The 72,089-nt window shown below is 40.3% G+C and overlaps 2 long non-coding RNA genes across 5 annotated transcripts; both read left to right on the top strand.

Moving 5' to 3' along the window:
- Positions 1-43,997: 43,997 nt before the first annotated feature.
- On the top strand, positions 43,998-45,577 carry LOC145822758 (uncharacterized). Of its 2 annotated transcripts, XR_014364463.1 has the most exons (3): positions 44,012-44,623; positions 44,844-45,302; positions 45,515-45,577. It is a non-coding gene; the product is annotated as an uncharacterized LOC145822758 (long non-coding RNA). The 2 variants fall into 2 exon arrangements; XR_014364462.1 differs by lacking the exon at positions 45,515-45,577 and having other exon boundaries at positions 43,998-44,623; positions 44,844-45,287.
- A 9,926-nt stretch (positions 45,578-55,503) lies between these two features.
- LOC114306858 (uncharacterized) lies at positions 55,504-63,243 on the top strand. 3 transcript variants are annotated; one of them, XR_014364460.1, is made up of 4 exons: positions 55,558-57,206; positions 58,038-58,236; positions 62,458-62,495; positions 62,598-63,243. It is a non-coding gene; the product is annotated as an uncharacterized LOC114306858 (long non-coding RNA). The 3 variants fall into 3 exon arrangements; XR_014364461.1 differs by lacking the exon at positions 62,598-63,243 and having other exon boundaries at positions 62,458-62,592; XR_014364459.1 differs by lacking the exons at positions 62,458-62,495; positions 62,598-63,243 and having other exon boundaries at positions 55,504-57,206; positions 58,038-58,571.
- Positions 63,244-72,089: the final 8,846 nt, after the last annotated feature.

The following is a 72,089-nucleotide window of genomic DNA, read 5'->3' as shown; positions in this document are numbered from 1 at the left end:
TTTATTAATCTCTAGAGTATAATGAGTACAAATGTTAGAGATTTGATTATGGTGTTAATGATGAGGCATTATATCTCATATACATTTATGCAATGGAAGTTGTTAAGTTAGAAACAAGATCATGTGGTTGGAATATGTTGAGTTTTCTTATGTTAAATATTTTGGGGCGTTACAGGTAGAGGCCCAATTCATTTTGGGATTTGCCTTACTTATCTTCTAATCTTTTATTTTGATTTTTTTGGCTTGATTGAGTGTATGTTACACCCTTGTGAACAAAAATCCTGGGTTGGTGACCCATCACATGTGGGAGCGATCGATTGCATTTTGGAGCAATCGATCACTCTTCAATTTTAAATTTGATTGAATTCAAGCAGTTTGTAGAGATTGAAAAGGGGATCGATCTCATTAGGTCGATCAATTACTCTTGGTGGTGCGATTGATCGCTCTGCTAATTTATTTTGGGTGAATTTTAGTAGAACGCAGCGACTGATAGGGGATCGGTTATTTTGTGGGCGATTGATCACTCACTCAAGTGTGATCGATCCTTTGATGAGAAAAGTTAAGTCAACCTTTCTCCTCTTTTCTTTTCACTTTCCTTTCTTTTATCTCTCTCTCTCTCTCGCTCACTCTCTCTATCTTCTATCAAAAAATCCTCTCCACTCTCTCTAAAAACACACCCAAATTATACAAATCCTTTATTCCGGCCCCATTTAGAGTTGGAATCTCACATTGCTCCTTTGATCAACAGTGTAGAGCACATCAAGGGCGTCATTGCTATTAGAGCTGATCGCCAGTAAGACACTTCCAAAATTTTGAGTTTGTTCCATCTCCTTCTATAATTTGAGGTAGGGTTTTTTTCTTTTTCTCTTTTTTTTATATTTTTTTAAGCTCTGTATATATATATATATATTATCATGATTATGTCGTAATTTGCTAGTTATGATTATTTGGAGAATTGGGAGATTTTTTTATGATTTATATGATACTAAAAAACTAACTAGGGCTTGTTCACATTTTATTAAATTCTCAAAGTTTATCTTCTCTAAATGACATATGATATTTGAATTTCAAGATTTGGTACTTAAATTGAGAAAGCCCTAATTTTGTTTAAAACCCTATAACTGTTGGAATTGAAGATATGAACTGTTTTGGAAATCGGTAAAGGATTGCATTATTGTAGAAATGAATTGGAAACAAGAAAAATTGAAACCATATGCATCGCAATGATATTTTTCACATTTGCTAATTGTACTAGTACATTCTTTTGAGAAAGTGTCGTTGGGTCTATTTCGAGAAAATTAGAGTTTAGTTGGATTATTAAAGTAAATAACATGGTAGAATATGGGATGTGTAGAAAATTTTGGTGAAGAGAATTACATTGGCTTGAGGTCCATGGTGAAAGTCCAAAAACCCACGCAATGTAGGTGCCCAGTTGTCCTTCTGGTTAGGAGCTAGAGAAGTGGGAATGTTTTTGGTAGTTCTTTTATAGACAAGTGAGCTATTTCTTTCCAAAATTGTGCTACTTGAAGACACATGTCTAGGGATTTTCTGCATATTATTTATGGTTTAATAATTGCTAAAATTGGTGTTGGGACTTGGATCATTTTCTTGAAATGGCATCATATTGCATTCATGATCATAGTCATGTTAACACATATATACATTGTTAATATTATCTTTGTTGGGCATTAGTGCTCATTTCTCAGTGGAAACCTATAACGACTCGGGTTAAGACCTGACCAATTTGTATTATTTGGTTCAAGATCCGGTACTCATGGTTGTCATATATACTCCTTGTTGTCTTGTTGTACTATAGGATTGGTTGTTTGGAGTTGTCGATTGGATTTTGAACAGGTTGTGAGTTAGTTTTTTTCTTCTTTTTTTTTTTCTTTTTTTTTTTCCAAAAGAGTTTCTACCTATTTATTTTCAGGTTTGCTCGAGTGGTCTTTGGTTCCTTCCATTATCTGTGTTTGCAGTATGAACTTCTAGGAGTGGGGTGTTCATCGCTCGAGCCATGGGTTAGTCACTCGAGCGATATTCTGTGTCTGGCGCTCGAGTGGTCTTTATTTTAATTGAGCGATCTCTTTGTAGGTCTGAATTATTGGGAGGGGGTCATTGTGCGCTCGAGCCTTGAGTTGGTCACTCAAGTTGTTTCTTGTGTCGAACGCTCAAGCGGTATTTTGGTTGCTCAAGCGGTCTGTGTGTATATCAGTAATGGAAAAGGATCTTTTCTTTCACTTTTTGATCTCTCTCTCTCTAAAAGGTAACTTTACCAAATTTCTTCATTCTCTCTCTAGTTCTTGTTTAAACACCTCTATAGACTCAAATTTGTTGGTCTCGCTACCATAGTGCTTTGGAGAAAAGTGTAGAGCTTGTAAAGGTGAACATTCTAATTAGAAATGTTTTCATATTTGGCTCTATCAAAAATTGGGTCTTGTTCTTTTCTCCTTCTACCCTTGAGGTAAGGATTTCTTCAACCTCCTTGTATGATTCTTAGCCTTGTTGTGTGTTTCTTGAAAAGCGTAGTGATTTGGGAGTAGTGGGTTTGATTTAAGGTTTGGTATTGGGAATATAAAAGAGGGGTTTTCAAATAGATTCATGGGAATTGTTGTGGAAATGAGTATATTTTTAAGTTATGTTGAAATATTGGAAATTTCTCCTTTAAATGTGTTTTTGAAAAGAATAGTTGTTTTGTTGGAAATCATTAGTTTTGAACTAAGAATAAAGGGAAAGATGTTAAGTTTTTGAAAAGATAAAATGAATGTATCTATTGATGATGAGAGTGGAGTTAAATATGTATTATCACTCCTATCTTAAGATTATGAAGTTATAATTGTTGTTGGAGATTTATCTTTTGTATAGAGATACCTGTTTTAGGCAATTGGTGGAGGGTAGTTTTGATTGTTATAGAAATTGCATGAGGATTAGGTTAATTGAAACCAACTACTCATACATCTTGCATTGAACATTGTTTCATATTTATACATTCAAAAAGTATTGTTTTGAGAAAAATGGGTAAATACCTTGGTGAATCTGGTTAGAGGGTGTGATTGTGGTATTATTTATGGTGGCCTGTGTGTCCTTGGTGATAGTCCAGAAACCCGCGTGGTTAGGTGCCGATCTTTTTGGTTAGTACCAGTAAAATGGCTTTGGTAGCACTTGTATAGCCTATTGACATACATGTACTTAGACATTCCCAATGTTATGTATCCACTGTCCTGTTTTTTGATTTAAATTATTGTTTTACGAACTGATTTATAATCAGGCATTGCATTGTTTTGAAAGAGAAAGTGTAACATTTTGGTAAATGGTATGCATATGGATTCACCATATGACTTTGTTAAGTATCATACAGTGTGTTCAAGTATTCTCTATTGGGCTTTAGCTAACCGTATGTACAAACCAATTTTCAGGGGCTAATGGTATGCTTCCACCAAGGACTTAGCTTGGGAGGATCGTAGAGCTGAAGACTCATTTTGTTTTTATTTTATTGTAAATATCTTTTGTACAAGCCTCGAGCTTTTTACTTGTTTTGGGCTTGACTCGCTTTTATTGTAACCAATCATCGTCTTAGAAATATATAGCCAGTAACGCATGAACTTCTCTGAATTTCCTTTCATTTCCTGTATACCACCTTATGTCACATGTTATAGATTCAGAATATAGGGTTTGTGAATGTATGATGCATGTGGTTTCTTTTGTAATGATTATCAAATGAATTAATGAAAGTATGAAGTCTTATTAGTTTCTACGTAATTAGTATACTTTATGGGATTATCTATTGTTGTTATTTGGGGTGTTAAAACTTGGTATCAGAGCTTACCGGGTTTGGATACTTTGGGCTAATGGGAAATGGTTATTACCACAATAGGTTTGTCTCGCTAGATAATGATAGACATATACCTGGTATGCTATGTGATAACATGTTTATGTAATTAAGTGAGTATGGAATTTAGTTTCTAAGATATTGGTTATGTCTACGAATTCCTAGAAGTCACGTTAGAAGAGCACTTGATCACTACTTATTCTAATAGGAACTCTGGTAATGTCGCGGAACGATTATTATCTAGAAAATAAATTCGTTTGTGAATACGTGATTCAGTGCTTTTGAGTGAAATTATTATGTAGTCCATTGTCTTAGGACATGTGTGAATTAGGTATGGCACATTGTGTATTACCTTTATTAGTATGTCAAGACACGGACGTGGTGGTAATAGGCGTGGTAGGCCTAGGCGACAAGAAGTGTCGATTCTAGATGAAATTCTGACATAGGAGGATGGAGTTGGTTAGGCCAACGTGGCTGAGCTAGTAGGTTAGCAAGCCATGGGCGCTTTAGCCAGTGAAAGGGCAGGAGCATTGTAGGAATCCATGGACATTCTCAGAGCTAAGAATCAAATCCAGGACCATATTGCGGAGATAGAGCCATCTTTTCTAAAGAGGGAGTTCTTTCGGTCAAATCCAGTTGAGTTTATTGAGGATCTGAAAGAGCCATTGTAGGCCAATGAGTGGCTTGAGCAAATGGTGAAGACGTTTAAGATGCTTGGCATCGAATATGATGGTTTGAGGGTGACCTTGGCAGCCTTTCAGCTGAAGTTGATGCAGGTCAATGGTGGAAATTTGCGAGGGGTCGTAACGAGGTGACATGGGAGGCTTTCTTTACTGCCTTCTAGGACAAGTTCTTACCACCCACAACGAGGGAGAAGTTAATAGAGCAGTTTTTGAAGCTTAATCAGTTGAGCACACCTGTGGCTAAGTTTGAGGTGACGTTTTGAGGTTTACACCGAAACTTGTGGCAACACATAAGAATGCAGTTATATCGAGTTTTAGAAAAGATTGAGGATTGAGCTCTTTTTCAAGGTGGCCGGGTCTATGATTTGGGACTATGGACGCATTATTGAATTGGCGGCCCATTTGGAGGTGATGATTCAGGAGGAAGAATATCGTATAAGATGCTCTAGGCAGAGAGGAAAAGAGTCTCAAGGGGATACGAGGGACAACAAGAGGCAGAGAGGTTCTTCCTCGCAACAGTCTAGGTCCACTTTTCCTATGCCAATTTTGGGTTTGGGGAGAGGTAGCCAGGGTGGGTTTACGAGCTTCAAGTGTGGTTAGTTGGGCCACAAGTCTCCAGCTTGTCCATAGAGAGGAGGAGGGCAACAATCTACATCGTTTTCGACTCGTTCTCAGAGTCAGGGCCAAGGAAGAGGGCGGTCATTTCCCTGTTATCGATATGGGTAGTCTAGGCATTTGATGAGGTTTTTCCCTCAGTCAGGTGGCACATCTGGTGCGTCTAGTTCAAGACAAACACAGACCCGTTAACCAACTCAGGGCTTAAGGGCCAACTAGGGAGCCACTTTTGCTCGGTCAGTTCTTCAGGCCTATGCTAAGAGGGGTGAGCAAGTTGATCAGAGGCCTCTGAGGCGTGTGTATGTTATGACCATGCCACAGTAGTTGTCTGTACCTCATGTTGTGAGAGACAACTTTTTACAATTCAATTCCTTAGCCAATGTGTTGATTGATTGTAATAGTTTGTTTTGGGTGACCGCTTGAGCGGTCATTCGGTCGCTCAAGCGTAGATGCAAAGCTCCCAGTATCTTGCCTGTTTGTAGGTGAGATCGCTCGAGAGATGAAGTAGTCACTTGAGCGTAGAATCTAGGTTCCTCGTATTTTCACTATAGCTCTGCAAAAGTTCTGGAGCTTTGCGTTTATCGCTTGAACGATAGAAAGTTTGAACCCTAACCCTAAACACTTTCCTCTCTCACTTTTTCCATATATTCTCTCTCTCTCTCTCTCTCTCTCACACACACACACACACACACACACATTTTCAAACCCTAACCCTAAAAATACTTGATTTCCTCAAGTTTTACTAAAGATTCACCTTAAATCCTTCAAGAAAAGTGAAAAGAAGATTTGATTCAAGATTTTCACCGATTGGATCGTGTTTTTTTCTTCAAATTTCTTGCTGGGTCTTCAACTCTTAACTACCATTTCGAGGTAGGGGTACTTTTAACTTGTTATATTCTTGATTTGAGATCAATATGTGGTAATTTCTTAGTTATAATAATGTATGAGATAATTTGTTAAATAAAATGGGTTTGTAAACTAATGGGGGGCTTCTGCCAAATGATTTTGAGGAAGATTGTAAACGTTCTTGTGGATTTTGATGTTGATGATGAATATTGACTTTCTATATGCAAAGGAGAGGAAAGCCCCAAATTTTATGAACCCTAGTTTTCAAATTGAATTGATAAAGGGGATTTTGTTCAATTGACTCTTGAATGATGAAATTGAATGCATTGAGTTTACTTTGGCATTGAGATATGTACTTTTGATAACTTGTGGAAATAAATCCTTGGGATTTGGAGATGATGAAATTGTGAAATTGAAGAATTTAGTATGTGATAAATATTATTATTAATCTTGTTGTGGATTGAACAAACCTTAGGGAAAATTTATTGAAAACTCATGCATCATGTGCATCATAATTTCTCATGTGATTTAACCACCGTGTGGGTGTCTGGAAATGTCAAAGGGGTCAATAGCGTATGAGTTCAGGTAGTTGAGTCGGGTTTTGGTAATGGGTTGTATGTTGTATTTGGTACTCGCGTGGGGAGTCAAGGTACCCAATTGTTTTGTCTTGTGCATATCGTAGGACAAATGTGGGAAAGGTTTTTGGATGTCCACGAGCCTGCCATTTATAGAGTCGGTGAATGTGGAAAACTTGATTTTGGGTGTCCATAAGCCCGCATTTCAAGAGTTGGCGGAAGTGGAGAGGGAAAGGTTTTGGGTGCCCATCTCCCTGCTCTTTTTTAGAGTCAGCAAATGTCGGAATATTTTATGTATATAAATCTATATGCATGTATGGTTTTGCGGCTCTTGCTTGGGACGACATAGCATATTTACCACCCCATGCTTGTAGACGAGAATTTGAATAGAAATCATTCATTGAACATTTTGGTTTTAAAAGAGAAAATATAGATTTTATCCTAATAAGTGCATGACATGATCATATGTGATGATACAGCGTGTTCCAGATGGAACGGGTCGGACTGATCCACGCTTCCCAAACCAGTATCCGAATGACCAAACCCACAGAGGAACCTGCACAAGAGTTCAACGGGGAACGGGGAGTCCCCCAGCGAACCCTCCGACGAGCAAGTTAGAAAGAGAGGTGGAGTATAGAGATAGATTAGAGATAGAAAGTTTAACTTTCTTCTTGTCTTCGACGTCTGCTTATATCCTTTGGTAATTATTTCGTTGTCCCTTCCGACCTGTCATCTTGGCCGAAAGTCTATGCTCTAGCTTGCCTTGTTCATGGTGAGGCCGTTCTATCTCGACGGGGAGGGGTTATCGTAATAAATGCTGTAAGGGACTTCATTAATGGCTGATGTGCAGTGCAATAACTTTGCAGGATCTTTGTCAGCTTACGTGGCTTGTCCTTCTCTTGCCACGTGTTCTTGATACCATGTTGAGTTCCAACAACGCTGGGCTTTAGTATTTGAATTATGTATTGGGCCCTAAGTGGTAGGCTATAACCTTTATGGGCTTGCCCATGTCAGTAGTCCCCCATTCCCAAGTGCAGCTTTAGTCCAACGAAGGAAATAATGAAGAAGACGATAGTTGTGAAAGGCCGACGACGATGGGTGGCCGAACGGAGGGGCCGACCATGAGGAGGGCCGACTACGACGGGTGGCCGAGTGGAGGGACCGACCATGAGGAGGGTCGACCGCGAAGGGTGGCCGAGTGGAGGGACCGACCATGAGGAGGGCCGACCATGAGGAGTGGCCGAGTGGAGGGAGAAGTGGCGGTGCGCGAGGCTCGAGAAGTGGCAGGGCACGTGGTGATTTGAAGTGGAAAAGATAGGGTAGGGAAGAAGGCAATGGATCGCGGTCGTACACGTGGCGGAATCCCGCAATGGGGAAGGTTAGGTGTTGAGCAAGAAATGAAGCGATAGGCCAATGTAGGGTGTTGAAAAGACAGTTTTGGCAAATTTTTGAAAATTTTCAAACTGGTGAAATTTAATTGCGACCCTTGGAATATAGGCAAACCTTAGGCTTTTGGTATTATTCGCTTTACCTATCTTTTCGCAGAAAATCAAAATGTTCCAGAAGTAAACTCTTTCGTTTCCAGTGATACACCCCTACAACACTTTATGAACTACCTTGCACCAGCATCTGAAGCTATATGTAGGCATACCAGAGAGATGGCTCGAGAGGAAGTGCCCACTGTGAGACTAGATGCCTTGGGGGATGATGATGCAGTGGACCTGGCGGAGCAATACAGGATGGAGAAGCGAGTAGGAAGTGAGGGGGGACTGGCAGGATGACCCCGCTCGTCCACGCTGATAGCAGCTGCGAAGCCAATCAGTCAAGATGAGCCAGATCACTGGTACACGAAGGCTTACAAGTCGACCTTTACTACGGAGGAGTTGGAGGGTCTGCGCGAGAAATATCAGATTCCCGCAGAAATAGAGTTAAAACTGCCGACATCAAAGAAGAGGGCGTCCGATGCTCGATCGGGAGAATTCACCCTGTACGAGGAGGCGTTAAAGGGGGGTTTGAGGTTGCCACTCCCCTGGATAGCAGTGGACGTGTTGGATCGGCTGGAGGTGGCTCCGAGCCAACTGATGCCCAATGCGTGGAAGATCTTGCTGGCCTATGCAAGCGCATGGCCGCAGGCGAAGGAGGGGGCTGAATTGACGGTGGACGAGTTTTTTGCATGCTACAAGGCTTCGGGCCAGCAAGAAACTTGGGTCACTTTACAAGCGGTGGTAGGGAAGGGTCTGGTGGCGGGGTTGCCGTCGTCAATTAAGGGGTGGAGGCCGCGGTAGTTCTATGTGTCCGCCAACGGGGGAGTAGGAGTACACACCGTGTGGAGAGTGCCAAGCAAGTCGGTGGAGCCAAGGCTGGGGGCAGTGGCAGAGGAGAGGGTGAAGAAGGTGAAGGCATGGAGGGAGAAGGACGGTGCCAAGTGGGACGACCTCGTTCAGCCCTTAGCCTTGTTTGCCGCAAGGCTGGGCCCTTAGCCGACCGGTGGAGATTTTGCGCCGGCAGAATTAGAGGTGAGAAGGAGGGCGCATGAGGCAGAGGATAGGGCGAGTTTTGCCAAGGCTAATAAATATAAAGAGTCACAAGTAGACCGTTCACCGAAGGCGATCGCGAAGGAAAGAATCCGACCGCGCCCCAAACCGTTGGGGGAAAAGGACTTGGGTGATTTTGAGCCACGACTGCCCCCAATTGATCCGTTGAAGGAAAGGGCCAACAAGGAGGTGGAGGCTGTGGTAAAGAAGAAGAAAATAGTAAGAGAGATGGAGGAGGGGCCAGCCTTGAAGAAGATGAAGGAGATGGTGGCGGAGAAGACCCCTGAAGTGGGATTGGAGACAGCGGCGAAGGGAATGGAGAGTGGCGCGACTAGCCCTGAAAATCCAATGGAAGGTGGGGCGACCGACCTTGAGGAAGAGGGGAGCAGCAGGCAAAGGGGGGTCCTGCGCCCTAAGAAGAGGGAGAGAGGGTCAAGTTGAAGACTACCATCTACCACACTCCAGCAATGTCTGGGCGATTGGAGGGAGAAGGAGGCCCAACCAGGACTGCTGCCGATCGGCTCTTGGGCGTGGTGGAGGACGCGACAGTGTGCTCGATAGAGAGTTTTACAGAAGTCGAATTGCTAAGGGGGCTCTGCTCGGCTCAGATGGAGGCGACGACCTTAGCAGGAGCCTTGCTGAAGAAAGCGACGTACACGAAAGGCGAAGTTAAGCCATTAAAGGCCAAGTTGGGGGAGGTGAAGGCCCAACTTGAAAGTTTGAGGAGGGAGAGCGTAGGCTGGAGGAAGACCGTGCGGAGTGCATGTGTTAGGGGGTTGGAAGAGGCCCAGAAGGCGAAGAAAATGGAGGTGTTGGCGATGGTGCAAAGCAATGTTGCCGACCGTGCCCCATGCTGAGCTACTCGCGACCAAGTTGGAGTTAGAGACGGAATATCGTAAGGTGGTGTCGCTTGAGTTCCAGCTGGTTGGCGAGCAGAAGAAGCTGGAAGAGGCCCAGAAAGCCTGCATCATCGCCAACGAACGGTGGGATGAGGCCATGACCTGCAACGAAGATCTTCGTGCTCAGTCGATCAAAAAGTGGTTCACAAGTCAAGGTTAATTTTGCGATGAACCGTCTTATGAATTGCACTTCACCTAGAAAGCCTCGCACCTCCTTTTTAGTCCTTGGTGGTGGCATTTCTAAGATGGCCTTGATTTTGGAAGGGTTGACCTCGATACCTCTCTGTGTGATCAAGAACCCTAGTATTTTCCCTGCTGTAACACCGAACGTACATTTCTGAGGATTCAGCCGCAACCGAAATTCTCTGATCCTTTGGAAGAACTTTTGCAAGGCGATGTAGTGGCCCCCCCTTTCCTTGGACTTGACAATCATGTCATCCACGTACACCTCAACCTCTTTGTGGATCATGTCCCGTTGATATGTAGCCCCAGCATTCTTTAACCCAAATGGCATCACCCTGTAACAATATGTTCCCTATGGGGTGGTGAAAGCAGTCTTCTCCCGGTCTTCGGGTGCCATCAGAATCTGATAGTAGCCTGAGAATCCATCCATGAACGAGAGAAGTGCATGCCCAGCAGTGAAGTCCACTAACTCATCGATATGTGGCAAAGGAAAGTCGTCATTTGGATGGACTTTGTTCAAATCCCTGAAATCCACACATACCCGAATCTTGCCATCCTTCTTCGGCACCGGAACTATGTTGGCCAGCCAGGTCAGGTACTCAAATACCAGTAGGAACCCTGCGTCAATTTACTTGGTAACCTCTTCCTTAATCTTGAGAGCCCAGTCCAGGCAGATCCTTCTGAGTTTCTATTTAACGGGTAGGGCCTCTGGGTCAAGAGGGATCCAGTGCTGTACAATCTCAGGATCGATTCCAAGCATGTCTTCGTAGGACCACGCAAAAACATCTTTGAAATCTTTTAACAAAGTGACTAAGAGCTCGTGCTTCTCCAAAGACAACATGGACCCGATCTGGACCAGTCGTGGATCCTTCTCAGTACCAGCATTAACTGTAGTGATTTCATCAACCAAGGGTTTAACAAATCTCTCCTGCTCTTGATCAATTAATCGTTGTAAAACCGGAGGAATTTCTTCCTCGTCGTTTTCATCAAAATTTTTAAAGTCCTGATTAATACAATGAATCAAAGGCACAAAAAAGTACTCAGAAGCCATAGCTATTCCATTCTCATTAATCACTTCCAAATTGTCCGATTCCTCTGTTACAACAGACTCAAAAGAGAAAGAAAAAGATGACCTAGACAGGACTGTGGCATCTGGGTTGTCATCCCCAGGAATATCAGACTCAAACTCAGACGAGCTGGAACCTGATTCTGACTCCACAGGCTCGGTGGAATCAGATTCTGGCTCACTGTAGACGTCCCCGAACGCCCCGGGAGGGTGAGCTCCCGTTCTGTTCATTTGGGGTCACTACAGCTCGGACTCTCAAATGTCACGGTTCTAAGTCTGAACCAAAGAGTCCAAATCCGGCAAATCGTTTTGAGAAAAACAGATTTTGAAAGAAGTGCCAAACATGGACTGCTTTGCCAGATACAGAGTCGCCACCTAAATATTTTATAATGGGAAATTTAGGAAACCCTGACTCGGTGCCAAAGGCCACGTGTCCGTCATCACCAAAGTTGCCTCGGCTCGGGAACTTGGGTACGATTGGGGAAGGTCACTTCGTGAGCACCCCCGCTCGCCCGATCAAAGATCGGCCTCTACTAACCATGATATCAATTTTTGAAAACATTGTGTGTTCTTATTCCGGTTATTAGCCTAGGTTACTATGTGATGCACACAGCATATAAGTATAGACTGGGTCGCCCGAATTGGAACAAAACATTTCATGCTTGTTTTTGAAAGATGCTTTGCTACTCGCAAGTAGGTTTAAAATGCAGATTTTGCCACCCTCAGGCGGGCTTAGAAAAGATGGTTTCGCCACTATCTAGTGGGCTTAAAACAAATATTTGATGATTTGTTCCAATCCAAGTAACCCAACCTTCACCCACAGGCATTCAGGCAGTTATATCACATAAGCATATAGCCTCATGGTAAACATGCTATCATGGCATTCACTCACACGCATGCAAGGATGCTAAAGCATAAAGCTCACCGGGTACTCCAAGCCAAAACAAAAACTCATTAGAAATCATGCATGAATCCTAAGTATACAGAAATGTCTAATGCAACACATGCAATAATGCAAGCTATAGCAGGCTCGGCTATTCTAAACATGGCATATGGAATGCTACAACTAACATGTATCCACTTTGGAATTGAAATACAAATGCAGTTAGTATGATGCGCCGAGCCCGGTGCATGCAAAACAGATGAATGAATGCAAACATGCTATCATACTGTATGCTAATTGAAATATGCCCTAATCTAACCATCAAAAGCGGATAAATAAAAGGGAGAAAGACGTGGGGTTGGAAGACATACAACACACACACGCACACTTATTACAGTTATGCCCTCGCACAGAGGGTCCGAATAAATAATACAGTCCCGAATAAAGGAATATTACAGTCCAAATGATACAGTCCAAATAATATACAAATTCCTAATTAATTAACAAATTAACTAAGAAAGCTGTAAAACTGGCGTGCAAGCCAGGGACTGCCTTGCTTCTGATGGATGATGCATGTCTGGGCTGCCTTGCGCGGAAATCCACCGGGATGCCCCAATCAGCCTCTGTTTACACCTTTTCTTGAAATGCGCGCCAAACTCCAAAAAGTTGCTGATTCTTCATTTTGCTGCAACAGAGAGCAGGAAAGGGGCATAGCAGTGTATTTTCACAAATATATGCATGCCTCGATCCTCGTGCCACCAATCACGCATATCGATGCATGATGGCAGAGGAGTCGAAATGTGCAATTCAATATAGAATGAATGCACGTATAAACACAACAAAACCTAACTCCATCATGGATAATCCGGAGTGTCGGCGACTGGGGAATTGAGACGCGTTCCGTCACTCGGAGTACGAAACGCACCTCGTTTCCCGTGCCCGGGCTAACTCCTATCCCGGACACGATGCAATATGCATGACATGCATGAATGCAACTAAGATACAGCCTAGCATGCTCAATGCTATGAAAATGAGATGTCTCGAAATGCGTGTACACGGGCACGCAAACCGAGGAAATGCATGAATGCGATCTAAGATACAACCTAGTATGCACTATGCTGTGAAAATGAGATGTCTCGAAATGCGTGCACGCGGGCACGCAAACCGAGAAAATGACATATGCGATGCAAATGACATAGAAATATGATATGGGCTTACACTAACATGAGAGAGCTTCAGCCACACTCACATAAGAGGCCGATGGATGAAAATGAAGTGCCTCGAAATGCGTGCACACGGGCACGCAAACCGAGGCAATGGCATACGCAATGCAATGGCATGGAGATGGCGTATAGAATGCAACATGGACTTACACTAACATGAGGGAGCCTCAGTGTAGACACCCTATTTTTGACCGCCCTTAAGACTTGGGCGCCACTGATGTTTTGCTTGGCGGAGAAAGGTGTGCAGGGAAAATGTTCAGTTTCTTCGGCAAGGAGAGAGGCAAATCCTTCAAAACACTTTGTTTAGGGGTTTGGAGTTGAAGAAGAGAGGAAAGGAGAGGAGAAAACTAGTTTGGGAAAAGTTCGGCATGAATCCGGGTAGAAGCGAGTTGAGCAGCCCTCGCTGAATCGGGCTTATCTATCTGTACGCTTGGAGTTTAGCTATGGGGCCACCACCGTCGGAAATCTTACTTCCGGGGCTTCATTTTGCACTCAAGAATCTCCTAGAACCAAGTCCGGGTGGGGGAGATATGATCAGTTGAAGTCGGGCATCATCCCGGTTGGATCGAATCTGCGCGGCTTCACGAAAAAGGGCACAACTTTCTACACAGAACGAATTTTAATGCAAGGTTTGCGCCATTGGAAAGCTAACTTCAGGGGCTTCAACTTGGACACCCACCGGCCATTTTTTGACCTTGGCAGCATCTATCGGCAATCTATTTATCCGGCCGGCAATTTATTGTGCCGACCGGCACTTTATTGTGCTGACCGGCAAATTTTGCTGGCCGACGACCTTCCGGAGCATTCTGCAGATTGAGTATATGCCAGCTGTGCCAGCTTCACAGAATGGATCCTCCATACACGTGTATGGAGGATATGTACCCTTGTTTAGCTTCCTCAAGAAGCTTTACACTTTGTTTTGCCTATAAAGGAAGCTCTCTTCTTCCTTATACTAGGTTAGAAAAACCAGCTAGGATTGATATATACATCCCTCCATATATCTCCCTCTATCTCTCTCATTCAATCATCAAATACCCTTGTTCTTGGGCCATTTCTTCACCAATCCATAGCACCACACCCCTACACTTCATTCCAACACATTGGAGGTCATTTGCAGAGGCTAGGAGCACCCAAACTTCAACCAAATGCTGCTGGTTCATTGGTCTACAAAGATGAGTCCTCTTCTTCCCTTTTCTAGCCTATTCTTGCTTCATATCTAAGCCATAGTTGCTTGCATTTTTGGGCTCCGACCCAAACTGTAAATCATCATATTTTGAGGTCCTCTTCATGTTTGATTGAGGACCTCTTGCTGTTTGAGGACAGTAGCTTGCACTTGCTTCATTACCCCTCTTAAATGCCATTATCTTGCATGTATTTTTTGGCCTGTGTATGATCTGTTTTAGAGCCTGATGTAAACTGAAAATAGGCTTATTTTGAGCCCCTCTTCAACATTGAAGAAGGGCTCAACACTGTTTGGGACCTCCATGTTATACTTGCCTTTATATCCTCTCTTTGGTCCCCATTCTTGCATGCTTTGGCAGCCCATCATGCTTCCATTTTTGGACGATTTACAGGCCTAGAGATGGCCTTATTTTGACCTTGTTAACATGTTTCATTAAGGGTCTTTGGCTGTTTGTGGAATATTTTGCATACTTTGTGTTGTAGCCACTTTTGAACCTCATTTTGCATTGCATTTCTAGCATGTTTGTATACTGTTTTTGGGTTTTTACAGTTCTGAAAATATGCTTATTTTTGGTCCCTCTTCAATGTTGTAGAAGGGAATTTTTCAGTTTGGGCATTTCATATACCACTTGCCTCTTTGGCCACCTTTTGGCCCTTTTTCTTGCATAAGAACTTAGCCTTATCTATGTTTATTTTTGAGGTTTTTACAATTCTGTGAAAGTGCTTATTTTTGGTCCCTCTTCAATGTTGTTGAAGGGTCCTAACCCATTTGAAGTTTGCAGCTGTGAGTTGCTTCATAATCTCATGTTTAGGGCCATTTTCGCATGCTAATTTTTCCCTATCTTTGCTTGCTGTTTGGCCATGTTTTGTACTAGTAAAATGCTTATTTTGGGGCTGCCTTTCTTCTGCCTTTTCATTCCATGTGCTAATTATGCATGTTTGGTATAGCTATAGGCCATTTCGGGTGCCTAATTTTGTATTTCGGGAGAAATTCCATGCATTGGGTGTGTTTTCTCCTTATTTCGGGGCTGTTTTCCTCCACATTTCAGTGCTTAAACCCCATTAGCATGCTTGTATATCATTTTCGTGCCATTGCATTGCGTATGCCATTGCATTGCGTATGCCATTGCCTCGGTTTGCGTGCTCGTGTGCACGCATTTCGAGGCACTTCATTTTTTATCCATCGGCCTCTTATGTGAGTGTGGCTGAGGCTCTCTCATGTTAGTGTAAGCCCATATCACATTTTCATGTCATTTGCATTGCGTATGCCATTACCTCGGTTTGCGTGCCTGTGTGCACGCATTTCGAGGCACTTCATTTTCATCCATTGGCCTCCTTTGTGAGTGTGGCTGAGGTCCACTTGTATTGGTGTAAGCCCATCTTGCATTGTGTATGCCATGTTTCAAAGCGTTGCGCATGTTATGTTGTTAGCATTGTGTATGCCATGTAGTTGCATAGCATGCTTGTATTCTTGTTTGCATACCTAGGTTGCATTGCATTGGCATGCATGCCTTGCCTCTTGATCATGTGATAGAAGTTAGGCCTCCTTGTGTGTTTATTTGGTTTGCATGCATTTTGAAATTGAAGTTGCACACTTGATTCTTTGGGCCATCATGCATGGAAATGCGTGATTGGTGGTCCGAGAATCGAGGCACATGCCCCTTTGAGTCATTACCATGATAAGGGACATGAATGGTGCATATATGCCTTGAATTGTGCTGCCATGCTTTGTTTTGCACTCTGTTGCTGTCAATTGCAGGTTCTGCTGACATTCCTTGCCGACCGGCAGTAAACAAGCAGCCGATGGATTCATCTTGTGCCGGTGACTACACCACACTGCCGGTGGCAATTCTACTCAGCCGGTGGCACTCCTCAATGTCCAAGGAAGCAGTCCTGAGGTTTTGGTAGCCTTCAGAGGAGCAGAGAAAAGAAAACAGAGGCAGCCTATGCATGGCGGCGCATTTCCCGAGGTAAACAGGAGCAGAGGAAAGAAAACAGAGGCAGCCTATGCATGGCGGCGCATTTCCCGAGGCGGTTTACCTGTTTTCCTAGATTAGTTAATTTGTTAATTAATTAATTTGTAATATTTAATTAGCTTGCGTAGTTAATTAATTTGTAATATTTATTTGGTCCCTCCGAGCGAGGGCATATTTGTAATAAGTGTGCGTGCGTGTGATGTATGTCTTCCAACCCCACTTCTTTCTTCCCTTTTATTTACCTGCTTATGATGGTAGATTAGGGCACATTTATTTTAGCATACCTTATGCTATGCATGCGTGCATTCATGCATTTGTTGACATGCATCAGGCTCGGCACATCATGCTAACTGCATTTGTACTTTAATTTCAAAATTGAATACGTGCATCAATTGATTGCATCTCACATGCCATGCTTAGGTTAGCCGAGCCTACTTCAATTGCATCCCGTATGTGTTGCATTAGTCAATCTAATATGAACTAGGACATGCATGTTTGCTAACTAGCTTATTATTTTGGCACGGAGTACGATGTAAGTGTTTATGCTTTAGCATCCCGCATGCGTGTGAGTGTTGCCATGACAGTATGCTTAACATGTGGCTAGATGCTTATGTGTTATAAATTGTTTGAATGCCTGTGGGTGAAGGTTGGATTGTTTGAGTTGGAAAAACTCGTTGAAATCCGTATTTTAGCCTACTTGCGAGTAGCAAATTCCAAAACATTTTCCCAAAACAAACGGATATGCAATGTTTATTTCCAAATTAGGCAATCTAGTCTATACTTGTTTGCTGCGCGCATAACATAGCAATTCTAGGCTAATAACCGGAATAAGAACGCATAAAGTTTTCAAAAACGAATATCACGGTTAGTAGAGGCCGGTCTTCGGACCGGGCGAAAGGGGGTGCTCATAGCTGACCTTCCCCAATCGTACCCTAGCTCCCGAGCCGAGACAACTCCGGTGATGACGGACATGTGGCCTTCGGCACCGAGTCAGGGTTTCCTAAATTCACCCATAAAAAAATATTTAGGTGGCGACTCTGTATCTGGCAAAGCAGTCCATGTTTGGCACTACTTTTTCAAAAATCTGTTTCTCAAAACGATTTGCCAGATTTGGACTCTTTGGTTCAGATTAAGAACCGTGACACAAATCGAGTCCGAACTGTAGTAGCATGAGGCCCGCGGGCGCGTCTACACTCAGCCACACTCACATAAGAGGCCGGTGGATGAAAATGAAGTGCCTCAAACTGCGTGCACACGGGCACGCAAACCGAGGCAATGGTAAATGCAATGCAATGGCACGGAAATGGCATATAGAATGCAACATGGACTTACACTAACATGAGGGAGCCTCAGCCACACTCACATAAGAGGCCGGTGGATGAAAATGAAGTGCCTCGAAATGCGTGCACACGGGCACGCAAACCGAGGCAATGGTAAATGCAATGCAATGGCACGGAAATGGCATATAGAATGCAACATGGACTTACACTAACATGAGGGAGCCTCAGCCACACTCACATAAGAGGCCGGTGGATGAAAATGAAGTGCCTCGAAATGCGTGCACACGGGCACGCAAACCGAGGCAATGGTAAATGCAATGCAATGGCACGGAAATGGCATATAGAATGCAACATGGACTTACACTAACATGAGGGAGCCTCAGCCACACTCACATAAGAGGCCGGTGGATGAAAATGAAGTGCCTCGAAATGCGTGCACACGGGCACGCAAACCGAGGCAATGGCATACGCAATGCAAATGATATGGAAATGCGATATGAACATGCTAATGGATTTAAGCACTGAAATGTGGGGGAAAACAGCCCCGAAATGAAGCGAAAGTGCACCCGATGCATGGAATTTCTCCCGAAATGCAAAATTAGGCACATAGAATGAACTACAGCTATACAAAGCATGCATAATTGGTACATGGAATGAAAATACAGAAGCAATGCAGCCCAAAAATAATCATTTTACTAGTACAAAACATGGCCAAACAGCAAGCGAAGATAGGGCAAAATTAGCATGCGAAAATGGCCCTAAACATGAGATTATGAAGCAACTCACAGCTGAAAACTCCAAATGGGTTAGGACCCTTCAACAACATTGAAGAGGGACCAAAAAAAAGCACTTTCACAGAACTGTAAAAACCTCAAAAATAAACATAGATAAGGCTAAGTTCTTATGCAAGAAAATGGACCAAAAGGTGGTCAAAGAGGCAAGGGGTATATACAAAGCCCAAACTGAAAAATTCCCTTCTACAACATTGAAGAGGGACCAAAATTAAGCATATTTACAGAACTGTAAAAAACCTAAAACAGTATACAAACATGCTAGAAATGCAATGCAAAATAAGGCTCAAAAGAGGCTATAACATGAGGTATGCAAAATATTCCACAAACGGCCAAAGACCCTTAATTAAACATGGAGAATGGGCCAAAATAAGACTATTTTCAGAACTGTAAAATGGCCAAAAACAAAAGAATGATAGGCTAACAAAACATGCAAGAATGGGGACCAAAAGAGAGATATAACATGAAGTGGCATATGGAGGTCCCAAACCATGAAAGGCCTTAAACAAAACATGAAGAATGGACCAAAATAAGAACTTTTCTAGCTCTGTAAAACGACCAAAAATGGAACCAAGATAGGCTTCCAAGGCATGCAAAAATGGGACCAAAAAGGGAGTATAAAGGCAAGTATAACATGGAGGTCCCAAAAAGTGTTGAGCCCTTCTTCAATGTTGAAGAGGGGCTCAAAATAAGCCTATTCACAGTTTACATCATGCTCCAAAACAGATTACACACGAGCTAAAAATATCATGCAAGAAAACGGTATTTAAGAAGGGTATTGAAGCAAGTGCAATATGGGGGGCTCAAACAGGGTTGAGCCCTTAAGCAAAAGTGAAAACGAGCTCAAAATAAGGCCACCTTCAGTTAGGGCCGGAGCTCAAAAGAAAAAGCATAGATGGCTAAGAAATGTTGCAAAGAAAAGCTCAAAAAGGGGAAATGGCAACTCACCCTTGGAGACAAGTCTTTTGTTGCTTCTTGGACCAAGTTGCAGCACCTTTAGCCTCTGAGAAACCCTCCTTGTTGCTGGAAATGGAGTGGTGGTGGTGGTGCTTGGTGGTGATGAAGGAATGAAGTGTAAAACTTGGTTGTTTTGAGGTAGAAATGAGAGGAGGGAGGTTTGAATACAAGACTTGAAAGCAATTTTTTCTAACCTCTAATACAAGTGTTGGCCTTTGGTTATAAGGACCAAAAAGAGAGTGTAAAGGGTGGGGGAAAAGGAGGCAAGCTTTCCCCCACAAAATATCCCCCGGATATTGATATTTTCTGGGGGATAAAGCTATACAGCTGTAAAGTGAACAGTGTGAGGATCATGGCCGGCCAGGTATTTTTGTTCCAGGTGGCCGGCCGACCACCTCCCCTAGCCGGCCGGCTAGGGGTCAAAAGGGTCAAGCTGGTTCAGTGGCCGGCCACCACATGATGGTGTCCTCCCATGTGTGTACAACACAACCTTGTGGTTAAAAGTCCAAGAAAGTGGCTCAAGGGTGTTCAACATTAGCTCGGAAAGAGGGGTTCAAAAGGGTCAAGAAACATTAGTGGCCGCCCACCAACTTTTAGGGTCCTTCCATGTGTGTACAACACAAATATGTGGTTCAAAGTTCAAGAAAAAGGGCCTAGGTTGTTCAACATTAGCCCAGAAGGAGGGGTTCAAAAGGGTCAGGAAACATTACTGGCCGGCCACCAACTTTTAGGATCCTCCCAAGTGTGTACATCACAGTTATGTGGTTCAAAGTTCAAGAAAGTGGCCCCAAGGTATTCAACATTAGCCCGGAAGTGTGAAAAACGGGCGTCGGAGGGCGTCGGAGGATATATAACTGGTTGCTGCAACAATTACTGGCCTCCCACCCTTCAGTGACCTTCCCGGTGATAAAACAAAGGTACCTGCCAAAAATGAACGAAAACCGTCGCAAAACGAATGTTCGGGGGCCAAAACGCGCAGTTCGGGGTCCTGAAAATGGGCTGTTAAGCACCGAAAGTGGCATTCGGCCACGAAGTGGGTTTCTCAGATCCCAGTGTCCCTCAAAAGGGAGTAAATAGGAGGTATGCCAAAAACCGAGGCAAACGGAGATGGTTAGGCGGTCCCGAACCGAGGCACACGGCCAACGATTCTGAAAAAATCGGAAATCGGACTCCGAAATGGGCAAAATGGCCTACGGCCACGAAGTGTAGCCTACGGACATTGAGAGATGGTCTACGGGACCTCTCCCTCCCCTCAGGAAAAGAAACAGCGAAAACCGAGCCTGGTTCGCAAACCGAGGCAAAGCACAAAAGAGGGTTCGGAAGTCCGGAGGCAGGGCTCACGGCCGCGACTCTGAAACTTCTGAACGAGCACATCATGTAACATCACCAAGCGCTCAATCGGTGACGTCTGAGTCTTAAGGTCGGTCAAAAATGGGGTGTCTACACTCACTACCTGACCCGGTGCTACTTGATAAAAATCCCTACTCGTACTGCCACATGAGGGAGGGTGCGATGGATGCATTCAAAATGTTTGAAGGTGGGCTCGCAACCGTTTCATTCCCGATCATGGACACTGAGAAGTTATCCCCCAAGCACTTCTTTACGATCGGAGGATCTGAAAGTAGACATGCCAGTGCTACCCCCACTTCAATCTCGATGTTCTCAGAATTCACTTCCTTATACTGCTCAACTTCAACTAATGGGTCTGTCTGCTCCTCGGCAACGTCATCCCCCGATAACTGCAGGTCAAAGAAGATCTCAAACTCTAGCAAGCGACGCTTCTCTACATTCAACCATGGCTCTGGGAAGCCATAGAATGGAAAATCTTCCCCCTCCTGAACAAAGCGTCCGTTTAGGGTAACCTGTTTGGGTCGGTGCTTTAACTCATAAGGCTTTCCCGCTTGCTTTGCTCTGGCTCTCCCAACCATCTCCTTACCTTTCCTCACCCAGTCCTCTTTGGTAGGCAGATAACCTAAGCCAAAGGTATGCGGGTTGTGCGGCACTTCGGTCGATACTACAATGCCCTTTCGGCCACTTCTTCCTAGTCCCATCCCAGGGATGTGCTGGAGTTTGTTCATGAGGTATACTGACTGAGCGCTAACATACAACCCTTCATCAACAGCTAAGATGTTCTGTACGACCCGGGCCTCGGCTAGGTTAAAATCCGATAGGAACACATCCTCCGTGCCATGCTCGATTTCCAAAACTGGTGTAGACACTTTTGGCGGCAGATGGAACGACGATTTCCCAAAAACTATAGCCACCCCTTCCCGTGAGGGTATTTCAACATCTGATGCAGGGTGGAAGAGACTGCCTTCACCTGGTGCAGCCACGGCCGCCCCAGGAGTAGATTGAAGGTTGCAGGAATGTCCAAGACATGAAAGTCAATCTCGTGTTGTCCTGGACCAACCTGAGTCTGAATTTTCACAGTCCCCATCACCTCTCTGCTTGTGTTATCATATGCCCTTATCACCTGGGCTGTTGCCACAAAGTTCGCGGGCTTCAACCCGATTGCATATGCCGTCCTTGACGGGCACACGTTAATAGTGGATCCTGTGTCGACAAGAACCACCGGTATCCATTTGTTTCTACACTCCACAGAGATGTAGAGCGGTTTGTTATGATTCGCGCCCTCAGGTGGCAGTTCCTTGTCGGAAAAGGTCAACATCGGGGAAGCCCTTCCCGGAAAAACCAATCCCACCAGCTGTTCAGGCGTGGTGTCTATTAAGAGTTTGGCCTTGTCTATTGCCGATAGGACAACTTGTCTATAAACACGTGAAGCCATAAGCATTCCCCAGATAGAGATGTCTGCTTGTATCTTTTTCAACTGCTTCAGTATGGCCTCTTCTTCAAGTAGCTTCTCTTTCTGCTTCTTCGACTCCTTGTCCTTCCTGGACGCCTCTGGTTGATCTAGGTCCAGGGGCTTGAAATACCGCCCACTCCTAGTCATGTGGTCAACTTCACCAATATACCAGGTATCATCTGGTTGATTGCTCCCCCAGTCCTAATCGGTGTGGGCGAGACATAGATCATCGTCTTTCCACCACATTCCATCGGCAGCCAACAGACACCTGTCCGGCTCCGTTACAACTGCCTTGTACCCATAGCACCTTCCGTCCGTGTGCTCGCAGCACACTCTGTTCTTGTGCACACAACACGTTCAGTCCCCATAGGGGCTTTGGCCTTTCTGGCTCTCTCAGAATCTTCGATCCCTTCCTGTTCAAACTACTTCAGTGTAGCCTGCTGCTCAGTATCCTCTGTACTCGAAATGTTCAGATCCTGAGCAAAATTCTTAACACCGGTGCTCTCCGGCGGTGCATTCTGATTCCCGGCCCTTCCGGCCACAACTGATGTCCTTGTCCCTGACGGGCCCTGTTCTGACTGAGATTCTTCAACAACATCTGGTTGGTCATTAAGCCACCCTGTAGCCTCTGCCAACCCATCAAAATCAAACCAGTTGACTGTCATGTCTCCTGGATCTTGTTTGTTGAAAAACTGAAGGTTAGCAATGTCCTCTTCCAGATTCGCTAAGTCATCTAGCCTCTGATCAAGTCCATCCCCCCGTACTACGCAAATCTCTGCCCTCACTGGCAATTCTACATTCGGCCTAACTCGGCCCGCTGACGTAATGTAGCCACTCAGATTGTATGCCTCCTCAGCAAAGCTCCCAAATTCCTCAGACCCTGAATCCACAATCCCACTTTCCTCCGAAATCATCCTTGTCCTGCCTTCAATAATCACCACCATTGGTTCAGGTTAGGTTTGGGAGATGTCCAACATGCACAAGTCAGTGCTATCAAGAATGAACACCTCCGACTTGGGTAGGTGAGAAGGGGTGATATATATGCTAGGGTCGTATGACACAACCCCAGTTTGGATTGAGTTGATGCGTTTGGGAGGTGGAGCTTGGTTACATGGTGGGAGAGGGTTAGTTGTGACATTGGCTTTCTCCGGAGGCACAATCACCCTGTTATCAATGAGATCTTGAATCTCATGACGCAATCTAAAGCACTGGTCGGTGTCGTGACCATGCTATTGGTGATGGGCGCAGTATTTAGCTGGGTTATAGGAGGGGGGAAGTGTTTCTGGAAATGGCCGTGGCTCCAGGGGCTTCAAGTGTCCTTTCTTGATTAAAACCCCTAGAGCCTTGGACAGGGGCATGTATAGTGGAGTGAAGGTTCTTTGGCCTTGAGGTAGGTACTTGGTTGTTTGTGAGTTACTTCCGGATGCGCCAGTGAATGGCGTAGCCGCAAGGGTTCTTGGGGTGGTGGCAGTGACCATGCTCACATCTGAAGCTCTGGCAGCTGCAGCACTACTTGTGCCTACATTCGTACTGCGGTTGAAAGTCCTCCTGGGCTGCTCTCTGTCATTGTCAATCAGACCCTGCTTCAAGGCGTCCTCGCTCTGCACCCCAATCTCATGTAGATCTGCAAAAGTGGGGAGAGGGAGGACGATCATCTTCTGCATGAGCTTGGGCTGGAGGTTATGCACAACCATCCGTATTTGATCTTTGTCAGTCGGCCTAATGGTCATCATTGAGGCTTTAGCCCTCCAGCGGGTTACGAAGTCGGAAAAGCTCTCCTTCGGCTCCTGTCTAGTCGTCTCGAGATCACGAATTATGATCTTGATCTGTGTATTGCAAGAGTATTGAGCCATGAAGGCCTCAGCCATCTCTTCCCAGTTCCTCTTAACGGAGTTTTCCAGTTTTGCATACCAAATAGCCGCTACACCTGACAAGGTCCGGCAAAATATGGAAAGCTTCTACAATCTAGAGAGGCCCATTGGCCTTAAGATATCTAAAAACAGACGTAGGTGCACCATGGGATCCCCAGACCCATCGAAACGGTCTATGTGCGGCATTTTAAATCAGTCTGGCAGAGTCACAGCCGAGTTGGTGAGCCTATCCTCAATGTCCGGAATGGACTTCACACCCTGAGATTTCTTGAACAGCTTTTTAAGCTTGCTCACTTTTAGTGCCGTGGGGTCCACCTCGAACTCAAAGGGAGAATCCGGTAGGTTGGTCTGTGCTTTGGGTGGTTGGGGTAGGATCGGGGGCGGAGCTGGCCCTGTTGGAGCGTTTGTATCATCCTGGACGTGTATTGTCTCCCCAGGTATGGGAACTTTTGGTGGGGAGGAACCTGGTGTGAAGCAGATGCTCCGGCTTGCGGCTGTAGCCTGGTAATCAACTCTGCCTGTTGGGCCATGACTTCAGCCTGTTGTTTGGCAAATTCTGCTTGACGGGCAGTGTCCTGCTGCATGGTTTTCATACTTTCCCGGAGCTGACACATCATCTCTTCTATTCCTGCCATACTGCCCTGATCTAACTGAACCACCGATATATCTGTCTCTGCAGTAGACTCGGAAATCTCAACCTGACTACTCAAGGACCACTGATCTGGCAACTGCGGTATCGATACACTGCGCCTTGCTGACCTTCGTCTAGCAACCAGGGGTAAAGAATGGAACACTGGTTGTCCGTCTATTAGATCCTCAGATCGATGGAGTCTACGACCTCTAGTCCAGAGTGCTTGGGGAATATCTACTTGGTCGGAAGCAATTGTGCTAAACTACCTAGCAAAAAGGTAAATAAAGCATAATAAGGAAATAATGAACAGAAAAATAGACAGCATAACAACTTAAGTAAAGACAACACACATCTGGCAAACATATGCTGAATGAACCGTTCTCAACCACTGACCATTGTTCCCAAATTACTACCCTGAATCTGAATATGATACCCGCAGATATAACTGATTCTTAAAACATTGATGCCCGCAGGCCTGATACCCAGATTTGCAAATTGATATAGGCATTCCTGTAGAGACGCACTCTAAAAGCACATAGCAAGCAAATGAGAGCCAAAACACCCCCATGGAGGGGTAGGGTTTCCCTATCCTATTTTGTCAGGAGCTAGGGTTTCACTACGCACACAGCAGTTTCAAACAACCTATAATCGGGTAAGTAACCTGTCCTAGTTTGGGATGGTCACTATGGATTCCGAATATGCACTAGGTCGAATGGTCAAAAAGGGTGCCTCGGTAAAAATTGGGGTTTGTGTTCCCATCGTGGCAGAGCCCGTAACCGGTCAGCCTTATGGCACGCTTCTTAAAACGAGCCTCCGACAGACCGTTCAGGAATAACATATGGCAAACATGGTGTCCTAGGCACACCAATGCACATGCAATGCAAAGAAACACATAAGTGTAATCAAAACAACACATCATGAGTTCGAGTCAAGTTCTCTAAATCCCCAGCAGAGTTGCCAGAAACTGTGGACGCGCCCGAATGTCCCGGGAAAATCCCATTTTGTTCATTGGGCTCACTACAGTTCAGACTCAAATGTCACGGTTCTGAATCTAATCGCACAAAGTGCAATGCAAGATCAATAAATCACCAAAGAGTCCAAATCTAGCAAATCATTTTGAAAAATTGATTTTTAGAAAGAAGTGCCAAACATGGACTGTTTTTCCAGATACAGAGTCGCCACCTAAATATTTTATTTTGGGTGGATTTAGGAAACCCTGACTTGTGCCTAAGGCCACGTGTCCGTCATCACCAAAGTTGCCTCGGCTCGGAAACTTGGGTATGAGAGGGGAAGGTCATGCAATGAGTACCCCTGCTCGCCCGATCAAAGATCGGCCTTTACTAACATGACATCTTGTTTTTGAAAACACATGTGCTCTTATTCCGGTTATTAACCTAGAATTACTATGTGATGCGCACAGCAAACAAGTATAGGCTAGATCACCTAGATTGGAACAAAGCATTACATATTCGTTTGTTTGAACATGGTTTGAGGTTTGCTACTCGCAAGTAGGTTAAAATACGGATTTTGCCACCTCAAGTGGGTTTAGAAAACATAGTGATTTGCCACTCTCAAGTGGGCTTAAAACTCGCAATCAATGAGTTGTTCCAATTCAAGTAATCCAACCTTCACCCACAGGCATTCGGGCAGTTATATCACATAAGCAGTTAGCCTCATGGCAAGCATGCTATCATGGCAGTCACTCACACATATGCAAGGATGCTAAAGCATAAACAGTTACCGAGTACTCCGAGTCAAAACAAAAGCTATGTTAGAAATCAATGCATGATCCTAGCTATGTCAAGAATGCCTAATGCAACACATGCAAAATGAAACTAAGATAGGCTCAGCTATTCTAAAATGTCATGTGAAATGCAATTTGATACATGTATTCAAACGGGAATTGAAATACAATAAAGTTAGTATGATGCGCCGAGCCCGGTGTGTGCAAGATAAATGAATGGATGCAAACATGCGAGCATGAGGATGCTAATTGAAACATGCCCTAAAACTAACCATCGTAAGCTGGTAAATAAAAGGGAGAAAGAAATGGGGGTTGGAAGACATGCATCACACACACGTATACTTATTTACAACAGTTGTGCCCTATCGACGGAGGGTCCGAATGAATAATACAGAACCAACTAGCTAATCTCAGCTAATCTAATTAAACTAGTTATTACACAACAGAATGAATAACAAGCTACAGCTAATTATTACACAACTCTAACTAATTAACAAATTAACTAAGTTAGCAATTAAATAAGCATATAAACTATATGATGTAGGCTGCCTCAGCTCTGCTTTGGATGACAAAGGATGCATGCATGCTCGAGTCACCTTGTTCGAAAATCCCTTGCGATGCCCCAATTTGCCTCTGTTTGCAATTGATCTCAAAAACTTGCACCAAGCTCTAGAGAGATGAAACTCCACCTTGGGAATCTGTAGGGATGCTGCCGACCAGATATTGGCCTTAGAGACCACTTGCCGACCACTTTTTGAGGTGAAAACCAGAAAAAGTGGTCGACCAGCCACTTTATCTGGTCGGCCGACCAGTTTTTGCTGCTGGTTTCTGGTTTTCTGCAACAGAGGGCAAGAAAGGGGCATGGCAAAGTATTTGCAACACATGTATGCGCGATCACCCTCCCTATCATTACATAAGCTCAAGGGAGTGTAGGTCTCGACCCTCGAGCCACCAATCACGCATCTCGATGCATGATGGCCGAGGGGCCGAATTGCGCAACTAAATATGGAATGAATGCACATACAAACACCTAAAGCCTAGAACTCCGTCATGTATAGTCAAGAGTGTCGGTGATCGGGAATCGAGGTACGTTTCATCACTTTGAGTATGAAACATGCCTCGTTTCCTGTGTTTGGACTAACGCCTATTCCAAACACAATGCAACAAACACGGCATGCACAATGCGACTCAATCATGCAACTTAATGCAACACAACTTGGACATGCAAGCATGCTAGGGATGATCATGCAAGCATGCAAACTAGCATACACGATGCTATGAACTATATGGCATACACAACACTCATGACACTAACATACACAATGCACGTGGTAACCAACATAATGCAATGAAAATGGCATGCACATGTGCAATGATCAATCATGTAACAACATGGCATGCTCAATGCTACGGACTACATGACATACTCAATGCGCAATGAACTTAAACTGAAATGAATAGGCCTCAGCCATGTCCAAATCAGTAGCCATTGATGACGAAATCAAGGCACCAAAACACACACAAACATGTATAATGCTATGGCCCAAGCCTAAGACACAAAATACAACTCTCCAAGAGCATTGAAAAGATGAAACATGGAGTACAATGGCATGTGTTCCAGCACTGAAATGGCATACAAAATGACTTCGAATCATGCAAACAACTCATGCAATGCATGTTGAAAGGCTCAAGTATCGAAAGCTAGTGAAGCATATTACACTAGAGACATGCAAGGCGATGCTCAAATGACCAAGCCAACCCCAAACAGACCCTATGTAGGCCAAAACAGTAGCAAAATGAGTTGGGATGATGGCTTTGAAAGGCACAAAAATGGGGCTCATGTAATGGCTCATAAATAGGGCATAAAAGCATAACTCTAAAGAGCACTTAAAGAGTGGAAAAATGTAGAAGTATAGCAGCTATACATGCTCTGAAATAACATTCCCAATGATGCCAAAACATGCAAATATCTCAAGTTAAGCATGCAAGAGACCTCAAAACTCAAAGCTAGTCAAGGCTATTACACAACAAGCATGCATGGAAAGCATCATTCGACGAAGAGGCCTCAAAACAGAGCTAAGGCAGCCCAAAATATGAACAAAACCATGTTGGAGCAAAGCCAAAATGTGCTAGAATAAAGAGCCAAAACATCATGCACTCGAAGCTAGTGAACAAGATTTACACTATAAGCATATGGAGCATGTGAAAGGCTACTTAACCAGCCAAAAAAAGAGCCATGATATGTCAAATGATGACCAAAAATCCACTGAAATGGAGCTAAAACATGCTAGATTGACATGCTACCTTGATGAGCCATAAATGGGAATACACTACACATATGAGAAGCATGCCAAAGGTGACCAAACAAACCATGGACAGAGTCTAGGTAGGCTCTAAAAGTCACCAAAAGGTGCCTGAACCAAGCCTTGAAAGTATGAAAATGTATGCTCCTTTGATAGGCCAAAATGCAAGTAAACAAGACAAAAAGAGAGAGGGTCACCCCTCTCTGATTTAGGACCTCAAAACCACATGCCAACCACTGAAAATCCACTAGATTTTAGTGGCTAAAAGGCCAAGCAAGGATTAGGTCAAAGGGCCTAAGGCATGGCACAAAATAAGGCCAAACAAGGCATGCAAGAGGGTAGGAGACCCTCAGCACCCAAGAGGCCTTAAACAAACATGTTAAGTGCTAAAAAATGAAGCTTTTTTTAGGTGAAAACAAAGCTCAAATAAGCATGCAAGTATGGCTAAAAGAGTGACCAAAACAAAGCTTAAAAAGGAGAAAAGAGGTTACCCTTGAAGCTCAGCAAAACTAGCAAGCTTCTCAGCCAAAAACCAGCTTTTCAACCTCCAAAAAGGTCCTCCAAGAACCTCAGTTCAATGGTGGGGTGTATGGTTAAGAGTTGTGGTGTAAAGGTGAAGAACAACACACACTTTAGGCACCAAATATAGAGATATAGAGGGAGATATACACTTGTGCCTTAGGCAAAAATTCAGAACCTCTGTGTAGACGCGCCCGTGGGCCTCGCTACAGTTCGGACTCGATTTGTGTCATGGTTCTTAATCTGAACCAAAGAGTCCAAATCTGGAAAATCGTTTTGAGAAAAACAGATTTTTAGAAAAGAAGTGCCAAACATGGACTGCTTTGCCAGATACAGAGTCGCCACCTAAATATTTTTTATGGGGGAATTTAGGAAACCCTGACTCGGTGCCAAAGGCCACGTGTCCGTCATCACCAAAGTTGCCTCGGCTCGGGAACTTGGGTACGATTAGGGAAGGTCAGCTATGAGCACCCCCTCTCGCCTGATCCGAAGATCGGCCTCTACTAACCGTGATATCCCTTTTTGAAAACGTTATGTGTTCTTATTCCGGTTATTAGCCTAGAATTACTATGTTATGCGCACAGCAAACAAGTATAGACCAAATCGTCTAAATTGGAACAAAACATTTCATGCTTGTTTTGAAAATGTTTTGCTACTCATAAGTAGACTAAAATGCAGGTTTTGCCACCCTCGAGTGGGCTTTTTAGAAAATATGGTTTTGCCACTATCTAGTGGGCTTAAAACTCACAGTTTTAATGCATTATCCCAATTTAGGTAATTCAACCTCCATCCACAGGCATTGAAGCAGTTATATCACATAAGTAGCTAGCCTCATGGTAATCATGCTGTTATGGCAACACTCACACGCATGCAGTATGCTAAAGCATAAATACTTACAATGTACTCCAAGCCAAAACAGAAACTAGTTAGTAATCACATGCATGATCCTAGTTCATGTTAAGATGGCTAATGCAACACATACAAAATGTAACTAAGATAGGCTCGGCTAATCTACAATGACATGTGAAATGCTACAACTAACACGTATTCAATTTGGAATTGAAATACAAATGCAGTTAGAATGATGCGCCAAGCCCGGTGCATGCAAGACAAATGTAGGAATGCACGCATGCATAGCATAATGTATGCTAATTTAAATATGCCCTAGTCTACCATCATAAGCGGGTAAATAAAAGGGAGAAAGAAGTGGGGGTTGGAAGACATGCACACACGCACCCACACTTATTACACAATTGCACTCACTCGGAGGGTCCAAATAAATATTACAGTCCGAATAAATAATACTAAATTAATTATTACAAAATTTCTAATCTAATTAAAAAATTAAATGCAAAGAGAAGATGGCCGCAGCCCCCGCCTCGGGATGCGTGAATGATGCATGCTTGGATTTATCTTGCCCCGAAAGCCCGTACCATACCACTGCTGCCTCTGTTTACACTGCCCTGCTTCTCTGAAAACTGCCAAAATCCCGGGACAGGTTCCCTGAACCCTATAGGACACCATCGGTTGACGGGAATACCCACCGGCCATGGAACTTATCCATCGGCTGGGGTTTCATATTATCGACCACCAATCCATGGCCGGTCGGCACTCTACAGTGCCGGTCGGCAAAAACTCCCTGCAGAAACTGGTTTTTGACAGCAACAAGGACAGACAGTGTATGGCATGGAATTTCAAGCAAATGTATGCGCGGGCACACTCCCTATCATGCAAGGGACTCAAGGGAGCATGACCCTCGACCCTCGGGCCATCAATCAAGCATTTTGATGCGTGATGGCCTAAGGAGCCAAGGTTGCAATTCAATGAAAATGCATACAACATATAAATGAATACCAAAACCCTATCATGCCAAAGTCAAGGGCCTCGGTGACCGAGAGTTGAGACGCGTTACATCACTTGTAGTATGAACACTTCTCCCCCCTCACACTTGGTTTGACACCCCAAACCAAGTAACACAATGCATGTTATGCAAACATGGCTCGAAAATATAACATATCACTAAAATGCAAAGCATGCCAAATGTAATGCAACATATCATGGCAAGCATGCAATGTTCCTAACATGCAATGCTACAATGCAACTCATCATGCAATGCTAATATGGTACAATACAAGCATGCGATTAGAGGCAACAAGTCACGCATATAACCATGTCTGAGAAGGGACTTAGACTGAAATAGGAGGCCTCAAACACCCCCCAAAACAGTGGCCAAAAGTGTCTCAAGTGATGGACAAAATGCACTATAAGCATGCAAGTGAAAAGGGGCCCAAGGCTAAGGCATAACAACAGGGCACTCCACTACCACTAACCCAAACAAGCATGGCATGAACTATACCACCCAAAAACAGAATTTTAGCATGCAAAATAGCTCCAAAACCCGTTGGTATGGTAGCCCTAAAATGACCCAAACACATAGGCATACACAATGCACATGTCAAGGCATGAAAACACAACACATCAAGGCATTGAAAGAGACACAAAGGACAATGTAAGACCACATTATATGGACTAGAATAAGATCTCAACTAATGCCAAATGATGATAATAGGCCAAGCTAGGCATGTTAATGGTCCATACACTCAAGGCTCATGGTCCAAAATGCAAAGTAACTATATCAAGCATGCTAAACAAGACCAAATCAGTGGCCAACAGACCTCATGCATGACAAAATATGGTCAAGAACTTCACAAAGTGAAGCCAAAATATGAGAGTATGGTAGTCAAAAGTCACGATGCATTTCTAGGCACAAACAAGGGAATACAAGGCAAGTATGTTAAGCATGCAAAGGGCCACCAATCCGACCAAAAATAGAGATAACATGTGACCTAAATAGCACCAAAAACATCTGATATGGAGCCAAAAACAACCAAGCATATATGCTACCCTTATGAGCCCAAAACATGCACAAATGAGACACAAAGGGAGAGGGGTGTCCCTCCCCTATACAAGACTTCAAACCATCTTTTTCACCACTGAAAATCCATTGGATTTCAGTGGTGAGAAGGCTAATATAACAAAGCAAATAAGGCTTAACGAAAAAGACACCAAAAGGGGCCAAAAGAGACCTAAGAGGGGGATTTCGACCCCCAATGCCAAAACACCCTTAATAAAAGTTCTTAAGCATGAAAATATAAGACTTTTTTTAGTTATACATAAAGCTCAAATCAATATGCAAGATAGGTCAAAAGCCAATGCAAGATTGGGAAAAATAAAGCAAGAAACTCACCCTTGAAGAACACTTCAAGAACAGTTGTCCAGCCACACTCTACTGAGCAAAATCAGTCCAAAATCTCAAAAAGCAACCCTCAATGCCTCTCAATCTCGGAGCAAGGTGTAATGGTGTGTGTATTAGTGCAAAAGTAAGGTCAAAATGCATTTTTAGGCCAAGAAAACACACACAAGGGAGGAGAGAGAGGGAAATATAGAGAGAGAGTGTGTATATATTAGATGTATATGTATATAAGCTCTGGTTTTTATGTTCAAAACTCCAACCTTTGACAATGGGAGAAGAGGGGTCCTTATATAGGCAAAGGGAAATGGTTTAAGCTTCTCAAAGAAGCTAAGTGAAAGGGGCAAAGGGGGCAAAGGAGTCAAGGCTTCTTGAGGAAGCTAGGACAGCTGGCCAAGCTTCTTGAGGAAGCTTTGACAAAGGGTCAAGCTTCCTCAAGAAGCTTTGACCAAAAGGAGGCAAAAGGGGCAAAACAGCCACTTCATGCACGGGGAGGAGTGTTGGTGCATTCCAGCTGGCACAGCTGGCATGCACCAAGTCTGAAGGGTGCAAAAGGGTCACACCGGCCAGCAAAATAGGTCACCGGCCAAATAAAGTGCCGGCCGGCCATATAGAGTGCCGACCGGCCATTGGTATTAAGAAACCATGGCCGGTGGCAGCAATTAATGGCCGGTGATGCAAAGGTAAGGCCGATGGGGTGTGGGGATGGCCAACAAGCCATTCCCTGCCCCTCAAAGCAAAAGCACAAGTATTTGGTGCAAAACCAAACGCAAGACGAACAAGTTGAGAGATCCTGAGGCAAGGCGCGCAACCAAGGCCTCCGGGAACTCAAAACGAACACGAACATGGATGATCACCGAGTGTTCCACCGGTGACGTCCAAGTCTTGAGGACGGTCAAAAATGGGGTGTCTACACTCTGTCATGGAGAGGGAGAGCCTCTCTTATAGAGGAACAAAGTTAAAGCTTCCTCAAGAAGCTATGGAGGATACAGTTTGTGCCCTCCAGCTAGTACAGCTGGCATCTATTCAGTCTGACAAAACAGAAGGAAAGCTGCCAACTAGAAAAGGTGGTTGGCTTGCTACTTTTAGTGGTCGGTCGACCACCCAAAGTGGTCTCCCAGGCAAAAAAGTGGTCAATAGAGGAAATTGGTGGTCTCCACACTAAAAGCAAGCCAATAGTGGGGTGGGAAACCAGAAAATGTGGCCCAAAGACCAAGAAAACCAGTTTCCCGACCAGAAAATCGGCTGGCGGGGAGAAAAATGGTCTCCAAGGATAAAAGCTGGTCTCCCACCCTTGTATCACTTCCCAAACAAGGAAAGTAAGGTTTGTACCCCAGACAAACCAAAACGGATGCAAGATGAGGGTTCGGAAGGCAAAACGCGCGGCCGGGAGCCCCAAAAACCAGCTGCCGAGCATCAAAAGTGGCGTACGACCACAAAAGTGGTCTCCCAGACCATAGTGTCCCTCTAGACATAGGAAACGAGGTGTGTTCCAAAAACCATGCCAATCGGAGAATGTTAACCGGTCCCGAGCTGAGGCGCACGGCCGACGGCTCTGAAAATCAGAAACTAGTCTCCAAATGGGAACAGTAGCCTACGACCACGAAAAGTAGCCTACGACCACTGAGAGATGGTCTACAAGACCTCTCCCTCCCTCTAGGAAGAGAAAACAAGACTTGGTCCACGGATCGAGTCAAAGTACAAAGGGTCTCGAGATCCGGAGGCGAGGCTCTCAACCAAGAACTCCGAAACCTCAAAACGAGCACAACATGCGCAATCACTGAGCGCTCAATCGATGACGTCTGAGTCTTAAGGTCGGTCAAAAATGGGGTGTCTACAATGCTCAGTCTAGCTAAAGCTTTAAGTAACTCAGTCTGGCTAAGCTCTTCATGCTTAGTTTGGCTGAGGCTTTAAGTAACTCAGTTTGGCTGAGCTTTTCATGCTTAGTCTGGCTGAGGCTTTAAGTAACTCAGTCTGGCTGAGCTCTTCATGCTCAATTTGGCTGAGGCTTTTCATGCTCAGTCTGGCTGAGGCTTTAAGTAACTCAGTTTGGCTGAGTGCTGCAATCAGGACGTTATTGAAATACCACACAGATAACTGAAATATAAAATTGTTGTCATTTAAAGTGTAGCCCATTTGATCAGAAACATACATCATGTGAGAGAAGAACAAGAACATTCAAGTGTGTAGATTGTCAAAAAGAAAATATAGCAATTGATCAATACAAAAGTTACAGCTTTTATTGAAAATAACGCTTCAAGTGCTCGACGTTCCATGGATGGGAGAGGTTTCGGCCTTCCATGTCCTGAAGTCGGTAAGTACCCGGATGAGGTCTGGCCTCAACAACGTAAGGTCCCTCCCACTTGGCTACCAGCTTTCCCTCAGCCGGATTTTTGGTGGCAAGAGTTGCTTCCCGCAAAACGGAGAACTCCCTCGATCGGACTTTGCGGTTGTAGTGTGTTCTCATTTTTTGTTGATATGAGGCCCGTCTGACATCAGTGGTCTCTTGGAGCTCTTCAATTAGGTCCAGGTCTACTCGACACAGCTCGTCAGTTAGTTCCAGATTCAGGTGCAGAAGCCTTGGGGTGGGAAGACTGATTTCCACTGGGATGACCGCCTCAGCGCCGTATGTTAAGCGGAAGGAGGTCTCTCCAGTGGGGGTTCGGGCGGTAGTGCGGTAGGCCCAGAGTACATTTGGTAATTCCTTAGCCTAGAGTCCCTTAGCAGCTTCTAACTTAGTTTTGATGGTCTTCAGAAGAGAACGGTTGGTAACCTCAACTTGGCCATTGGCTTGGGGATGACCCGGGGACGAGAAGCATGGTTGGATTTGAAGTTCTGCACCGAATTTCCTGAACTTGGCATTGTCGAATTGTTTGCCGTTGTCGGAGACGATGGCTGGAGGGATGCCAAAATGGCACACGATCGACTGCCAGATGAATCTGGTTGTGTTTCGCTCGGTAATTGTAGTAAGGGGTTCCACCTCCACCCATTTAGTGAAGTAGTCAATGGCAACGATTGCAAATTTGGTTTGGCCTCGACCAATGGGCAAGGGGCCAACTAAGTCGATCCCCCATTTGGCGAATAGGTAAGGGCTGCAGAGTGTGATCAGTTCAGTAAGGGGAGCATGAGGAATGTTCGCAAAGCGTTGGCACTTATCGTATTTAAGCATGAATTCAGTGGCATCTTGATTGAGAGTAGGCCAGAAGTACCCAGTGTGAAGTATTTTGTGGGCTAGCGACCTGGCACCCAAGTGATTACCACATACACCCTCATAGACTTCCCTCATCACGTAGGTCGCTTGAGTAGGATTGAGACATCTGAGGTATGGGCGTGAAAAGCCACGTTTGTACGAGAGACCCCTGATAAGGATGTAGTTGGACAATCGGGCCTTGACCTTGGCGGCCTGGTGTTTGTCGGCGAGCAATTCCCCATTTTCCAAAAATAGCAGGATATCTGCCGCCCATGGGATATGTTCATTCTGGAGGAAGTGAACTTGCTGCTGTTGTGGAGAAATGGCCGAGTGGGCCAGATATTCAAGGTGAACGCCACGACTGAGGTCTGACTAGTCAGCAGAAGCTAACTGGGCCATTTCATCTGCCTTGGAATTTTTCGTCCGAGGGATGTGCTTGATGTGGAAATTATTGAAAAGGCAAGCAAGGGGGAGTGCAATATCCCTGTAAGCCCTCATTGTGTCTTCTTTGGCATCGAAGTCCTCCGTGATTTGTCCGACGATGACTAGGAATCACTGAACACTTGGATGTGGCTGACACCAATGTCTCTGGTGAGGCGAAGACCTGCGATCAATGCCTCATATTCAGCCTCATTATTGCTTGCGTCGAACAAGAAGCGGAGAGCACACTTGAAATAACCACCCTCGGGGGCGGTGAGGTTGAGACCAGCCCCACTGCCTTCTTTACGGGATGATCCGTCAACGTTGAGGGTCCAAGAGTGGGGGTCTTCTGCCTCAGTGTGGGATTGTGGGGGCGGAGGAGCCATGGTTGGAGTGGGATTAGTGGATTCTAAGATAAAATCGGCAACAGCCTGCCCTTTGATCGCCGTTTGAGGTCAGTAGGAGATGTCAAATTGGCTGAGCTCGATTGACCATTGCATAAGTCTATCGGACAGCTCGGGTTGTTGCATTATCTTTTTCAAAGGTTGATCAGTGAGGACCACTATGGAGTGGGCTTGGAAGTAAGGACAAAGTCGTCTTGAGGCGATGACCAAGGCCAAGGACATTTTTTCTAACAATGGAAAATTCTGTTCTGCGCCTCTGAGAGCCCGACTGATGCAATAAACCGAGCGTTGAACGGAACCGTCCTCCCTGATGAGGGCCCCACTGACTGCGGTGTTTGATACAGCTAAATAGAGAAAAAGGGGCTCACCCGTGAGCGCTTGGAAGAGTAAGGGAGGGTTGGCCATGCACTGTTTCAATTGTTGGAAAGCCTTTTCAGACTCGGTTGTCCACTCAAAAGTTTGCCGAAGAACTTTGAAGAAGGGGAGGCACTTGTCCGTTGCGCGGGAAATGAAGCGGTTGAGGGCGGTGACTCTGTGAGTAAGCCTCTGAACCTCCTTAACCGTTCTGGGTGACCGCATTTCTATCAAGGCCTTGATCTTTTTGGGGTTAGCTTTGATGCCTCGCTGACTGACCATGAAACCCAAGAACTTCCCAGATCCTACGCCAAAGGTGCATTTCTCCGGATTGAGCTTCATTTGATACTTTTGTAGGGTGTCGAAGGTCTCTCACAAGTCGGCCAGATGATCAGTGGAGAGTTTGCTCTTGACTAGAATGTCATCGACATATACTTCCATGTTCCGGCCTATCTAATGATGAAAGACGGCGTTGACCAACCGTTGGTAAGTGGCCCTGGTATTTTTCAACCAAAATGGCATGACACAATAATGGTAGGTTCCCTAGTCGGTAATGAAGGAGGTGTGCTCCTAGTCAGACGGGTGCATTAGAATTGGTTGTACCCAGAGAAAGCATCCATGAAGCTGAGCATTTGATGGCCAGCCGTAGCGTCAACAAGCAGATCTATGCGAGGAAGGGGACAACTGTCTTTGGGGCAAGCTCGGTTAAGGTCGGAGTAGTCGACACAAAGTCACCATTTATTGTTGTTTTTATGGACTAGGACCACATTTGACAGCCACCTGGGATAGTCCACATTTTTGATAAACTGTGCCTCAAGGAGCTTATCTACTTCAGAAGCGATAAGAGCATTGCGCTCTGGGTGAAAGATGCGTTGCTTCTAGCGGAAGGGTAAAAAATGGGGCTCAATGTTGAAACGATGGGTGATGAAGGAGGGATCAATACCCGGCATGTCAGAGTGGGTCCAGGCAAATACGTCATTGCGCTCAATCAGGAGGGCAATAAGGTCGGCCTTGGCTTTGACCTTAGAGGATAGTTGGCTGCCGATCTTGGCAGTTTTTGTCGGGTTGGTGGGATCAATGGGGACCTCGACAAGTTCTTCCATTGGTTTCCCTCTGACCAGCTCATCCTCGTCCCTGACGTCAAGCCCTTCAATGATCATAGCCTCCTTTAGCTTGACCTCTTTAAGTGAAGCAATGTAACATTCCCTGGCCACAGTCTGCTCACCTCTCACTGTGCCGACCCCAAGGTCAGTGGGGAATTTGACGGCAAGATGGAAAGTGGATGTGATAGCTTGGAAAGCATTTAAGGCGGTGCGGCTGAGGATGATGTTGTAAGCAGAGGGACAGTTGACGACAAGGAAGGTGAGCAACTTTGTGGTCTGTCGTGGGTATTTTTCGATTGTGATGGGAAGATCGATGGAGCCGATGGAGGTCACCCGATCTCCAGTAAAACTGACCAATGGGGTTTGGAGAGGGGACAAACTTTCTTCCCCGATCTTGAGCTGGCGGAAGGCATTTAGGAAGATGATGTCTGAAGAACTGCTGCTGTCGACGAGAACCCGTCTGACTTTGTAATTGGAGAAGAGGGCAGAGATGACGAGATGGTCATCATAGGGGTAACGAATGTCTATGCAGTCGGCGTTCGTAAAGGTGATAGGCTCCGTCCACTGCTTGGGCTGTTTGGAGGGTCGGTCCAATGTGGCAACTTCTTTATCTGAGCCCTACCTTATTTTTCTAAGTTCTGCCCGCTGAGTCGAGCGGGATGGTCCTCCACAAGCAAGCTTTCCAGCAATAATTTTGATCTCTCCAACAAGGGGCGGGGTTACCTTGTGCTCAGGTTTGCTGTGGAGGTCAATCATGACCTTGGTTAGGTTGCGCTGGTTGCCGGGGAGGGGTGCACCGGCGGTTATTTCTGATGGGTTCAGTCCTTTGCCTTTGTTGAGGGCGGGCTTCTGTGAAGCGACTGAGACGTCCCTGATGTATCAAGCCCTTAACCTGGTCTTTGAGGTTGACACACTCCTCGGTGTTATGGCCATGGTCCTGGTGAAAACGGTAGTATTTGGACTAGCCTCTCCTGTTGGAAGGAGACCGCGACGGTTGGGGCCATTTTAGGGGATAATCTCATTGAATCTGGTTCAAGACTTGTTCCAGAGGGGAGTTGAGGGGGTGTATCGTTCGAACTAGTCGGGGGGTCGGGTTGACGCCGACTGGTCGGCTCGGGGTGGTCGGTCTGTATACTGAGGTGTTTGGTGAGTGTACTGGGTGTTTCTGGTTTCTGATTCCTTCCTCTTCTCTCTGGGGGTTGGGTTTTTGGCTGTAGGATCTTGTCGGGCGGCTAGGGAATCTTCGGTGTTCATGTATTTTTGGGCTTTAGAAAGTAGGGTTGCCATGGAGGTCGGGGGGTTTTTGGAGAGGGAAAAAAGGAAGTCAGATGATCGTAGACCGGCCATAAAAGCCGTGAGAATGACCTTGTCATCATTTTCTGCCACCTGCAAGGCCTCAGTGTTGAAGCGGGTGACGAAGCTGCGCAGTGACTCTCCCTCCGTCTGACGGATGTTGAGGAATTGAGTTGCCGAACGCCGTTGGCACTAGGCACCAATGAAATGGCTGAGGAAGGAGTCACTTAGGTGTTGAAAGGTAGAGACAGAGTCCGTCGGGAGTTGACTAAACCACAGTCGGGCCGACCCCTTAAGTGTTTGTAGGGAAAGCCCAACGCATGATTTCATCAGGGAATGCATGGAGGATCATGAGGGTCCTGTAGGCCTCCAAATGATCGAATGGGTCCGTTGTATCGTCGAAAGAATCAATCGAGGGCATTTTAAACTTAGGAGGTAGAGGTTTGTCCCCGATGGAGGCAACAAAAGGGGAGTTGGTTGTGGTAGATGGTTTATGCTGTATGTTCTACATGACTCCTTGGAGCTGGAGCTTCATGGCTCGGAGTTCTGCATCTCAAAGAGGTATGTTGTCACCACTAGAAGGCAACAGAGGCTGGACGCTACTGGCCTCTCCTTCGGGGGTTGGTGCGGGACTGATGGATGCGGGGCCTGGGGTGGGGGGTTTATATCTGGGGGAGGAGGTCGCAAGCCTTCCAAGTTGGGTGGATTTGGCTGTTGGATAGTATGGCTCGGGGCTTGTTCTTGGTTGGGTGGGATATCTGGAGGTGGTGGAGGAGGCATAGGGAGGTTTCTTTGGAGTAGAGCGTTAATCAGGGCTTGGTTTTGCTCGGCCAGGTGGTTAATGCTGTTGGTGAGCTCGGTGAAATACTGTGGTGGGTTGTTTGGATTGGGAGGGTTGGTTTGGTGGTCGATAACGTTGTGGTGGGAAGCTATGGATCCAGTTGTGACCATCCACCTTCGCAGGTGGTAGGAAGGGGTTATTGGGAAAGGGCCTCTGGCGACAATAAGCACAACTGGAGTGCGGAGTAAGAGGTTTCCCACAGACGACGCCAACTGATAATACAGTGTGTTCCAGATGGAATGGGTCGGACTGATCCACGCTTCCCAAACCAGTATTCGAATGACCAAACTCACAGAGGAACCTGCACAAGAGTTCAACGGGGAACGGGGAGTCCCCCAGCGAACCCTCCGACGAGCATGTTAGAAAGAGAGGTGGAGTATAGAGATAGATTAGAGATAGAAAGCTTAACCTTCTTCTTGTCTTCGACGTCTGCTTATATCCTCTGGTAATCATTTTGTTGTCCCTTCCGACCTGTCATCTTGGCCGAAAGTCTATGCTCTAGCTTGCCTTGTTCATGGTGAGGCCGTTCTGTCTCGACGGGGAGGGGTTATCGCAATAAATGCTGTAAGGGACTTCATTAATGGCTGATGTGCAGTGCAATAACTTTGAAGGATCTTTGTCTGCTTTTGTGGCTTGTCCTTCGCTTGCTACGTATTCAGATGTCATTGGTTCTTGATGCCATGTTGAGTTCCAGCAACGCTGAGCTTTAGTATTTGAATTATGTATTGCGCCCTAAGTGGTGGGCTATAACCTTTATGGGCTTGCCCATGTCAATATGCATCTCGATTATTTATATAACTTGTTTAATGTATTTCCTACAAGGCACTAGCTCACCATAAAACTAACCACCTTTCAAGAGACAATCACTACTAAAAATCGGACATTTTGCAATGGTCTCAAACATCGTAAAAGGTCAACATGTCGTCGCAAATTTTGCGACGGAGTAGCGACGGGAAATGAGGGGCGGCAGAAAGGGGCGTGACAAAGGTATTTGCGACGGTTACAAACTGTGTCTTTCTCGTAGTGACGATAAATGAATGATTTTTGCGATGGTTTAACCTGACACAAAAAAGTGAGAAAAACATCACTTTTAGCGACGGTTAAGGATGTTGTCACCAAATTTTTTTAGAGACAGTAGTTAATGTCACGAAAAGTATTATTAGTGAAGGTCTCAAACGTCGCAAAAAAAAAACAAAAAACAAAAGAAGAAAAAAATAATTAAATCAATGATGCATTTGCGATAGTTTAAACCGTCGCTAAAGATGTCACTAATATGTATATGCGACAAGTTAACCCGTTACAAATAAAATGTAAGGAAATGATGATTACATAGCGATGGTGTGTTACTGTTGCAAAAAAATTATTTTCATAAAATAAAAATTATTAATATTTTCTAAAATAAAAGACATCTACATCCACACATATCCACATTCACAAAATCATATATATGAATAATAATATATATGTACCCTATAACAATATAGTGTCGACCAAACATTCTTTACAAAAATATATAAAATATCCTCAAACATTACTAATAATTTTTGATAAGTCAAGAACTCAAATTTGTATCTAAAACAAAACAAAAGTATCGACAATACAAATAAAAAACATATATATTATAGCTTGTTTTAGTATCGTTAATAAGCTCCAATATTGATATGCGAAGATATCATCATGTATTCAAAAGGGCGTCATCTATAAAAAGAAAAAAAAAAATTATTTACAACATAATTATTTTCAAGCTTACAAAAAATGTAAAATATTTTATATTTATTTCAAAAATAAATAAATAAATAAATAAATAAATAAGATTGTAACATATACATAAATCAAGTGTCACACAATGCATCTTCCAATAGCTTCTCCAACTGTTCTTAGACCTCGGGATGGTGTTCCAAACGAGCATTCGACATTTTTGTTTTTAAGACAATGACTTTGCAATATTTTGGCCAAATTGGAACTCTATAAATTTCACACAACGAATCATCACTAATAAGAAGTCCTTTCACCAATTGAACTATTGGTATATATGAACTATCTAAAGAAACATCAATTACATCCTATAATGAACTATCCACAGCAACCCCTCGTAGTTGAAACGTATTTTTCAAATTCTGAAATTCACACACATAATAATTGCCACTAGAATGCAGCCAACAAGTAGAAAGCACCACTGAAAAATATGCTATGTAAAATGAAGAAACTTCATACAATCTTGTAAAAAGTTCTATGACTTCATTTGAAAGATTCAAATGAATTAACCAACATTAAAAAACAATTTTTACGTGGATTAGGGAAGCATTTGGGCATTGCTACCTCAGTAAGGCGCTCAAATTGTGTCACATGAACAACACAACAGTCATAAACGTAATGTGCTGTCAACATAATCTACTAGCAAGACTTAAGAGTTGTTATTTGGGTGCAATTGAGTAATTTTAAAACCAAATTAGACTAACCAGGTAATACATTGCACGAGTCCATCCACAAACCACAGTGGAAAAGGTTTGCACCACATGAAAGTTTATTATGTAGCTATATATTGAGCAAGCACATTTGACCAATGTACAAAAACATTACAATAAACTACTAAAAAACAACTAGCCAGGACATAAATACATGGAAACCTCAGTGAATAGTTAAACATAGAAACAAATTCACAACCTAATGGAAAATGTTACAACTGCTCTGCACTTTTAATCAAAACTACCAACCACTATAATAACATCAAGCAATAGATCAAGATATTTCTAAACTCAGTACCTCACCACAAGGGGGCTTCTTGGTAGTGATGTGAAGAACCTTGGTGGGCATCCAGACCGGTCCTTTTACCCTCTGCCTCTTATCCTTAGCACCGTGAACCAAATCTGCACACATTATCAATAAAAAACAAACGCAAAAAATAAGATATCAACACCTCATGAAAATATTTCAATTTTAGCTAAACATGTACATAAAGCTATTATCATACTCCTTTAGTCTTCAAAACCATGTTTAAACTTCTTCAGAGTTTCAGCACTTAATGACTTGACTTCATCTTTAAAGCTTTTATTGATAATTCAACACTTAAATAAGTAGTTTCAGAAGATAGATCTACTTTTCAATAACCATAGACATTACTTTTCAATAACCATAGACATTGTGTTAACTTCTAAATATAATCTTTTCTAGCAGTTGAGTCATATTGCCTTTTAAGAATGACCTATTTCAAGGTGTGAGCACAATACAACAAAATTAACTATTTACGACTTTATATATTATAGCATGCATTGAATGCATGTCGTAATTAGTACATTCTACGACATTGTTTTTTTGCAAGTCGTTAATACTTTTTTAATAGCAGCATACACATTATGTAAGTCGTTAATTCATATATTTATGGCAAGTAAAAGTATGCCATAAAAAATGTATATTTTCATTACTTACAAAAATATGTCATAAAATAATTGCACTTAAGACGACATACATTTCATGTCGTAAACTATTTTAACTATACATGGCATGTATTAGCATGCCGTGAAAACTTCTACTAAAAAAGATTTTAATCTGATTTTTTTATGACATACAAAAGTATGCTGTAAAAAAATATACATTTTCATGGCATACAAATATTTTCATTTAAGACGACAAACATTTTATTTTGTAAAAAGTTATACCCTTACACAGCATACATTAGTATGTCGTGAAAACTTCTACTAAAAAAAATTTTCAATCTGATTTTTTTTTTTAAATTAAAAATAAAAATTAACAATTTCCAACCCCTGGGTGGGTTCAGTGTTATGTTCACTGTATTCAAATTGAATTACAGGCTCGCCAATAAAACCCAACCCCTCTCTCTTCTTCACTCTTCCTCCTCCTTCAAAACCCTAGAAAACGAACCAAACCTTCAAATCCCCTGATAGATCTTCATACATTCTTTGCATTTGAGATTAAAGTCACACAGATTTTGCATTCATACGCCTCTCTCTCTCTCTCTCTCTCTCTCTCTCTCTCTCTCTCCATCCATCGGTGTCTCGCACAAGTGCACGATCACCACCACCGACCACCACCAGCTGCTGTCACTCCGAGCTTGGAGTTCAATTCTGATTCTAAGCCCTTTCCACGGATTTGATTAATTCGGTGTTTGCATATCTATTCGATTAATTCGATTCTAAGCCTTGAATTATGTGTTCCAATTCTCCTCTCTCATCTCTCTTTGATTTTGATTTCTAGGGTTTTCATGCCCTTATTGAATGTGTTTCCAATAAAAATTGTATTTAACAAGGTAATTTTGAAGCTGCTGAGTATCTTTCAGGTTGGCACTGTTTTAAATTCTGAGGGTGCGAAAAATGCCATAAATGCTGGAGCCAAATTCCTCATGAGCCCTGCAATGGTGAAGGTATACATCACAACAAGTTGAAAATAGCATTCTTCTATAACATGAAATATTTCATTATATGAATCTTGAAATCACTTTATAACAACTTGAAAATAGCATTCTTCTATAGCATGAAATATCTTACCTTTAGTTTGTTCAAGATTAATGATTTGCAGGAATTTTTTATTATTTTTTTTATTTTTTGTGAGCTGAATGAACATATGCTTGGAATTTACTGCAGATTTGATAGGGGAATACATTGAAAAGGGAGCATCATCAGTTGTTTTTTCAGATGCTATATTTGATATAGAGGCGATGGACCAAAGAAATTTTGATCAAATATGTCAACTTTCCCATCTTATAGCTTTGCGGGCCAATGAAGCTGTACGAAGGTGGGAATTTGAGCCTCCTATTGCATATGATTTTTAGTTAACCATTAGATTATTTTGTTGGTGATGGTAGAATTAGTAGAGAGGGGAAAAAAAAGACAGAAGGAAAGAAGGGAAGAGAAATGATTTGAGACAATGAAGAGAGAGAAACTTAGGGTTCTCTCCCTCATTTGCTAATATTTATGTTAAATGAGTTCAAAGTACAAAGTACCTGTAGGTAACATAACATATCTTGTTACAGTTGTTGATACAATTTCTAAGTGTTAACAAGCTATGCTTTCAGCATTTTTACAAAAGCCACTACTGCCCTGGTAATTGTTCTGGCTTTCTTGAGTTTGTTGGTATTCTATCTTCTTGAGTTCGTTGGTATTTAGATACATTCTAGAGTTTCCTTCTTCTTGTTTATGAATGAAGTTTGAATAACCAGTGAATTATTACTTGAAGACATTAAAGTTGTTCTCCTATTTTTTGGGACTCATGCTTCATTGTCTGTGAGTTCTAATTGATTCATGTATATTTGCAGGAAGAGAGTGTGTAATCTTAACTAGTTTTATGAATCTTAAGTAGTTCGTATTTTACCAATCAAGTTCATGCTAATCTCTCAAGTGCATCAAACAAGTTTATTGACAACTGGTGCAAACTGCAAACTGCAAACTGTGGGTATGTACTGTAATACCTCTGTTCCGTAGTATGCTAATTGGTCCTTAAATTGAGTATGATTATGTGTTTACCATGATTTTATGTGCCATTATGTGAATATATGTGATTTTGAAGTTTTATTTGTTCACCGTAGGAATATCTGTTTGAATAATCAGTTTTGAAAATTAAATTGAGAGCCTTATCGGCCACAGAACCCGAAATTGAATACGCCATTGTGATTGGCATAATTTTTAGAGCCTACGGTGAAATTTAATTGAAAAATTGATTTGGACCAGATTAAGTTGATTAAGTTGGTAAAAGGGGTGCCCAATTACTCTCTATTATTATATTATGACTTGGTGGGGCTTGTTGTATATGAGCACTACTCAATCAAACTCCCTCTCTAATTCTCACTTGGATGATATACACTCTAAGGAGAGGAGAGGGCCGGCCATTAGAGAGAGAGAAGAGAGAAAAATCTGTGTTTGATCTTGAGGGCTTGGAATTTTGAAGTCCAACTCAAATTGGACCATAGATTGAAGAATTGGACTTCTAGGTAAGCCATTGCCTCTTGAAATCATGAATTGAACTTGTAATCTTGTGAGCTCAAAGTATTTTTGTAGTCAAGAGCATGATTTAAATTGGTTTTGTTGAGATATGATCATGCATACATAAGATTACTTTTGAATTGCCATAAGTTGCAAAATCTAGCATGTATCATGTCAATTAAGCAAGATTTGAAGTTTGATCATGCATGCAAGCTTGGTTTTGTTGAGCTTTATGGGAATAGGCACCACTTGCATCTTTTGAATTAGAAATGAAGTCAAGATGGGCATGCATGTTTGAATAATTGAAGATGGGAGCTTGAAATGCATGAATATGTGTGATAGAATTGGATTTGGTGTCAATTTGAGACATGCAAATGTGTAATCCTTGAAATTGAGTTCCATAATAATGTGTTTTGGTGTTTGTACCATGTTAGTATGATTATATTTGAGATTTGAACCTTTGCATGCAAGAATGGTAGCTGGGAAATTGAATTGAAGCTCAAGAACACGATCTGGAATTTCCAGAATTTTGACTTCCGCTCGAGCGGGGGAAGTGCCGCTCGAGCGGAGAAATCGAGCTCCCAGCATTTTCTGCAGACATGGTTCCCGCTCGAGCAGGGAAGTTGACGCTCGAGCGGGGAGCTATGTAGACAGGCAGTCCGCTCGAACGGCCGAGTTCACGCTCGAGCTGGAATTGAAGGCAACCAGTACTTTCGCAGACCTAAGGGTCCGCTCGAGCGGGGACCCTATTTTCTGAATTCCTGTTTTTGCATTTGTGTTCTGTCTTCCGTTCTCTTTCACTTGCAAGCACTCTTAGGCATATGTTAAGCATTATAAATGAGTTAATGAGGTAATAATAAAGCCTAAAGAGGAATATGTGGATTAAAGAACGGACTGGACTGTTAGTGACCCTTTTGTATTCATGAAATGTGTAGGGTCAAGCTCCAGGGCAAATCCACAAGCCGATCACTGTGAGTAATATCAATATTTGAAATCTTATTAATGTCCAATTGTGTATTCCCTTATAAGCTTTATGAGTTGCTAATTGGGATCGTGGACAAAAGTCTGACATGAATGAATATTTGGACCAAAGGTCGTTTTGACGATGGCGAATGGACCAAAGGTCGTTTTGGTAGAAATGAATGGACCGAAGGTCGTTCGGACATAATGAATGGACCGAAGGTCGTTTTGATAGAAATGAATGGACCAAAGGTCGTTTCGACATACGTAAATGGACCGAAGGTCGTTTTGACATGAATGAGTGGGCCGGAGGCCGTTTTGACATGAACGAGTGGGCCAAAGGCCGTTTCGACATAAATGAATGGGCCGAAGGCCATTTTGACATAAATGAATGGGCCGAAGGCCGTTTCGACATAAGTGAGTGGGCCGAAGGCCGTTTTGCCATGAATGGAAACCCAAATGGGCCAAAGGCCAGAATGTTTGGAACTATAGCTACTTGATTTGAATTTCGCATAGTTATATATATTTGTTAAATAGAAGTATGAATTGGGCCCAAGGCTGTTTGGAGCATGTTGTTCTACATATTGTTATGTAACTGTCATATTTGATATCATTCACTGGGCTATCGCTCACGCTCATTCATGTGTTTGTAGGTGAGCCAAGAGAAGTCCAAACCCAGCCCCAGTGAAGTCTGCTAGGAAATCCGAATTTTTGAGGAAGTCAGCCTTGCGTCTCACTCTTGAGACCTACCCTTGCCTTTTTGCTATGTAATTACATTTTGTCTTGCCGGCAAGGACTTTATGTATACCTGTAAATAGTCTGTCATAGGTTGACTCGTTTTGGATGATCCTGTCTGTAATGAATTTTGTGAAACTGTACTTTTGATGTGGGTTATTAATGTAACTGAATATGGTCTGTTGATGTGCACATAAGCACGGCTCTATGGACAAAGTTTTTATTTATTGCTTCCGTTTGGCCCCTTTACTCTGACAAGTTATCTTGTTTTGGTCTGAGGTCGTAGGTAATCTCAAGATTACTGGCCGGTTATGTCCTTAACCCATAGGGGCGGGTTAGGGTCATGACAGAGTGGTATCAGAGCACGAGTTAATAACTCACACATTTGTCCAAAAAGAGCAATAAGCGTCTAGATGAGATCTAGGATGCATTCACGTGATAAATACGAGTTTGGAAGCATTGATTATATGCTTAAATGTTTTGTTAGGATTAATTATATGTGTAAGTTGTGAACTACTTGCATTGCAAATTATCTGGAAATATGTGCTTCTTAGAGTATGCATACTTGTGTACCTTTTGTATGAAATATAATGCAAGTTTAATCAGATGGTGAGAACCAGAGGTGATGAGTTAGAGGAATCCTCTACTGCCAGACTGGACAGAATGGAAAGACTGATCCAAGAAATGGCAGAAGCTTTGAGACAGCAATAGGAGTGGCAACAACAGTGGCAGCAACCACCTCCACCTCCGGCACCACCTGTGCCAGATAATCAAAATGATGACCGGATAATAGCTCTCACCAAGGAATTCAAGAAAATGAAACCACCGCAGTTCCATGGCGGACTGGATCCTTTGAAAGCTGAGGCTTGGGTTCTTGGGATCGAAAAACTGTTTGAGGTGTTTCCGTGCTCGGGTACACAGAAAGTGCTTCTAGCCACCTTTATGCTAGAAGATGAAGCGAGAAGATGGTGGATGTTGATGAGGGAAAACCACAGAGATGTTGATTGGGCGAAATTTTTGGAAATCTTCTATGACAAGTACTTCCCGCAGTGTGTCCGGGATAGGAAAGTGGCAGAGTTCATGGAACTCAAGCAAGACAGCATGACTGTAGCTGAGTATGAGGCCAAATTTACTGAGTTGGCCAGGTTCGCACCACACGTAATTGATACTGACTATAAGAAGGCAAGGCATTTTGAGGGTGGGCTCCGAAGTGACATCCTAGAGAGAGTGAATGTCCTGAAGTTGGAGACCTACATCGAGGTGCTTGATCGGGCCATCATATCAGAGGCTAACATAGCTAGACAAGCTAAGCCAACAACCGAATGGAAAGACAACAAAAGACAAGGCTTCTTTTCGAAGAAGAAATTTCTGAAAAAGCAAAACACGGGCTCCTCAACTACTTCAAGTTCTTCCCGAGACACAGCTCCCATGTGCAACATTTGTAGCAAAAGGCACCGTGGAGTTTGTTACCGTGCATCGGGAGCCTGTTTTAAGTGTGGGAAACAAGGGCATATAGCCCGAGATTGTAATCAGAATAGTGGGAAGATAGCTGCTAGCTCCACTGCATCGATCCCAAAGCCGAGAAATACTTTGAGATCTGCTACTACTGGAGATACAGTGAGACAGGGGAGAGTCTTTGCACTTGTTCCGGGCGATACACGGAATGCCAATGCCGTTGTTTCAGGTACTATTTCAATATGTAATCAGGATGCCTTTGTATTAATTGATTCTGGATCAACGCACTCATTTGTGACATACACGTTTGCATCTAGACTGAATAGACCCCTAGAGCTTTTGCCATATTTGTTGTGTGTGTCTGCTCCGTCGGGGGAATCTGTGTTGTGTGATTATATATATCGGTTTTGTGACATGCATATCGAGGATGCTACCCTATATGTAGATTTATTACCCTTGAACTTTAGACATTTCGATGTAATTTTGGGCATGGATTGGTTGACCAAGTGTTGTGCCACCATAGACTGTATGACAAAAAGGGTTGTATTTAACCTACCAGAACGGAAAGAGATTGTGTTTGTAGGCAATGGGGTAGTGCCTCCACCGTATTTGATATCCGTAATGAAAACACGTAAACTGATTAGGAAAGGGTGCCAGGGTTATTTGTGCTATGTGTTGTCTGAACAATCTGAAAACGTTGAATTGAATAATATTCCTATTGTTAGAGAATTTCCGGATGTGTTTCCGAATGAATTACCAGGGGAATTGGTAGACAGGGAGATCGAGTTTACCATTGAAACTATGCCAGGCACCCAGCCTATTTCTAAGGCTCCCTACAGAATGGCTACTGCCGAAATGAAAGAATTAAAGGAATAGTTGCAAGACCTTCTTGATAAAGGGTTTATCTGGCCTAGCACTTCGCCTTGGGGTGCACCAGTGTTATTTGTAAAGAAAAAGGATGGTACCTTGCGCCTGTGCATTGATTACCGGGAGTTGAACAAGGTAACGATAAAGAACAAATATCCCTTACCCCGTATTGACGACTTATTTGACCAGTTGCAGGGATCCCAAGTGTTTTCTAAGATCGATTTGAGATCCGGGTATCATCAGCTGAAAGTTAAGGCAGAGGATGTTGAGAAAACCGCATTCAGAACGAGGTATGGTCATTTTGAGTTTCTTGTTATGCCGTTTGGAGTGACTAATGCTCCGGCAGCATTTATGGACTTAATGAATAGAATTTTTAAAACCTATCTTGATGAGTTTGTTGTTGTCTTCATCGATGATATTTTGATATACTCTAAAGATAGACTTGAACATGAACATCATTTGAGGACTGTTCTACAAATACTTCGGGAAAGAAAACTATTTGCTAAATTAAAGAAATGTGAGTTTTGGTTGGATGAGGTTGTTTTCTTAGGGCATGTGATTAACAAGGAAGGAATTTCAGTGGACCCGCAGAAAATAGAAGCAATTGTGAATTGGCCTACACCGACTAATGTAACAGAAGTTCGCAGTTTTATGTGTTTGGCTGGGTACTACCGGAGGTTTGTAAAGGATTTTTCGAAATTAGCTGTGCCTCTTACCCAATTGACACGTAAAGGACAACCATTTGAGTGGAACAGCGAAAGAGAATCAGCCTTTCAGGAATTGAAGACAAGATTGACCACTGCACCAATTTTGACACTACCTTCAGGTACGGAAAATTTTGTGATTTTCAGTGATGTATCTTATAAGGGTTTGGGTTGTGTGTTAATGCAGAACGGAAAGGTTATTGCTTACGCCTCCCGACAGTTGAGGCCACATGAGAAGAACTATCCAACGCATGACTTAGAATTGGCCGCAGTCGTTTTTGCCTTGAAAATTTGGCGGCATTATCTGTATGGGGCAAAGTGTGAAGTCTACACAGATCATAAGAGCCTAAAATACTTCTTCACGCAGAAAGAGTTAAATATGCGTCAGAGAAGATGGCTGGAATTGATAAAAGATTACGACCTAGAAATTCAGTATCACTCCGGGAAAGCTAATACAGTGGCTGATGCCTTGAGCAGAAAATCAACAGGGAGTATGGCTTGTTTGCTTACTGAACAAAGGGAGAATTTGCAAGACTTTGAAAAGTCTGAAATTGAGGTAGTGGTATGTGAACAGGGCGGATTGATAGCCGCTATTACAGCCGAACCGGCAATTGTTGATGAAATCAAATAGAGACAGAAAGAGGATGAGTTCCTCAGAAAAGTAATTGATGAAAATGAGACAAGTCCAAAAGCAGAGTTTAGCATTGAGAATGAAGTGTTGAAATTCCGGAAAAGAATATACGTTCCTAATATTCCGGAGCTAAGGAAGAGGGTTTTAGATGAAGCCCACAGATCCGTATTTGCTATGCATCCGGGTAACAATAAAATGTATCGGGATTTGAAACAAACCTATTAGTGGCCAAAAATGAAGAAAGAGATTGCAGAATATGTGTTCAAGTGCCTTCAGTGTCAGCAAGTTAAGGCTGAACATCAGAAACCAGGCGGTCTACTTCAACCTCTTCCTATTCCTGAGTGGAAGTGGGAACATGTGACTATGGATTTCGTTGTTGGCCTACCTCGGACTTCCCGAGGTATGGATTCTATTTGGGTTGTGGTTGATAGACTGACTAAATCTGCACATTTTCTGCCGATCAAAACTACATTTACTGCTTACAGGTTGGCTACTATTTATGTTGATGAAATTGTCCGTTTACACGGAGTTCCGGTATCCATTGTGTCGGATAGAGATCCAAAATTTGTATCAAGATTGTGGAAGAGTTTGCAGGAAGCTATGGGAACAGAACTAAGGTTCAGCACTGCATTCCACCCACAGACAGATGGGCAGTCAGAACGAACGATACAGACTTTGGAAGATATGCTTCGCATGTGTGCTTTGGATTTCCAGGGGAGTTGGGAAGATTACTTGCCACTTGCAGAATTTGCTTATAATAATAGCTTCCACTCCAGCATCGGTATGGCACCATACGAGGCTTTGTATGGTAGGAGGTGTAGATCACCTATTTGTTGGACAGAGGTCGGAGACAGAGCTTTGCTTGGGCCTGAAATTGTACAAGACACCTCTGAAAAGATCAAAACTATTCGGCAAAGACTCAAAACAGCTCAAGATCGACAGAAGAATTATGCAGACGTTCGGAGAAGACCTCTTGAGTATGAGGTCGGCGATCATGTGTTCATCCGCGTTTCTCCGATGAAAGGCCAAGTCAGGTTCGAGAAAAAGGGCAAGTTGTCGCCCCGTTATATTGGGCCGTTTCAAATTTTGGAGAGGCTTGGTCCAGTTGCTTATAGAGTGGCTTTGCCACCGGGATTTGAGCAAATCCACAACGTATTTCATGTGTCGATGTTGAGGGGTTACCTCCGAGACCCGTTGCATGTGATTGATTATCACCGGGTTGCTATTGATGAAAATATGGAATATGCTGAATGGCCGGAAAGAATTGTTGATCAACAAGTGAAGGAATTGAGAAACAAATCCATTCCAATGGTGAAAGTGGAATGGAAGGAACACTATGGGACAGATGCTACATGGGAAAAAGAGGAGGAAATGCGTCTACGCTATCCACATTTGTTTCCCGACGAAGGTAAATTAAGTTTGGAGGACCAAACTTCCTAAAGGAGGGGAGACTGTAATACTCCTGTTTCGTAGTATGCTAATTGGTCCTTAAATTGAGTATGATTATGTGTTTACCATGATTTTATGTGCCATTATGTGAATATATGTGATTTTGAAGTTTTATCTGTTCACCGTAGGAATATCTGTTTGAATAATCAGCTTTGGAAATTAAATTGAGGGCCTTATCGGCCACAGAACCCGAAATTGAATACGCCATTGTGATTGGCATAATTTTTAGAGCCTACGGTGAAATTTAATTGAAAAATTGATTTGGACCAGATTAAGTTGATTAAGTTGGTAAAATGGGTGCCCAATTACTCTCTATTATTATATTATGACTTGGTGGGGCTTGTTGTATATGAGCACTACTCAATCAAACTCCCTCTCTAATTCTCACTTGGCTGATATACACTCTAAGGAGAGGAGAGGGCCGGCCATTAGAGAGAGAGAAGAGAGAAAAATCTGTGTTTGATCTTGAGGGCTTGGAATTTTGAAGTCCAACTCAAATTGGACCATAGATTGAAGAATTGGACTTCTAGGTAAGCCATTGCCTCTTGAAATCATGAATTGAACTTGTAATCTTGTGAGCTCAAAGTATTTTTGTAGTCAAGAGCATGATTTAAATTGGTTTTGTTGAGATATGATCATGCATACATAAGATTACTTTTGAATTGCCATAAGTTGCAAAATCTAGCATGTATCATGTCAATTAAGCAAGATTTGAAGTTTGATCATGCATGCAAGCTTGGTTTTGTTGAGCTTTATGGGAATAGGCACCACTTGCATCTTTTGAATTAGAAATGAAGTCAAGATGGGCATGCATGTTTGAATAATTGAAGATGGGAGCTTGAAATGCATGAATATGTGTGATAGAATTGGATTTGGTGTCAATTTGAGACATGCAAGTGTGTAATCCTTGAAATTGAGTTCCATAATAATGTGTTTTGGTGTTTGTACCATGTTAGTATGATTATATTTGAGATTTGAACCTTTGCATGCAAGAATGGTAGCTGGGAAATTGAATTGAAGCTCAAGAACACGATCTGGAATTTCCAGAATTTTGACTTCCGCTCGAGCGGGGGAAGTGCCGCTCGAGCGGAGAAATCGAGCTCCCAGCATTTTCTGCAGACATGGTTCCCGCTCGAGCAGGGAAGTTGACGCTCGAGCGGGGAGCTATGTAGACAGGCAGTCCGCTCGAACGGCCGAGTTCACGCTCGAGCTGGAATTGAAGGCAACCAGTACTTTCGCAGACCTAAGGGTCCGCTCGAGCGGGGACCCTATTTTCTGAATTCCTGTTTTTGCATTTGTGTTCTGTCTTCCGTTCTCTTTCACTTGCAAGCACTCTTAGGCATATGTTAAGCATTATAAATGAGTTAATGAGGTAATAATAAAGCTTAAAGAGGAATATGTGGATTAAAGAACGGATTGAACTGTTAGTGACCCTTTTGTATTCATGAAATGTGTAGGGTCAAGCTCCAGGGCAAATCCACAAGCCGATCACTGTGAGTAATATCAATATTTGAAATCTTATTAATGTCCAATTGTGTATTCCCTTATAAGCTTTATGAGTTGCTAATTGGGATCGTGGACAAAAGTCTGACATGAATGAATATTTGGACCAAAGGTCGTTTTGACGATGGTGAATGGACCAAAGGTTGTTTTGGTAGAAATGAATGGATCGAAGGTCGTTCGGACATAATGAATGGACCGAAGGTCGTTTTGATAGAAATGAATGGACCAAAGGTCGTTTCGACATACGTAAATGGACCGAAGGTCGTTTTGACATGAATGAGTGGGCCGGAGGCCGTTTTGACATGAACGAGTGGGCCAAAGGCCGTTTCGACATAAATGAATGGGCCGAAGGCCATTTTGACATAAATGAATGGGCCGAAGGCCATTTTGACAGAAATGAATGGGCCGAAGGCCGTTTCGACATAAGTGAGTGGGCCGAAGGCCGTTTTGCCATGAATGGAAACCCAAATGGGCCAAAAGCCATAATGTTTGGAACTACAGCTACTTGATTTGAATTTCGCATAGTTATATATATTTGTTAAATAGAAGTATGAATTGGGCCCAAGGCCGTTTGGAGCATGTTGTTCTACATATTGTTATGTAATTGTCATATTTGATATCATTCACTGGGCTATCGCTCACGCTCATTCATGTGTGTGTAGGTGAGCCAAGGGAAGTCCAAACCCAGCCCCAGTGAAGTCTGCTAGGAAATCCGAGTTTTTGAGGAAGTTAGCCTTGCGTCTCACTCTTGAGACCTACCCTTGCCTTTTTGCTATGTAATTACATTTTGTCTTGCCGGCAAGGACTTTATGTATACCTGTAAATAGTCTGTCATAGGTTGACTCGTTTTGGATGATCCTGTCTGTAATGAATTTTGTGAAACTGTACTTTTGATGTGGGTTATTAATGTAACTGAATATGGTCTGTTGATGTGCACATAAGCACGGCTCTATGGACAAAGTTTTTATTTATTGCTTCTGTTTGGCCCCTTTACTCTGACAAGTCATCTTGTTTTGGTCTGAGGTCGTAGGTAATCTCAAGATTACTGGCCGGTTACGTCCTTAACTCACAGGGGCGGGTTAGGGTCATGACATGTACTCTCGCCTTCAATTATTTAAATGCCACTTCCAATTTAGTGGCCTTGTTTGGTTTGTGTTTTGAGATATTATTTCAAAAATAATTTTTTTGAAGAGAATTTAGAAAATTTGAAAATTTGTTTGGTTATATATTTTGAAAATAGTTTTAGAGTTTTGGAGTTTAATATGATTTGATTTTTTTTTTTTTTTTTTTTTTTTTTTTTTTTTTTATAGTTGAATAGATAGGTGTGAGAGAAAAAGTGATTGAGAAGGAGAGATGAGAGAGAAAAAGTAAGGATTGATGTGTAAGTAGAGAGAAAAAATAATTTTGAATGTTCTTAAAAAATTTCAACCAAACATATTTTTGGAGTTTTTTTTTTTTTTTTTCTAAAAACGTGTTTTGAGAGACAAACCAAACATGCTCAGTATTTCTGTTTGAATTTGATGCATTTTCCATCTCCTAATTCTACAACCATATGTTGGCAAGGAGGGTGAGAAATGCTACAACTTTTGGCACTGACTCTATAGAGATATGATCACTATGAAAGAGAAGTCTGGAATACAGCAATGTAGGCTTTTAACCTTGTAGCTAAAGAGCAAAATGGAAAATTATTGAAGAAAGATGTTTTGATTATTAATTTAATATTTTGCTTTTTTGTAACCTATTTATTTTGTTGTGTAAATCTTTATTGTTTTAGGCATTCTTTGTTTTAATTAATGACAAAGATGATTTAATCCTGTATGGATAGTTGTTAATTGACAATTTTTAAAGCAAGTCATAAACTCAAAATCAAAATAAAAGAACTATTGGACTACTTAGTTCTAGTCCTTAAATTCAAAATCAATTGGCAATTTTTAGTGTTAATGTGTCAATTTTGTATTAAAGTAAAAGAACTATTGGACTACTTAGTTATTTGGGGTTGAAGGAGTACCAATATTTTCAAAAATTATTTTCTTGGGAAAAAAAATTTCATTTTATGCCTATTTCAGTTATCTTGGTATTGTTTGAATGATGTATGTCTGCATGTGTGATACTGATCTCGCCACCATCACCGCGTGTAATGATCTTCTGGTTTTATTGATATGGAATGGACATGTTTGATAGTGGTATACTAGGATTTTGGCCAATGTAAATATCACTTGTGCAACTCTCAATGTTATGAGTACGCACATGGTATGTGCAGTGGCTTGCAGCTGTGGAACTTGACTTTTAAAAGGCCGCTATCCTCTTTTGAAAGATGTCGATGTTACCCTTAATCCTTCAAAAGGTTTAGCATGGGTAGAAGGCACATCATCTGATAAAAGTGGTAGAGTAAACAAACTCCTGAATCTTTCCTAGTCAAATGTTTTAAATGGGTATTCTTCATATCCTTCAGAGGAGAGGCTTAGAGAAAGTGACATCTCAGCTAGCATCAGTTCAAGATTCAGATGTGATTCACAGAGAAATCCTGAAATTGAAGATAAAGGATTGCAACAAAAGAGCAATGGTACATGAGAGCAGGCTAGCCCTGTTGATGCAGTATTAGTCAAAGACGAAGGCAATCCTATAGATGATGAAAGAGGCCAAGTGCTCCAAACTGCACAGGTGGCTATGAATATGATTGATGTGACCATGCCTGGTACTCTGACTAAAGAACAGAAGTAGAGGGTATTGCTTTATTAGTTGCATACTGGTCTTCAATTAATTGTATTTCAGTTAATAATGGTTAGTTTTATGTGCTCTGTATGTTGTGTACATAAAATGAAATATGAAACCAGTAATAGTTCTATATTTTTCAGTTAATGCTTAAACATTTTTTATTGTTAACTGGTTTCATATCATGTCATTATTTTTCCTCCTATATCTATAGAAATCATTGTAGGTTAAGTGTTGCATTTTTTTTTTTTGTAATATCATAGTGTGTTTCAAAATTATTCACGTGGTGGTGAGAATGACTGCCTGGCACTTTTGAACTCCTTGGTGCTTGTATCTTTTTCCTTGAAAGAAATTATTTTCATTGTTGTGATATTGGTCAAATGGCTGATGTAGAGTTGTATAGATAGGTCCTAGAGAGTGCTACCCTTATGGAGAAAAATTAAAATAGAGTTTGTTTCTCTCTCCTTGTATGATGCTTCTATGTTGTGGTGTGAGATTCTGCATGCTTCCATGTTGTGGTGTGAGATTTTGCTTAGCATTTCATTAGGATGAGTTCATAAATAAAAGTTGTCTATTTGTTTTTCAAGGAGTAGGGATTCTGGGTAATAATAATTATGAAGTATCACCTTGTAGAACTCGAAATTGTCTCATAAATACTGTTATGAGCTATTTAAGAATGTCTCATGTCTTAATGAATTTCCTTTGATATACTTGCATATTTGGATCCACAGGACTTTGTATAAAATGATTCTGTGGGCTACGTAATAGATAAAGTATAGCATTTAATTATGCTGTCAAAAAATTATAGAATTTTTATCACAATTTTTTGTCATTTGTGTCTAGGTCCTGATAGTTGTGGGCCAAGGAGAGACAGTTGTGAAAGCTTTGCAAGATGCCTAATTTATGTGCTTCACATGTCAATATTCTCTCTCCTAGTTATCTTTCTCCCTCCCTCAAATTATAGCTTTGTGAAGCAGCTTAGGTAGTGAAGGTGGATTCTTCTAAGGTTGATGAGAGCAAAGGAAGAAAACGCAAGCATCTGGTGAGTAACATACGTCCAACAGCGTTTGACAACTTTTGAAATTAAATTTTACTTCATTTTATATCTATCTCCTCTTCTTTTGGTCCACCTCTTCCTCTGGCCACCACCACCTAGGGGTGTAAACGGTTTGGTCAGGAATGAGGGAAAATTTAGCACTGAATTGGAATTTTCAGTTTTGTTGATTGAAGAACTGAATCAAATTGCATGCTACGGTTTGGTTTTGTTGGTTTGGTGTAGATGAGGGATTCACATGAGATTTTAAAGGGTTTTATAAAAACTAGTAGAATCCCACATTGGTAATAAATAAAGAAAAATAGTGAAAGTTGTTCTATAAATGCATCCCTCTCTAATTTTTATTACAAAATGTGTATTGTTAGTCAGTTAGCTTCTAATGTTCAAAAGATTAAAATATAAAGTATTTAAATAAATATATTGGTTTGTTCGGGTCTGTATCGGTGTAGAAATTTTCAAAATCAAAATAAAAAACAGATTGAAAATCAAAATTTCAGCCCGTCTTGAGCGGGTGGTTCTGTTTTGTTCTGTTCTGTCTTTTTCACACTCCACACCACCTCTACTACTACTGCTACTATTATCATTGATATTATTATCGGATTTATAATAGTATGATTTGATTTATTGGGCATATCTCTCTCTCTCTCTCACTCAGTGGTTGTACCTACTCTGTTGGAAGCTTATTTGCATATACAATTTCCTGAAGGTGCTTGGAGGTTGTTGATGTTTTTAAAGAGTACAAGATTAGGGAATGATTAGGATATCATCCTTTATTTATATTAATGAAGATTAATAATTACAAGGAAGTCCTAAGGCATAAAATAATTACAAAATAATAACCCAAATAATCATATATTATTCTAACACTCCCCCTCAAGATGGTGCGAAGATATTTCTCATGCTCAGCTTGCCTAAGATGTCATGAAATGGCTTACTCCCATTTTCTTGGTAAGAATGTCAGCAAGTTGTTCACTAGACTGCATAAATGGAGTATATATTGTGCCACTAGTGAGTTTCTCCTTAATGAAGTGACAATCAATCTCAACATGCTTTGTGCGTCAGTGATGTTGATAATAGCCTTATTATCACAATATAACCGCATGGAGTCCGTCTGATCAATACTTAGATCACTCAACAATAACTCGATCCATAAGAGTTTACACACCCTTTGTGTCATAACTCTAAACTCAGCTTCTGCATTTGACCTGGCAACCACATTCTGTTTCTTACTCCTCTAAGTAACTAGGTTGCCTCCAACAAAGGTGCAATACCCTAAAGTCAATCTTCTATCAATCAATGATCCAGTTCAGTCAGCATCTGTATAGGCTTCTACACGAAGATGATCATACATTGAAAAATAAAGACCCTTACCAGGAACAGACTTCAAGTAACTCAAAATTCTCATGACAGCCTTGAAGTGAATCTGATGAGGAGCATTTATAAACTGGCTAACCACACTGACAGCAACAACAATATTAGGACGAGAGTGAGATAGGTAAATGAGTTTACCCACTAATTGCTGATAGCTCTCCATGTCAACAGTTGCTCCTCCTTTATCATCCCCCAGTTTCTGATTGGATTCCAGTGGAGTGTAAAAGGCCTTACAACCAAGCATCCCAGTTTCCTTCAACAGATCAAGCATATATTTCCTTTTTGAGCATCCTTGGAGCGAGCAACTTCAATTCCCAGAAAATACTTCAAGCGCTTCAAGTCTTTGATTTTAAACTCACTAGCTAAATATTTCTTCAACAGAGGAATTTCCGCATTATCATCACCCGTAAGAACTATGTCATCTACATAAACAATGAGTACTATAGTCTTACCAAGTGAGGAATGTTTCACAAACAAGGTGTGATCTGCTTGACTCTGTTTGAAGCCATATTTAAGCATAGCCTGAGTGAATCTCTTAAACCAAGCTCTCAGAAACTGCTTGAGACCATATAATGACTTCTGAAGGCTATATACTTTGACTTCTGTCTGATAATCCTCAAAACCAGGAGGAATGTCCATATATACCTCTTCTTCGAGGTCACCATGGAGAAAGGCATTCTTTACATCAAACTGATGAATAAGCCAATCTAGATTAGCTACTAAAGAGAGAAGCACTCTGACTGAGTTCATCTTAGCCACGGGTGCAAAAGTCTCCTGATAGTCAACGCCATACGTCTAAGTGAACCCTTTTGCCACAAGTCTAGCCTTGTAATGCTCAATAGAAACATCCGCTTTGTGTTTCACAGTATACACCCATTTACATCCCACAGGTCATTTGCTCTTAGGTAACTCAATCAATTCCCAAGTACCATTTTTCCTAAGTGCTTTCATTTCCTCAATCATGGCAAGTTTCCACTCAGAGGTAGTAAGAGCATCCTGAAAATGGTTAGGAATGCTAACAGAGAAAGAATTGGACACACACACTCTATATGAGGATGACAAATGAGTAGGATACAAAATTTGAGATAGGATATTGAGTACAACACCTTACACCCTTTCTCTTGGCAATAAGAACATCAAGATCAATGGACTCAAGAGATTCAAAATTACTTGGACTCTCATCCGAAGCAGGAGATGGCAGTGGAGGAGCAGAAGTTGTCTCTCGTATCCAGTTAACTTTTTGTCTGTTTTTGTCCCTGACATAAACTTGCCCTTCCCTATCCTTGGTAACATTGGGTTCTACAGTCCCAGTAGGAGGTAGTGGTGTAAGAACAACTAGTTCCACCATAGGAATCACAGGAATCACTTCACACCAAGGCTCTCTCTGAAGGGAGGACTGTGACACCGGAGAGAATAAGAAATAGGACTGGGACTCAAAGGATATGGCATCTATGGACACAAACCACTTATGAGAAGGAGGGTGGTAACACTTATACCCTTTTTGAGTATGAGAGCACCCAAGGAAAACACATTTGAGGGAGTGAGGGTCCAACTTACCACGAACATGAGAGTGGTTATGGACAAAACAGACACAATCAAATATTTTAAGAGAAATAGCAAACAAGGACTGGGAACCTGGGAGGACTTGAAGAGGAGCTTGTTTTTGCAAGAAGTGGTAAGAAGATGATTAATAAGATGGGCAGCAGTGAGAACAACGTCGTTCCAGTAGGACCGAGGCACACTCATAGAAAAACACATGCATCGAGCCATGTCAAGAAGATGTCAATTCTTACATTCCGCCACCCTATTTTGTTGAGGGGTTTCGGCTCCACCCAAGTATTTTTGGGTGGGTTGATGACAGTCTAGGGTTTCGGTTCACCCTTGTTGGTCGAACATAGCGACGATAGCTAGTGGCTGGTGACTTCGATGGGTAATAGGAACAGTATAGGTAGATGGGTTTAAGGTTTAGGGTTAGGCTCTGATACCATGATGTTTTTAGAGAATACAAGATTAGGGAATGATTAGGATATCATCCCCTATTTATATTAATGAAGATTAATAACTACTATGAAGCCCTAAGGCATAATATAATTATAAAATAATAACCCAAATAATCATATATTATTCTAACAGTTGTCTCTCTATTGGTCAGTTAGTTGTAATTTTGAGATTGTTGTTGAACAATGCCTTATGTTTCTGTATGACGAGATTCACCTTGCAACTGTTGTAGCTGTTTGAACGCAGAATTATTAGAATCTATTCAGTGTGTTTGGTTTGAGTTTTCTGGATTAAGTTATTTGAAAACTGAGTTTTTTAGTTTTCGTATTTTTTTGTTTTTAGTGAATATTTTTTAAATTCTAAACATTTTTTTTTTTACTTTTTTAGATGTATCTAAAAAGTAAAAAATTTGTGAAAAAATATTTTATAAAATTAATAAATACATAAAAATACAAAAAATGTATTGAATTCTTGTATTTGTTTGGTATTTAGTGAATTTTAAAAGATTTTTTTTACAATTTTTTTACTTTTTAGGTATATTTATGTTAGGTGTGTCTAAAAAGTAAAAAAATTACTTAAAATATTAAAAAAATTCAGTAAAAACAAAAAAATACGGAAAAAAAGAAAGTAGAATTTTCTGAAAAGTGTTTTCTGAAAAATGAAAACAAGCAAGGTATTTTTTAGTTTTGCAACTAGAAAATTCCAGTAGTGGCTGACTGGCAGTCTCGATTCACTATGAATTTATACTTGATATATTGATTTGTTCCCTGCAACATTTTACAACCTTAGCACTTTATTTTGAAGGGCTTATCTAAGACAATTTATTTTGATTTGTGCCAGTTGAGGGGACTCAAGGATCTGAAGTGTATGTTACAGAAGTAGGTTTCACATAGTAATTAAATTAACAGAGTTGTCAAACTTATCTTTGCCATTTCTAATCTTATTATGAAATAATCTAACTCATTTTACATTGAATTCAGTTGGTTGCGTTTGATTTTCTGATTCCCATGGTTCTGTTTGTCATCATTTCATATGTCATGAGCTGAGGTTGCCTCCAAGGACACCGAGCTCTTGCAGGTATGTGGGGGTCTTGCACTCATAATATCTTTCTTCAGAGGTTAAATATTCACCCATTGAAAAAAATAAGTCTTCTTACTTTCTGAATGAATAGCATATAAAATAGGCACACACAATGAGATTTCCTCATCATGTTTGGAAAAGAAAAAGGGAATGGATTTGTACTAATTCACAGAAAAAACCTGCAAGCGTTTTTATATTAAAAGAACTTAAAATCCTCTATGCTGGGATGTAGTCCTTGGAGATAATTTCATTCTTGTATTCCATAAGAAATGTTTTTTCTCCACAAAATAGTGTTCAGACATCTCATATCGTTCTTTGTTTTTCTCCTATGTTCCTTGACATTTTAAGACAAAGGTAGGGTCTGTGATGGATAATTAATAGTAGTAATGGTCCACAAAAAGACATATTTATTTCGAATCCCGTGATGAATAGAATGTAATGGTTTCATTTGAAAAGGATGTGTGAATGCCCAAAACTTACAAAAAAAAAAAAAAAAAAAAAACTTTCTGCAGAGAAATAATGTAAAGGGACCAGTTGGATATTAGATTTTTTTAGCTTACTTCATAGTTGTTACTTTTGCTTGGTTTGTTAATATGTTGCATTTTATAAGCTACTGTCTATACACTGTTAGGCAAGGTTGTATTCATGTATATATATATATATATATATATTATATATTAAAAATAACCTTCTACAATATATAAAATTATGTCATGAAAAGTATAATGATTTATGACACGTAAGAAAATGCCATAAAAGATTATATACGGTATACAAAGTATGTCATGAATATATTAAAACTGACTTTCTACGGCATACAAAATTATGTCGTGAAAAGTGTGATGATTTATGACATGCAAGAAAATGTCGTAAAGTATTATATACGGCATACAAAGTATGCCATAAATATATTAAAAAAAACCTTTTACGACATGCAAAGTTATGTCATGGAAAGTATGATGATTTATGGCATGATAAAAATGTCGTAAAAAATTATATACAGCATACAAAATATGTCATTAATGTTTAATTTATTACTTTTTACAACTTTACCTGCATGCCGTAAATGATGCTAAACTTTTCACGGCATGTCATATAATGGCATTTGTGTGCATGCCATGAAAGAATTTTTACGACATGCATTGCAAGTCATAAAAATTCAATTTTGTTATAGTGGCAGTAACAAATTAAATTAATAAAATTCTTATAGTGATCCTGGTTTAGAGCCGACCCATTTGATGTTTTAGATACGAGTTTTATTGCTGTATTTGGTTGTTCATGTCCCATTTCGTCTTACACTTCATTGAGTTTGGTTATCATTGTGTTTTAGTTGCATTTGGAAAGGGCAGGCGTTAGTTTTTCAAGATGGTTGTTGCCCAAATTTTGGCTTCTTCGCTCGAGCGACACTTCTTGCGTTCGAGCGGTCTTTGTGAACTTTCAGTATTTTTTTAGGTTCTGTGGAGATGCTAGGAGTTGGGATTCTTCGCTTGAGCGGTCCTTCTTGCACTTGAGCGAGACTCGTTCGAGTGGTGCTTTTTATGCTCGAGCGTGGGTCTTCTGTCTGCAAAACTTCTGGGAGTCTGTATTCTTTGCTCGAACGACAAACTTCTTCACTCGAGCGGTCACATCTTTTGTGTCTGGACGCTCGAGCGACACACCTTGCGCTCGAGTGACTTGCGTGTATGTCAGTTCGTAAAGTCTCTTTTCTGAGTCACTTTTTCACAACTCTCTCTTTCGCTCTAAACATTTCAAAACCCTATTTTCTCTCACTCTCTCACTAAAACTCATCTATTTCACTCAAATACACCTAGATCTATCGATTTTTTCACTTATGTCCCTTTGTTAAAAAGGTAGAGCTTGACGAGGGTTTTGTTCTATTCTGAGCAAAGTTGATTTTTGACGTCTTTGTGTTTCCTTCTCTCTCTCTCTCTCTCTCTCCTTCTAAGCTTGAGGTGGGGATTCTTCGCACTTTCTATGAATTTTAGCTTAGTTATTTATTATTTTAAAACAATATTGTGATTTTGGAGATTTTTTTGAAACAAATATAGGGTTTTAGGTTAAAGATGAAAAGAAGGGTTTTCAAATAGATTCTTGGAAATGATTGTAGTATTGTAAATAAAGTTGAGTTGTGATGAAATGGTTGATTTTGATACTTGAGATTGATTTTGGAAGAAAAATAGATTTTGCCCTAAATGACTCAAATGTGGATTTTATATAAATAATGAATTGATGTTGGAAATGTGGTTGGATTGATATTTTATTTGGATATGTATTATTACTCACATCTTGAAATTTGGAAGCTTATTTTTATTGACAATTGTTAATCTATTTAGAAATATCTATTTTGGGCTATTGGTAGAGGATAGTTATGATTGTTGTAGAAATTGTATGAGAATTTGGAGAATTGAAACTATTTTCTCACTCATTTACATTGAGCATTATTTCACACTTATACATTGGACATGTTTATTATTTTGAAAAAAATGGGTGAATTTGAAAAGTTTGTATTGACTAGTTGAAATAAGTTGACATGAGTACCGATGGTAAAATATTTTCATCTCAAAAAGCATAAATATGATAATAAATATTATCATTCAATGATGATTCCCTCATCAAATCCAAGTGAACTATGCTACTTTAAAAAATAAATAAATAAAATAATGTAATCATTCGACCCATTTGGTAGTGCAGCATATCGTTCCTTCGAGCATAAAAGTCCCAAGGGGCTTTTTATTTTTTAATTTTTACTTTTTATACAACAGTCTCTCTTAAGATTTAAATAAAATATAGGAAGTTTTATAGTTTTGATATAATAAATTTTTTTATTGAGGTGTGTATCACATACATTAGTTATAATTTTTGTGTTTTTAGTTATGAATTATTGTATTGTTAGTTAGGACACTTTGCAATGCTGGTTATGACATTATGTTGATCATGCTTAAAAAATTATTTAATTATATCTTATGTAATGTTTAATTATAACTCAATTTTTTGTTTAGCTATGCCTCTCATGTTATTAAGTTATGCATTTGTGATAATTAAACTCACAAATGACAAAACTTGCATACCATAGCATTGCCCTTGATATAATATCAATTACGTCGATCTCCATTTAGTCAAGTTAAATAGACTAAAAATAATGTAGATGATGCAAAAACATAAAGATAAATAAAGTAAAATATGCATTTCAGTAAAAAGGAGACGACTTTATTGTTTTTCATTTATATGACTAACAAATTATTGATCAAAATTGAACTAAGTATTGTATAAATTAAAACTTTAAAGGAGCACAATGTAATTATACAAAAGCTATAAGTCTTATTGTATTTTTTTCAAACCTCGAGAGAAGTTTTCCTTTTATTTATTTAATTTAACTTCTTGAGAAAGACTATGGTACTTATCCCTCAAATGGTGTGTACCGTATGACTAACAAATTATTGAACAAAATTGAACTAAGTATTGTATGAATTAAAACTTTAAAGGTGCACAATGTAATTATACAAAAACTATAAGCCTTATTGTATTTTTTTCAAACATCGAGACTAGTTTTCCTTTCATTTATTTATTTAATATCACTTTTTTAGAAAGACTATGGTTTTTATCCCTCAAATGGTGTGTACCTTATTAACCTTATAATTAAAGAAGAAAATTATATAATTTCATACTTTCTGAGTTATAACTAAAATAAAATTGAAAAAAAAAAAGTCATAGTCAAACAACATATGAGGCATAACGAAATATTTCATGAGTCATAACTAAAGAAGAAAATTAGTCATAACTGAAGAAAAAATCACATGACTTAATGGTGCATATGATAGGAGATATGTATAGGACAATTTCCCTATCAATAATTATTGAGATTAAGCTATGAGTTTGGGTGTAGGGTAGTTCATTTAGTTTGTATTGGGTGTTTTAGTGGGTTGAATATGTGGGGATTCATGTATTTTATTTCTCTAGTTAAGTTCTTCTTAACTTTTTTATTTAAAAAATCGAGAGGCTTAGGGGTTGGTTGTATGGATGCGAGTAGCAGTAGTAGGGGTATTTTTATACTTCCGAATCTCTCTCGATGCATCTCATCTTCCTGTACCTTTAATTTCATGCTATTAAATGAAATTTTTCTTTGCTGATCAAAAAAAAAAAGCTATGAGGTTGGCTTAATGGGGTGTGAGGAAGTATAATTTTAATTAGAATAAATTACAAATATACCTTCTGAGGTTCACTTAAAATATAAATTTCAAAAATGCTTAATACCCTAAAAATTCTATCAAAAGTTTTATTAAATGTTTCACATGGGTGTGGGACTCACATGAAACCCACATTGTGTGGGTCCCATACCCATGTGAAACATTTGGTAAAACTTTAGGTAAAATTTTTGAGGTCTCTACCATTACTCTATAAATTTTCCCTTATGATTCTTGAAGTTACAACCCCGCCCCTTGAAGTTTTCAATATCATAACAAATAATCTATTTTATTAATAAATTATCAAGTCAATTAACAGTTTTTAATGATGTCAGAAATTTATTTCAATTAATAATTTAAGTAATTTTATTATTATATATGAGAGTAGTTAGGAATTTTATCATTTTAATTAATTGTGTTAAATAAAAAATTCTGATAATGAGATATTTGTAATTTTTTAAATTATAAAGGGCAATCGATATTTTAAACAAATATCAGAAAATGTATTTATAATTTATCTAAATTAATAATTATCATATCTTTTAGAAATTTCATATTAACTGTGTGTTGACTCAATAGTAATATTTAGTTGACTAGACAAACAAATAACAATGTAGCATTTTATGTTGGGTAGTGATGAAATACTATGCCACATTACTTCTGCGGTACTTCTAATCAATGGTGTAGAGCGGCCTCACTCCACCTTTTTAATTAATTAAGAGATAGGATAATTCACTTAATATGTGTCGTAATTTTTCACTTATTAATTAGTAGCATCACGTAAGAAATGTCACAAGAATTTTAGGATTATTCAATAACTTTGCATGAAAAAATTATAAAATATTATTAAATAAATACAGGACCAAGTTTGAGGAAGACTGAATAATTTCTGACTTAACTAGAAGAACGTAGCATATTATGGTTAATGGTAACTAGCATATCACCCGTATTATGCACAAGATTAGATTTTAAAAAATTATTTATGATTATATCAAACATATTTTTAAATTATTATTATAAAATATACGTAATTTTGAAAGAAAATATTGATGTTTTATAATTGAAGTAATGAAAATGAAAATTTATTATATTTGTTCGAAATTCACTAAATAAATAAGATATATTATAATTAAGGTCTTCTATCAACATTCCTGCATTATCAACATGATAGTTAGTATTATAATTGATAAATAACACATATATTATGTTCTTATAAAATATTATAAAGTAAAAATATTATACTTACACATTATATATTTATTTTTTACCTTGTAAAAGGTATAGACATTTTTCAGACCAATCTGTATTTAAAACAAAATTCACGCACGATGTACAATCTAGTTGACGTAGCATTATTGGTACAGGTATGAGAAATGTATAAGTACAGTCTTAGCATGACGCAATATAATCTTTAATCATTCTAACTCCATTATCCTATAAAAAATTGGAATTATAACATTTTGTTTGAAAAGGTAAGAATAAGTTATTTATAATAAATTTTATAATTTCCTACCTTTGATATCATATTCCTCAAATGTGAGGGTTGATATCGCAAGATAAACTCTGTCCGTTTATCTTGAACAGTAAGATTTATTGAACCAGTATTGTCTTTGACCACAATGTTAACATTATATCTATTCAAAAAACAAAAAACAAAAAAAAAAAATTTGTTAAAAGGAAATATTGTACCTAATAAAAAATTAAAACGCTTGTTAAGTTTGAATTATTACATATCAATTATTTACCTAAAGAAAATTACCTCGTTATAATATCAGTATCAAAATATATGCAGTGACGACAAATAATATGATCATAATGATATTCAACTTTTTGATAACAGTGTAATTTTTTTAATAAAATTACAATGGAAGGCTTGAAAAGGGTGTGTAATTTCCTAATTACAGTGTAATTTTTTTGTCTTTTTTTTTTCACAATTGTAATTTGTTATTTTTAATAAAAATTTATATTTGTTTTAGTTATTTTATTAATATACAAATTATTTTTTATAGTGTATTTTTTTTTTTTTTGCAATTACAACCTGTTATTTTTTAATAAGAATTTATATTTATTTTAGATATTTTTTAACATACAATTGGTAGTTAAAAATACAATGAATTAAAACCCAATCACAAATTAAATCAATTGATAGTTAAAAATACAATCACATCACAAAAAAATCAATTACAATTTTTTTTTTTTTGAAAATATAATCTAATCATCATAAATAATTGTTGCATTGTTAATTGTTATTACATTTTAGTTATGAACTCTCTCTCTCTCTCTCTCTCTCTCTCTCTCTCTCTCTCTCTCTCTCTCTCTCTCTCTCTCTCTCTCTCTCTCGTCCAAATCATCTTACGGTTTTGATTTTACTTGTCAACTTTGAAGTCATACTTAAAGGCATCTTTAAAGTTGCTTTATTAAAGTGATGACTTAAACTTGCTAGATAAGCCAATAAAGCAGAATGCCAAAAAAGGAAGAAGAAGAAGAAAAAAAAAAAGGGTAAAGAAAACCAAAAATTAAAAGATTAAAAACTCACATTTATCACCCAAAAAATAAATAAATTAAAAACTCACATTTTTTTTTTAAATCACGTGTTACTTTTGTTTACCAGGGGAAAAATGCGCAAGAGATATTTGATTCATACTTGAACACTTGTCCAAATCAAGGAAGTAGAACATTTCGAACAGAGGTGCACTATTGTTGATCTCACTTGTCAATTTTCCATGAAGAATTGTCTATCAACATGTGTTAACAATAATGATCTTTTGGTAAACAGGAAACTATCTTTATGTCACTTCAATATTTCAAAGAACCAATCAACTGGGCTTTGCAGAGATTTGAACATCAAAATTAGTCAGCTTGAAGTCATTAAAGAACCATTAAACTCACTGTGACTGTTCATATTTTTTTTGTGAGAAAAAAATCAATTACAATTACAATCACTGTGACTGTTCAACGGTAGTTAAATATTTTTTTGGTACTTTAACTACCAATTGAACTCACAAAAAAAAAAAAATTATTAAACAAATTACAATACAATCACATTAAAAAAGAACTATTGAACTAACTACAATCACATTAAAAAAAAAATTGTTGAACAAACTACAATCACATCACATTTTTTCCATAATAAAAAAACATAAATGAAAAAAAAACCATTAAACTAATTACAATCATATTAAAAAAAATAAAATCATTGAACTAACTACAATCATATTTTTCTCTTTGTGAGTGTTTATGTTTATCTAACTTCAATCATATTTAAAAAAATCAAATTATAATTTTTTTTTGGCTAGACCAAATACAAATCACAAAAAGGAGATACTTCAATCATACAAATCACAAATATTTTTATGCTATCTAACTACAATCATATTTTTTCATAATAAAAAAAATTATTGTAAAGGAGAACCATTAAAATAGTAAATAAAACGATTAAATCACATTAAAAAAAAGAACCATTGAACAAACTACAATCACATCACATTTTTCTCATAATAAAAATAAATAAATGAAAAAAAAAAACCATTGAATTAACTCTCTATATATGCATGGATTGTGTTTACAATTATCTATATATGTGAATTGTGATTTTTAAATATTTTTTTTTTAAATGTCTCCTCTCTCTCCTTTTTTTTTTATATTATATTAAAATTTAATATTTTGATAATAATCATATGTGTTAGACTTTTCAAGAAATTAAATGCCTTTTTTTTTTATTATATTATATTAAAGTTTAATATTTTGATAATGATCATATGTGTTGAACTTTTCAATAAATTTTTTATGCTTGTTTTTAATGCATTAAAGTGTTATTATGAGGGATAATAATCATATGTGTTAGGATTTTTCAAAGAATTCATGTGTTGGATTTCAAATAAATTTTTTTTATGCTTGTTCTTAATGCATTAAAATGTTATTATGAGGGTAAGACTTGAGAGTTAGGAGAAGTTAATAAATACTAAGATTTTTTTTTTAAATTAAAAAATCAGGAAATTTAGATTGGGAGATTGGAACTCCCACAAGGCTTGGGGTTAAAAACCCCTTTTTGCTTAATATATAGTACTTGCCTATCACCCGTGCTACGCACGAGATAATTAATATATTTATAATTTTTTTTAATATATAAATTATGTTTTTAAAGATTTTTTATAAAAATAATTTAACAATCTTATCACTAACCATAGTGTATATGAGAAATTAAAAAGGCTACTGCAGTAACTATGCACGGGCTGTATCTATAATTATTTGTATGAGGCGATTTTAAATACTGATTAGAGATTTTGATCAAATCAATAAATGCAGACATGTAGAAAGACATGTAGATTAAAAAAAGTTAATAAATATTGATCAGAAAATTTTGACCAAATCAATAAATGTTGATTTTTTTTTTTTAAATAATTTTTTTTTTAAAAAGGCCACTACAGTAACTATGCACGGGCTGTATCTATAATTATTTGTATGAGGAGATTTTAAATACTGATCAGGGATTTTAATCAAATAAATAAATGCAGACATGTGGAAAGACATGTAGATTGAAAAAAAAATTAATAAATGCTGATCAGGGGATTTTGACCAAATCAATAAATGCTGAGTTTTTTTTTTAAATAAAAAATTTAAAAAATTAAGATTGGGAGATTGGAGCTCCTATAAGGTTTGGGATTTAGAAACCCCATTTTCCTTAATATATAGTATAGATAATATATATATATATATATATACGTATATATAGATTATAAGATGAGAGAAATAAAATGTTATCTTATTATAATGGAGGAGAACTTATAAAAAAAAATGTGTAGACATGAATGACCTCCTATTTTATTGTGTTTACAATTATCTATATATGTGAATTGTGATTTTTAAATGTCTTTTTTTTTTATTATATTATATTAAAGTTTAATATTTTGATAATAATCATATGTGTTGGACTTTTCAAGAAATTATTTTTATGTTTGTTTTTAATGTATTAAAGTATTATGATGAGAAATAACAATCATATGCGTTGAGACTTTTCAAGGAATTCATATGTGTTGGATTTCAAATTTTTTTTTTATGCTTGTTCTTAAAGCATTAAAGTGTTATTATGAGAGTAAGACTTGGGAGTTGAGAGATGTTAATAAATGCTAAGATATATATTTTTTTAAAATCAAAAAATCAAAAAATTTAGATTGGGAGATTAGAGCTCCCACAAGATTTAGGGTTAAAAAT

This window comes from Camellia sinensis, chromosome 3, assembly GCF_055761805.1.
Source record: "Camellia sinensis isolate YWXY chromosome 3, ASM5576180v1, whole genome shotgun sequence".
NCBI classification, from domain to species: domain Eukaryota; kingdom Viridiplantae; phylum Streptophyta; class Magnoliopsida; order Ericales; family Theaceae; genus Camellia; species Camellia sinensis.
The sequence above is the reverse complement of the archived record's forward strand: the minus strand, read 5'-3'. Positions and strand labels throughout refer to the sequence as shown.